Source organism: Euprymna scolopes, chromosome 22, assembly GCF_053919585.1.
Source record: "Euprymna scolopes isolate OS-2025 chromosome 22, ASM5391958v1, whole genome shotgun sequence".
NCBI lineage: Eukaryota > Metazoa > Mollusca > Cephalopoda > Sepiida > Sepiolidae > Euprymna > Euprymna scolopes.
This window is the reverse complement of record NC_136503.1, coordinates 105084335-105156423: the sequence shown is the minus strand read 5'-3', so window position 1 is coordinate 105156423 and position 72089 is coordinate 105084335. Positions and strand designations below refer to the sequence as shown.

The following is a 72089-nucleotide window of genomic DNA, read 5'->3' as shown; positions in this document are numbered from 1 at the left end:
ACTTTAATGCTTCGTTTTTCCATCAATTGTTTGACTTAGGTTATTTTTTTTAATTGATACATGAAAAAAATCTATGTGCTATTCGAGACAAGAAATAAAAGAAATACAGAAAATTCTTACCTGTTACTTCCCAGGTGTTATCTCCACTTTTTCTCTTTTCTGCTTCTTGCTGAAACTCATGGCAATTTCATGTTTGTTTGTGTTCTTTGTTACATATATATAATTTTTACTGTGATGATTTTTTTTCTTTTGATTATTTAAAAACTTTTTTTTTTATTTATATAATAAAGAGAGACAACATAACTAATGGATTTTTTTTAAATGATATATTTAACTTTCTGGCTATGATCAAACACCCATGTACTACTTTTTTTTGTAGTTGCATAAGTTAGCTGATGAGAAGAAATACAAGCAGAACTGAATTCATTTAAATAAAGCTAATAGTTTAGAATTTGATTTTACCCAGATGTGCATGTACACAAAGAAAGAAACACTTACTTGAGGACTTCTGTAACTACAGGAAACATGTGGCAGCTAGGATAGCTGATGCTGCTGGATTCAGTTGTTTTTTCTAATCCACATAATTCTCACAATAGCTGATAGTAGAATTCCATCATGATCAAGAGGAGTACCTGAAATTACAAAAATATACACACAGAAGGAAAGAAAAAGAATACTTACTCTATTTCTATGACAATGATGGCTGCCAACACTTCGAGATGCTAATGTTGGAAGAAACAGATAGACATACATCATACACAGTTTGATTGTACCCAGATGTGCTTGAACGCAAAGAAAGAAAAACTTGATTCAAAGTGCACAAGACATGTTGCAGACAGGAACGGTGATGCTGCTAGGTTTCATTGCTTGTTCCAATCTATAAAAAAGAGATGATATTTATAGTGTTGATAATCTACTGCTGTGTGAAAGCTGGAACAATGGAAACAGTTAAATTAAATTTTCAAATCACAAAGACTGAAATCGAAATAGAAAGAAGAAAGGGTGATACTATACTCATCTTCCTGTCGGTGCAGACCACTTGCTGGTGACTGTTCGTTCGCTATTAAACTGGAAAGTAAAACAAAAAAACAAAGAAAAAAAACAGGTTCCGCCGGGGAAAGCTCTTGTCTGGGCAGCGAGGTGATGAACTCCCGAAAGGAGGGGCACTATATAAAAACAAGCTTTGCTGCGAACATCTACTAAAAAGCGGTTTCTACTCAGAATAACAGGCGGAGCAGAAAACAGAGGTGTTCTCTCTACCCAACAGGATTCGTAAAGATACCACTAGTTTGTGTTCATAAGACGGCGATGATCGCTCACAAAACTGGCATTCCTACTATCATATCGGAGGACCGTCATATATAATTGCACTACCATTTCGTATTGGAGGACGGTCATATATAATTGCACTACCATACCGTTTCGGAGTTCGTAGACAGTAGGAATAATAAAAGCGGCCTTAAAGCGGCTTGTGAGCACACAATCTAGTCGAACTCTAGTCGTCCTTAGTCGAGTCGAGGCAAGCATGCATTACATAGTAACACGAGCACGTGTCGCCTGCTTAGAGGGTAGCCCCCTTCGGGAGATTCGAAAGCGCACCTCACAGCGGAAGAGCTTCGGAACCAATCGGACCGTACCCAGACTTGCAGCTATTTGTTAACTTGGAAGTGGAGTCAACACCCCGACACTGAGAAAAGAGCTTTCCAAAAGCTCAAAACCAGTTGCATGCAAAGTCGGGGAAACTGGGAGCAGGCTGGGGAGAACACAGGGCCTTGGAGGGAGGCCCATTTTTCTCTTTCGTTCGGTTTACATCTTTCGGGTATTGTTCTCCTTTCAGCCTGCCCCCTTCACGCCTTTTTGCTCGCCACATGCAAGCATATAAAAAGACGACCAGATGACGGACGCAACAAACTCATGCCGACATTTTCTGGATTTTTTTTTTTTTTTTTGCCAGAGCCCATTTAGCCGTGTAGCTGTTAAACTACAACGTTACACCCCCCTACCACGGTGAGGATAGGGTTGGACTTTAGGAGGGAAAATACACATCCAGAATTTTATACAAGGAAAGCACGGTCTATAAACTGCACAATTGTCACGGTAATTATACAGTTTATCGACCGCCCTTAAATAATATTATATATATATACTTTAATCTAAACAATTAAAATTAAAAGACGTTAATTAAGATTTAAATTAAAAATATTTTATCCAAGAACACCACGGTTTATAAACTGCACAATTGTCACGGTAATTCTAAAGTTTATCGACCGCCCTTAAATAATATTATATATATATACTTTCATCTAACAAATTAAATTAAAAGACGTTATTTAGATTTAAATTAAAAATATTTTATCCAAGAACACCACGGTTTATAAACTGCACAATTGTCACGGTAATTCTAAAGTTTATCGACCGCCCTTAAATAATATTATATATATATACTTTCATCTAACAAATTAAATTAAAAGACGTTATTTAGATTTAAATTAAAAATATTTTATCCAAGAACACCACGGTTTATAAACTGCACAATTGTCACGGTAATTATACAGTTTATCGACCGCCCTTAAATAATATTATATATATACTTTCATCTAACAAATTAAATTAAAAGACGTTAATTTAGATTTAAATTAAAAATATTTTATCCAAGAACACCACGGTTTATAAACTGCACAATTGTCACGGTAATTATACAGTTAATCGACCGCCCTTAAATAATATTATATATATACTTTCATCTAACAAATTAAATTAAAAGACGTTAATTTAGATTTAAATTAAAAATATTTTATCCAAGAACACCACGGTTTATAAACTGCACAATTGTCACGGTAATTCTAAAGTTTATCGACCGCCCTTAAATAATATTATATATATACTTTCATCTAACAAATTAAATTAAAAGACGTTAATTTAGATTTAAATTAAAAATATTTTATCCAAGAACACCACGGTTTATAAACTGCACAATTGTCACGGTAATTCTAAAGTTTATCGACCGCCCTTAAATAATATTATATATATACTTTCATCTAACAAATTAAATTAAAAGACGTTAATTTAGATTTAAATTAAAAATATTTTATCCAAGAACACCACGGTGTATAAACTGCACAATTGTCACGGTAATTCTAAAGTTTATCGACCACCCTTAAATAATATTATATATATATTTTCATCTAACAAATTATATTAAAAGACGTTAATTTAGATTTAAATTAAAAATATTTTATCCAAGAACACCACGGTTTATAAACTGCACAATTATCACGGTAATATCGATTAGCTAGGTTTCTAACAGTATTTTGTATAATAAAATATAAATACCTTTAAATTTGTTTGACATCAGAGAAGTAGGCAGAAATAAAAGCAGCGGCAGGGCGGCGGCTTAGCTGGGTCTTCTGGCTGGTCATCTATTCTCCTCGAACTCTTCTCGCTGCCACGGTCAAACTGAATTTACAGCCCGTTTTGGGGCTCTTTTATATTTCACCATCGGCGGGGAAATTCAAACATTTCCCAGTCGACGTTACAAACTTTTTACCTTTTATGGAGTTTGTGGTACGTAGCTGCCTTTTCATTGGTTGATTTAAACTTGTTTAGTTTGAAGAGTGCATGTAGACGTGTGTGTGTCTGTGTATGTGTGTGTTAATGCAAGTGTGTGTGTATGTGGGTGTGTGTGTCGTTGGCGTGCAAGCATGGTGGCGGGGAGCGTAGACACATTCTCTGTCTCTTTCGGTCTCTCCCCCCTTTTCCCTCTCTCTCTGTTTATATATAAGGACACGGAAAAGCGCGCGTGCTCGAGAGCGAGCATTCGAGCGAGAGAGAGAGAGAGAGATAGAGAGATAGATAGAGAGAGAGAGAGAGAGAGAGAGAGAGGGGGGGTAGCACCCGAAACTTTGAAATGTTATAAAAAATTATAAAATAATTATATAATATATATATATATATATATATATATATATATATATATATATATATATATATATATATATATATATATATATACATGTATTTATTTATCATAAGACGAAATTTAGTGGGAATCTACAGCCACGTGGAAAGAAATATTTCTATCCATACATTTTGGACAAAATCAAACTGTAGTATCTGTTTTTTTTTTCTTTAATTAAAACTTAAAATATCACTTAACTAAACCACTCTATAGATTGATGTGATATTTGGAATATGCTGTAACATTGATACAGACAAAGTAAGGAACAGTTACGTCATAGACACAAGAAAATATACGTATGATTATAATAGGAAAAAACGAAAACGTTAAAAAGTATATGCATCCTATGCAGTTATGCTACCATGCCGAAATAAAAACGGTATTATTTAGAAATCTATTCTTTGAATTATTTGCTAATAATTAAAAAAAAATATTTTCGTTAACAGATACTATACATTGATCGTTTTTTTTATTTGATTTGATGTTTTTTATTTTTATTTTTATTTATTTTTTATTTATCTTATTTTTATTTATTTTTATTTAACATTTGATGTTTTTTATTAAATTGTTAGGTGAAAGTACGGAATAGTTACAAAACGCCCTCCTCTCCCCATTTTAAGAACGACTTCCGGAATACCCCCTCCAATCTCTCCATGTTAAGAACGGCTTTCTTGGGGGTGTTTTTTTTTTCAGAAAGCCGTTCGTATCATGGAGAGATTGGAGGTGTTAATACTACGCTGGGGCAGCTTGTAAAATAAGAAATATCAAAGAAAACTTCTGCGACATTTTTGGGTAAAATTTTCAAGTTAAATTCAATTTTATCCTATCTTTTGCTTATTAAATTATTGGATGAAAGTCCAGAATAGTTAACATGCCCCTCTCTACATTAAGAATGGCTTTCTTAACTTTTAAGGTAATGATTTCTTAAAAAATTACAATTTAATAACGAAAAAAAAACCGGTTATTTTTACGACATACCCCAGCGTAGCAAGCATAAACACCCCAACCCGAAAAGTCTTAGTAAAGTGAGAGGCAAGTGGTGGTGGTGGTGGGGGGGGAAGGGCAGAAGAATTGGCACGTGTCAAACGAAGTTGAAATAAATCCATTTCGTTAACAAACTTTCAAATTCGATTTACACTTATGACCCCCACCTCTCCCACCTCATGACAGCTTTTAACGGAAAGTTGATTTGCGTTGGTGTGTTTGAGTATTTGTGTGTACGTGCGTGTTCGTGTATGTGTGTGTTTATGCGAGTGTTTGTATGTGCGTTTATGAAAGTGCGTATGTATGTGTGTGTTTTCTGTATGTGTGTGTTTGTGCGAGTGTGTTAGAGTGTGTGCTTCTGTCTCTGCTTATGCTCCTGCCCCTCTTTGATGTGGAAGCACATATTCTCTCTCTCTCTCTCTCTCTCTCTCTCTCTCTCTAGATATATACTTCCACATATATGTAAACATATATATATAAGTATATATATATATACAAACACACACACACACACACACACACACACACACACACACACACACACACATATATATATATATATATATATATATATATATATATATATATATAACTATATGCATGCACACATCCTCACCTGGCAGGCCCCAGAGGACAAACTTCTACCAGAAAAAATGGATCTCTGCATATCTGCAGAGATCCCTGACAAAGAGGAAGATCCTGATCTTCATGCTAAAGTGATGGCACATATGGTGCATGGACCTTGTGGACCATTTAATCCAAAGTGTCCATGTACGATTGACAACAAATGTTCCAAAAAATACCCAAAAGAATTTCTTCAGTGTACCGAGCAAGGCCAAGACCAAGTACAGGCGAAGAAAACCAGAAGATGGAGGCCAGACTGGTACAATAAGGATGAAGAGAAATGGTCGGTATGTTAATCAAGAAATAACAAACCAGTGGATTGTTCCGTACAACAAGGTCCTCCTTCAGCAGTTCAACGCTCACATTAACGTAGAAATTTGCAGCTCGATCCAAAGCATCAAATATGTCCTCAAATACGTGAATAAAGGATGTGATCAAGCAGTGTTTGAACTACAAAGAACTGATGGAGCAGCTAACCAACAAGGCCAAGTACAAAGTCACATTGTGGATGAGATCCAGCAGTTCCAGAATGCAAGGTATGTCGGCAGTTCAGAGGCGGCCTGGAGGATATTGGAACATCCCATCCATGAACATTTCCCCCCAATTGTACAACTTTCTGTTCATCTTGAAAATGGGCAGCATGTCATGTTCTCAGCTGATACTGCTCTGGAACGAGCCCAAGGTCCACCGCCTGCCACAACTTTGACAGCATTTTTTCAACTCTGCCATGAGGATGACTTTGCAAGGGGTCTCAAATACGTAGAAGTCCCTGAGTTTTACACTTGGAACAAATCGACAAAGAAATGGATGAGAAGAATGCGTGAGGTACAAGTTGAAGGTACTGAAAATGATGATGTATGGAAGGCACCATGCATTGGGAGAATCTACACGATTAGTCCAAAAGCAGGGGAGTGTTATTTCTTACGCCTGTTGCTCAATGAGGTTGCTGGTCCAACTTCATTTCAAAATTTGCGAGCATACAATGGTCAGGTGTTTGAAACATACAGAGCAGCGTGCCTTGCTCGAGGCCTTCTAGAAAATGACCATCACTTGCATCAAGCAGTAGGAGAGGCAAGTGCCACTCAATCACCTTCAAATTTGCGAAGCCTATTTGTGATAATTTTAACAGCCTGTGAGCCAAGAAATCCTCTTGAGATCTGGATGGCTTTTCGTGATGTAATATCTGAAGACATTCTTCACAGATACAGGCAAGAAGTTAACAATCCAGAAGCAGATTTTAATGAGGACATCTACAATAAAACTCTTTGTCTAATTGAAGAAAAAGTTCTCCTTATGTGCGGTCAACCATTGGCAAGCTATGGATTACCTGCACCAACGCAAGGGAGAGATGAAAGACTCGCGAGAGAGTATCAACGTGAAGTTACTTATAATCTTGAAGAACTTTCCCTACAAGCAAAAAATATGCAAGAAAAACTGACCGATTCTCAAAGAGAAGTTTACAATTCATTCATGGCAATGTTGGAAGCACAAGGTGAAATGAACAAAAACATGATGTTTCTTGATGCTCCAGGTGGTACGGGCAAGACTTTTGTAATCAATTTGATCCTTGCAAAGATTAGATCCATGAGAAAGATTGTGCTTGCAACAGCATCCAGTGGCATTGTTTCTACTCTACTACAAGGTGGCCGCACTCTTCACAGCACTTTTAAAGTACCCTTGGATACTCATCGAATGGATCAGCCAGTTTGCAAAATTACTGGTAACTCAGCCTTGGCAAATGTAATTAGAGACACCTCTGCAATCATTGTAGACGAAGCCCCAATGACGCACAAGAGTGCTTATGAAGCAATTGACCGAACACTGCAAGACATCACAGGAAACAAGAATCCCATGGGTGGCATTCCAACCTTATTTTGCGGTGATTTCCGTCAAATCCTCCCAGTGGTTAAAAATGGCACAAGGGCTAACATTGTCAATGCAAGTTTGAAACAATCCTATCTCTGGAGGCACGTTATAGTGAAGAGACTGACTACTAATATGAGAGCCTATATCTCTGATAACACAGCTACAGCAGACTTCTCAAAATTGCTTCTCCAAATCGGTAATGGTCAGTTTCCTATCACTTCTTCACCTGACACAATTAAGATTCCAACTGCGCTTGGTAAATGTGTCGGTAATCAGAAGCAACTGAAAGACAAAGTGTACCCAGACCTGCAAAACAATGGAAAATCACCGGATTGGCTTGCTGAGAGGGCTATTATTTCGCCATTAAACAGCAATGTGAATCATTTGAACAATTCAATAATGAATGAATTTCCAGGAGACACAAAGCAATACAAGTCAGTTGATTCGGCTACTAATGAATATGAAGCTGTTCACTACCCTGTGGAGTTTTTAAACTCTTTGGAGATATCTGGAATGCCTCCACACATTTTAAATCTCAAAATTGGATCGCCAATTATGATTCTTCGATCCTTGGAACCGCCAAAAACAACAAACGGAACCAGATGTGTTATCACCAGATTGCACACCAATGTACTTGAGGCCACCATTTCCTGTGGTCCCTACAAAGGCGAAACCGTTCTACTGCCAAGGATCCCCTTAGTTCCATCGGACTCAGAACTTCCATTTAAATTCCAGAGACTCCAATTTCCTGTGAAGGTGTGTTTTGCAATGAGCATAAACAAAAGTCAAGGTCAGACATTTAACACCATTGGCGTAGACTTGACATCAGACTGCTTCAGTCACGGTATGTTCTACGTCTCCATCAGCCGGACAGGAAGTTCAGAAAAACTCTACATTCTGGCTCCAAATCAAAGCAGCAGAAATGTAGTTTACCCTGAGGCTCTTCAGTGAAAAGTTCGAGAAATGGATATGAGGAAAAACTGACATGATCTGATTGTGGTAAGTTTTTAGTATTGAATGTGCAAGATAAAATTTAAGCAAGAGTTGAAAATTACTTCAATGAAAAATTTACTATGTAACATCAAGTAACCTTCCTTTTTGATGAAAATGTTTTGTGAAGTTCCTGATTGAATTTCAGTCACTACAAGAGGTAGTTAAAATGTTAATCACCTTATGCAATCGTTGCTCTTACAACATCAACTTACTGAAAAGGTGCCCACAGATTTTGGTACCCGAGTGCGCAACAAAGCTCCGTGCGAAGCACGGGTATCTTTGCTAGTATATATATATTTCGTTAACAAACTTTCAAATTCGCTTGACACTTATGACACCCACCCGTCCCCACCCCATTACAGCTTCTAACGGAAAGTTGATTTGTGTTGGTGTGTATTTGTGTCTACGTGTGGGTTTGTGTATATGTGTGTGTTTTTGCGAGTGTGTGTGTTTATGAAAGTGTGTGCATGAGTGTGTTTATGCATTTACATTTCAAAATACGCGCATTAATATAACTAGCTCCAAAACTATTTGTCTCTGCTAATTTTCCTTGCGATATTCGTTTTCAGCATACCTGAACAAACTGAGGTTTGGCCACTTTCATATGCCGCCTGTTCAAACTGTTCAAACATGGTCGCCAGTGATTTACATTTCACAATACACGCATTAATAAAACTAGCTCCAAAACTATTTGTCTCTGCTAATTTTCCTTGCGATATTCGTTTTCAGCATACCTGAACAAACTGAACAGTACGAGTTTTCCGGAGACGAGTTTTCCCGGGACAAGTTTTCCGGGCACTGGTATAAATGCTATAGATTCATCAGAGCACATCCCATTAAAGTACTTGTAAACAGGGATACAACACTGATGCGATGGGACAGACTTTGGAGATTGACCTATAGCACGGGGCCTATTAGATTAGATACTCTTTTTTTGTTGTTGTTTTTGTGCTCAACGATAAAAACCGACTTCTTCATTTGTGTTTGCTTCTCATTTTCGCTTTTTCTCTGATAAGTGTTTCGCTAATGTGAAAAGAAAACATGTTCGAACGTTTGCTGACATTTATTGGATGTGTTGCTACCAGTATTTTGCTTAATTTTCGAGTTTGGAGCGATTATCGAGTCTCACAAGATGTCTGTAAAATGTCAGACACTTATTTATTGTTCTAACTTAAAACTGTGCGCTACTTTTGTTTGTGTTAAATAAACGTTTTAAAATAAATTAAAACAACAAAAATGTGATCTAGGTAGGTAGAAGGGTAACTTATCTTGCCTTTGGTAACATTCATTTTTTTATATATTTATTTGTTCACTACTTTTTCGTTTTGTTCTTATTGAATGCGAAATATTCGCCGTGGAATTTCCACGGGTCACGATTATTTCGTTTTATTAATCTTAAGTTTCATAGAATAAAAAGTTCAGACACAACTTTGTGGAGCCATTTTTAATCGATTTCATTTAACTTCTGTTTGACCCCGGCACGTGCAGTGCAGAGAACACGATCCTTTCTCTTCTTCCCCCCACTTTCTCTCTTCTTTAGCTTGCTGACAAGAAGCGATGCTTATATGTGCGTGTGTGCGTGCGTATGTGTGTTGTCGGTTTCAACAAAATTTTAAAAAATAAAAACTTTTTTACCGACCGGCCGGATGAGGGTTGTGAGGTGTGGTTAGAGTTTATGAAAATAAATGTTAGCAATAAAAACTTTTTACAATCAAGTTAGAAAAAAGAAAACAATTTACTTCCCCACCAAATTATCGTATTATTGGAGCCCCCGATTCTTCTTTTTTTTAGGCGATGTAATAAACCATATTTTGGAGTAGGGTTGCCTCCTCTCTTTATTTTGGTTTGTATATTTTTCATGTTGCAAAAATGCTCCCGGGAGATCTTTTTAGGATTCTAAAGGTTTGCTTTTTTTTTTTTACACTTTTTAAATGTAAAAAACTGTAAACAGGCAGTTTACGATTTGAAAGGCATCGTTAAAATGGTATTTTTCGCTAGTTCTTTCAACTTTATATTTTTATTTCGTCGTCTTCAAGTCCAATGTACATAAGTTCCTGATGAGCCGTTCCTCTTAAGTAATCCAATTTACCAAATTGACACTTCTAATGATTACTATGATATTGTCCAATTGACAACTGTACACACTTTAACCCTTATCCTCGAGTGGCCTCTGGGGCTTGATAAGTAGTGATTCCTATATAAAATAAAAAATATTTCAATACTATGATGGTGAATCTATAGTCAGTCTGTGCTGATTTTCCTTGCGATATTCGTTTTCAGCATACCTGAACAAACTGAGGGTTGGCCACTTTCATATGCCGCCTGTTCAAACATGGTCGCCAGTGATTTACATTTCAAAATACACGCATTACTATCTCGAAAACTATTCGTCTGTCTGTGCTAATTTTCCTTGCGATATTCGTTTTCAGCATACCTGAACAAACTGAGGGTTGGCCCCTTTCATATGCCCCCTATTCAAACATGGTCGCCAGGGATTTACATTTCACAATACACGCATTAATAAAACTAGCTCCAAAACTAGTAGTTTGTCTGTCTGTCTCTGCTAATCTTCCTTGCGATATTCGTTTTCAGCATACCTGAACAAACTGAGGGTTGGCCCCGTTCATATGCCGCATGTTTAAACATGGTCGCCAGTGATTTGCATTTCAAAATACACGCATTAATAAAACTATCTCCAAAACTATTTGTCTCTGCTAATTTTCCTTGCGATATTCGTTTTCAGCATACCTGAACAAACTGAGGGTTGGCCACTTTCATATGCCGCCTGTTCAAACTGTTCAAACATGGTCGCCAGTGATTTACATTTCAAAATACACGCATTAATAAAACTAGCTCCAAAACTATTTGTCTCTGCTAATTTTCCTTGCGATATTCGTTTTCAGCGCATACCTGAATAAACTGAGGGTTGGCCCCTTTCATATGCTGCCTCTTCAAACCTGGTCGCCAGTGATTTACATTTCAAAATACACGCATTAGTATCTCGAAAACTATTTGTCTGTGCTAATTTTCCTTGCGATATTCGTTTTCAGCATACCCGAACGATTTTAAAATGGACAGTCTGAATGTTAACGAAGCAAACACACACACACACACACAAAAAGACACACACACACACACGTAAACTCAGGGAAAGTGTCTACTGTCGATAAGCTAGTTGTAAATTAGATTAATGACTCTTATGAGTTTTAGTCTACCCACCCTTTACAACTGTGATACAGTAGAACAGTCCGTCTCTGGACAATTAGCAGTGTATCGCATAACTCAATGACAGTGTCGAATGTTGACTAGCTAGTTGTAAGTTAGGTTACTGGCTCTGATGAGTTACACTCTAACCACCCTTAATAACTGTGATACAGCGGAACAGTCCGTTTTTGGACAAGTAGCGATGATCGCATAACTCATTGAAAGTGCCGAATGTCTATTAGCTAGTTGAAACTTAGATTACTCGCTTTGATGAGTTTCAGTCTAACCACACTTAATAACTTTGATACAGCGGAACAGTCCGTCTGTTTCGCATAACTCATTGACAGTGTCGAGTGTCCATTAGCTAGTTGTAACTTCGTAGCCAGCCGAAAAGTCCCTTTAAGAAGAGACTTGAAGATAATAATTATTGTTGTTATTTGTATTGTTATTCTTATCGTCAAGCCATGCACGTGCAGAAATCCATTTCCAACTCAACTGTGTTAAAAAAACTTACTTCTTCAACGAGACAAGAACGCCGACACTCGACTTCGCACCGATACGCGAATGACGATTCATAGAAATTAAAGCTGTTGATTTTATTGAATGTTACAACTTTGCCCCCACTCACACACACAGACACAGCGACGAACGATCTTGGCGACGCTTTCGATTGTTCGAGCGTTGTCGGCGGCGACAACCGGAAATGGCAAACCCTGTGTCAGTCAGATTTGTTTATTTCACGCCAATTTGAACTGCAAAATAATTCGTTTTAACTAATGAGACCTGTGGAAATTCTAAGGTTAATCCTTCGGAGTTAAGACAACAAAGCGTAAAAGTTGAAAAAAACAAAATACAAATCAAATGTATATGTAAATGTTACCAAAGGCAAGATAAGTTACTCTTCTACCTACCTGAACAAGTGTTTTAAGTTCTGCTGCGATATTCGTTTTCAGCATACCTGAGCCAAACTGAGGGTTGGCCCCTTTCATACGCCGCCTGTTCAAACCGTTCAAACATGGTCGCCAGTGATTTACATTTCCAAATACACGCATTAATAAAACTAGCTCCAAAACTAGTAGTCTGTCTGTCACTGCTATTTTTCCTTTCGATATTCGTTTTCAACATACCTGATCAAACTGAGGGTTGGCCCCTTTCATATGCCGCCTGTTCAAACATGGTCGCCAGTGATTTACATTTCAAAATACACGCATTAATAAAACTAGCTCCAAAACTAGTAGTCTGTCTGTCTCTGCTAATCTTCCTTGCAATATTCGTTTTAAGCATACCTGAACAAACTTAGGGTTGGCCCCTTTCATATGCCGCCTGTTCAAACATGGTCGCCAGTGATTTACATTTCAAAATACACGCATTAATAAAACTAGCTCCAAAACTAGTAGTCTGTCTGTCTCTGCTAATTTTCCTTGCAATATTCGTTTTAAGCATACCTGAACAAACTTAGGGTTGGCCCCTTTCATATGCCGCCTGTTCAAACATGGTCGCCAGTGATTTACATTTCCAAATACACGCATTAATAAAACTAGCTCCAAAACTAGTAGTCTGTCTGTCTCTGCTAATTTTCCTTGCAATACTCGTTTTAAGCATACCTGAACAAACTTAGGGTTGGCCCCTTTCATATGCCGCCTGTTCAAACATGGTCGCCAGTGATTTACATTTCAAAATACACGCATTAATAAAACTAGCTCCAAAACTAGTAGTCTGTCTGTCTTTGCTAATTTTCCTTGCAATATTCGTTTTAAGCATACCTGAACAAACTTAGGGTTGGCCCCTTTCATATGCCGCCTGTTCAAACATGGTCGCCAGTGATTTACATTTCAAAATACACGCATTAATAAAACTAGCTCCTAGTCCAATACCGGCTTCCATCTTATCTCGAAATTACTTATAACGGCACCAACTTACTTTCGGAAGAACCCCCCCCCCCCATCAGCCTTTTCTTTTATATCGTAAGCTTCTTAAAACGTTACTAGCTTAAGTTCAGAATAAAATCACGATTTTCTATTAACGGCTAATTTAAAAAAAACAATGTTTTGAACGCTACTAACTGAATTTCTTTCAACACAGTTTGCAATTTGGAGACGGAATTGTTTTTGTTGAGATAAGTGATTTCAATCATGCTTTTTATTTTAGATTTAAAATATTAACAACTCCATTTTATTTCAGTATTTAATTTGTGTATTTCTGTTTTATTAAATGCTAGCTTTTTTTTTTTTTTTTTTTTTCCTCGTACATATGTTTATTTATCTGCCGAGTTGATAGCAAAAATTACGAATTATACTCATTTTTAGTTCGTGTGAGGGGAATCTATCACCATACTTTCCCTTAAACACGTCTGTTGGACTTTTATTAAGTACAATACTTAATAGTTTTTTTTTTTTTTTTTTTTTTAATGGAGAGTAGAAAACGCATTGTGGATGCGTTATCGGCAGCTCCTGTTACTCTCGCTTCTTCTTATTTGTCCCTCAGTCCTCATTTTTTTAAATGAGTGATTTTTCGGACAAAGGGAGAAGAAAAAGCTGTTTTCTAGGTTGGCAGTATTTTTGCGAACAGTTGGCTGAGATGGCGGAAATTTTCTGTTTCTATGTCTATCCTTGTAGCCATGTCACTAGTAAGGGTGCTGGAGGTAAACGTTTTGTCTGGGCTGACGTTATCCGCCTGATAGTCAGGGACCCGAACCTTGGATTAACCACTAAGGAGGCTGTCCTATCAGCAGGTGCAAAGTACTGGGGCTGCTGCATTGCCATTTGGTGAATGGATTCTGGACCATGCAGTAGCTTCTGGTGGGGCCTCTCGATGCCATACTAGTGGGTAATTGTTACGGCTTTACCTTATCATTAACTACAAATAAAAAATAAAAAAAAATTCTTCGTTTCTTTTTCTCTCTTAATTTCCCCTCTCTGTCCTGCTCTAAGTAAATCTGTCGACCTAGTCCACAAATTCCAAAATTTCATCATGACAAGTTTCAAGAAAAAATACACGATTAAACCCGGTTCTCCAACTTCCAACGTAGACCCCTACTACCATGTCTCCTTCTCCAACATCAGGGGTCTTCGTTCTAACCTTCCAGAGGTTGAAACCCAATTACAGGAGACTAAACCAGACCTTTTATTTTTAAGTGAAACTGGCATTGGACAGGCTATTTCCCTAGATGAGTTTGCAATTTCAGGATACTCTAACTTAACTTCTAAATCTGACCCCCAAGATCGTCATGGGCATGGAATATGTGCCTATATTAAAGATAGCTTTCCATGTGGGAGGGACATCTCCAGGGAAGATCCTAACTTACCCTATATGTGCTTCCGGGTTGCTTTAGCTCACACTACTGCATTTATATTTACTCTCTATCGCCCCCACAACAGTGGAGTTACTATCTTTCAAAGCATATCTGAGAAAATTGACCAAGTCCTTTCTACTTATCCTTCAGCTAACATTCACGTATGTGGAGACTTCAATGTTCACAACGTCGAATGGTTGACCCACTCAAACAAGACCGATGATGAGGGGAGGTTCTGTCATGATTTCTCCATTGCCTATGACCTCACTCAGATTGTTCAGGAACCTACCCGTGTGCCCGATAATGACGGCCAGTATGCGAGCCTACTAGACCTTTTTCTCACAACTTGCCCTGAACTATGTTCAGTTTCTGTTCTGTCGCCTCTTGGATCTTCCGACCACTCTGTTGTATCAATTAAGATAAAAATGAAATATAATAAGTCCCCAGACGTACCTCTTCATCGTACAGTATATCGATACACTAAGGCTGACTGGGATAGCTTCCGTACATTTATATCTGATATACCTCTGCATTCCATGTTTAAAAAGGATGTGTCCTCTATAGTATTAGACCTAACTGAATGGTTAATTGTAGGTATTGACCATTTCATACCCTCTAAAAAGTTTCAGAAAAAACCTAACAGCCAGCCATGGTTCTCTCCAGAATGTGCTGCTGCCATTGCGCACAGAAATCACTTTTTCCACTGCTTCAAACGTAATAGATGTATGGAAACTAAAGCCGTTTTCAGGACTGCCAGCAACCATTGTAAGAAAGTAATAAGGAACGCAAGAGTGTTGTATGCTCAATCTGTTAAGTCCAAAGTAGCTGAGCAGCGGCTTGGTTCCCACCAGTTTTGGCAAATAGCAAACAGAATCCTGAACAGAAGCGTGTGCTCCATCCCAACTATTATCAATGGACCTGAGGTAATCTCGTCAGCATCAGACAAAGCCAAACTCTTTGTCAAGAACTTTGCAGCAAATTCTACCCTTTGCGACCAAGACCGCCAACCCCAATATTTCCTCCTGTATCAGAAAACACGCTATGTGATATACGTATATCTGTACGTGATGTTGCGAAGCTAATCAAAAACCTTGATTCGAGTAAAGCAACTGGCCCTGATGGTATTCCAATTTTAGTACTCAAAAAACTTCAACCTGAATTAGCGCCCATACTTATAAAACTGTTTAAACGTTGTCTTAAGGAGAATAGTTTCCCATCTCCCTGGAAAATCTCATCAGTATGCCCTGTATTTAAGAATTCAGGTGATCGCTCATCCCCCTCTCAGTACAGGCCAATAAGTCTCCTGTGCGTCATGAGTAAGTTGCTAGAATCTGTGTTAAATACAGAAGTAATCAAACATCTCAACAAAAATAACCTTCTTAGTGACACTCAATATGGTTTCCGTTCTGCTAGATCTACAGCAGATGTCCTTACAGTTATATCGCATAGGATTAGCAAATCTCTCGACGGTGGCAATCTTTCTAGAGCAATTGCTCTTGACATATCTAAAGCCTTTGATAGGGTATGGCATAAAGGTTTACTTCATAAGATCGCTAGCTATGGTATAGCTGGAAAAGTCTTCTCAATTATTAAATCATTTCTTTCTGATAGGTTCATAAGAGTAGTAGTTGAGGGGCAAAAATCAGAAGCTCACAGTATTAATGCCGGTGTCCCTCAGGGATCCATCCTGGGCCCAACTCTTTTCCTGATCTACATTAATGATCTTCCAAATCATATCCTTACATCATTTGTAGACATTTATGCTGACGACACTACCATTTATGGTACCACATCTAAGACAGTAAACGACCAAGTTCTCTCCAATTCTCTCTCCTCTGATCTTGAGCACGTAGTACAATGGGGAAAGGAGTGGCTGGTTACTTTTAATGCATCTAAAACCAAGCTTCTCTCTTTACATCATCAACATTCTAATCCACATTTGTCATCAATTGAAATGAATGGCTCTCGTCTTCAGGAGGCCTCAAGTTTTGACAAGCTTCTGGGCTTGACCATTACTCCTGATCTTAAATGGAACACGTATATCAAATCTGTTGCCAAGGCCGCTGGAAAAATGGTGGGATCTTTCTATCGATCCAGTAGATATCTCACTGCTGATGCTATTCTCTACCTATATAAGAGCCAGGTACGTCCAAGGATGGAATACTGTTGCCACATCTGGGCAGGAGCTGCTAGAAAGGACTTGTCCTGCCTTGATAGAGTTCAAAATAGACTTCGTAGCCTCGTAGGAGATGTCCTTTTCTCCTCCTTGCAACCTCTATCTCACAGAAGAGATGTTGCGAGTTTGTCTCTGATGTATCGTTATTTTCATGGAAAGTGTTCAACTGAGCTTCAATCTTTGGTCCCCCCTCGCCAAACTTTCACAAGAAACACTCGTCTAGCTGAAAACACTATCAATAATTTCCCCCACTCTTTATCTGTGCCTAAACCTAAACGTAGATTCCATGAACAAACCTTCTTTCTTAGAACTGCACGCCTGTGGAATTGTCTTCCGTTTTCCTGCTTTCCGGCTGACTACAATATGGTTGTGTTCAAGTCTAAAGTAAATAAGTTCTTGATGAGCCGTTCCATATAAGTTATTAAATTTACCAAATTTTCATTACTAATGATTACTATATTGACCAATTTCTACTGTACACTCTTTAACCATTATCCTTGAGTGGCCTCTGGGCCTTGATAATGTGGTGATGCCTTTGTAAAAAAAAAAAAAAAAAAAAAAAACTAGTAGTCTGTCTGTCTCTGCTAATTTTCCTTGCAATACTCGTTTTAAGCATACCTGAACAAACTTAGGGTTGGCCCCTTTCATATGCCGCCTGTTCAAACATGGTCGCCAGTGATTTACATTTCAAAATACACGCATTAATAAAACTAGCTCCAAAACTAGTAGTCTGTCTGTCTTTGCTAATTTTCCTTGCAATATTCGTTTTAAGCATACCTGAACAAACTTAGGGTTGGCCCCTTTCATATGCCGCCTGTTCAAACATGGTCGCCAGTGATTTACATTTCAAAATACACGCATTAATAAAACTAGCTACAAAACTAGTAGTCTGTCTGTCTCTGCTAATTTTCCTTGCAATATTCGTTTTAAGCATACCTGAACAAACTTAGGGTTGGCCCCTTTCATATGCCGCCTGTTCAAACATGGTCGCCAGTGATTTACATTTCAAAATACACGCATTAATAAAACTAGTAGTCTGTCTGTCTCTGCTAATTTTCCGTGCAATATTCGTTTTAAGCATACCTGAACAAACTTAGGGTTGGCCCCTTTCATATGCCGCCTGTTCAAACATGGTCGCCAGTGATTTACATTTCAAAATACACGCATTAATAAAACTAGCTCCAAAACTAGTAGTCTGTCTGTCTCTGCTAATTTTCCTTGCAATATTCGTTTTCAACATACCTGAACAGACTTAGGGTTGGCCCCTTTCATATGCCGCCTGTTCAAACATGGTCGCCAGTGATTTACATTTCAAAATACACGCATTAATAAAACTAGTAGTCTGTCTGTCTCTGCTAATTTTCCTTGCGATATTCGTTTTCAACATACCTGAACAGACTTAGGGTTGCCCCCGTTCATATGCCGCCTGTTCAAACCTGGTCGCCAGTGATTTACATTTCAAAATACACGCATTAATAAAACTAGCTCCAAAACTAGTAGTCTGTCTGTCTCTGCTAATTTTCCTTGCGATATTCGTTTTCAACATACCTGAACAGACTAAGGGTTGCCCCCGTTCATATGCCGCCTGTTCAAACCTGGTCGCCAGTGATTTACATTTCAAAATACACGCATTAATAAAACTAGCTCCAAAACTAGTAGTCTGTCTGTCTCTACTAATTTTCCTTGCGATATTCGTTTTCAGCATACCTGAACAGACTAAGGATTGGCCCCTTTCATATGCCGCCTGTTCAAACATGGTAACAACTAATGTACATTTCAAAATACGCACATTAATAAAACTAGCTCCATAACTAGTAGTCTGTCTGTCTCTGCTAATTTTCCTTGCGATATTCGTTTTCAACATACCTGAACAGACTAAGGGTTGCCCCCGTTCATATGCCGCCTGTTCAAACCTGGTCGCCAGTGATTTACATTTCAAAATACACGCATTAATAAAACTAGCTCCAAAACTAGTAGTCTGTCTGTCTCTGCTAATTTTCCTTGCGATATTCGTTTTCAACATACCTGAACAGACTAAGGGTTGGCCCCTTTCATATGCCGCCTGTTCAAACCTGGTCGCCAGTGATTTACATTTCAAAATACACGCATTAATAAAACTAGCTCCAACACTAGTAGTCTGTCTGTCTCTGCTAATTTTCCTTGCGATATTCGTTTTCAACATACCTGAACACACTGAGGGTTGGCCCCTTTCATATGCCGCCTGTTCAAACATGGTCGCCAGTGATTTACATTTCAAAATACACGCATTAATAAAACTAGCTCCAAAACTAGTAGTCTGTCTGTCTCTGCTAATTTTCCTTGCGATATTCGTTTTCAGCATACCTGAACAAACTGAGGGTTGGCCCCTTTCATATGCCGCCTGTTCAAACACGGTCGCCAGTGATTTACATTTCAAAATACACGCATTAATAAAACTAGCTACAAAACTAGTAGTCTGTCTGTCTCTGCTAATTTTCCTCGCGATATTCGTTTTCAGCATACCTGAACAAACTGAGGATTGGCCCCTTTCATATGCCGCCTGTTCAAACATGGTCGCCAGTGATTTACATTTCAAAATACACGCATTAATAAAACTAGCTCCAAAACTAGTAGTCTGTCTGCCTCTGCTAATTTTCCGGCTTTCTTGGGAGTGTTTTTTTTTTCCAGAAAGCCGTTTTTATCATGGAGAGATTGGAGATAATACTACGCTGGGGCAGCTTGTAAAATAAAAAATATCAAAGAAAACTTCTTCGATATTTTTGGGTAAAATTTTCAAGTTAAATTCAATTTTATCCTATCTTTTGCTTATTAAATTATTGGATGAAAGTACAGAATAGTTAACATGCCCCTCTCTACATTAAGAATGGCTTTCTTAACTTTTAAAGTAATGATTTCTTAAAAAATTACAATTTAATAACGAAAAAAAAGTTTATTTTTACGACCTACCCCAGCGTAGCATAAACACCCCAACCGAAAAGTCTTAGTAAAGAGAGAGGCAGGTAGGGGGGGGGGGTGAAGGGCAGGAGAATTGGCACGTGTCAAACGAAGTTGAAATAAATCCATTTCGTTAACAAACTTTCAAATTCGATTGACACTTATGACACCCACCCCTGCCACCTCATGACAGCTTTTAACAGAAAGTTGATTTGCGTTGGTGTGTTTGAGTATTTGTGTGTACGTGTGTGTTCGTGTATATGTGTGTTTATGCGAGTGTGTGTGTGTGTTTATCAAAGTGCGTATGTATGTGTGTGTTTTCTGTATGTGTGTTTTTATGCGAGTGTGTTAGAGTGTGTGCTTCTGTCTCTGTTTATGCTCCTGCCCCTCTTTGATGTGGAAGCACATATTCTCTCTCTCTCTCTCTCTCTCTCTCTCTCTCTCTCTCTCTATATATATATATATATATATATATATATATATATATATATATATATATATATATATATACTCATACTTAGTGGCAGGCGCACGGAGAAGCTAAAGAGAGAGAGGGGGAGGGAGGTTTAGCAGCAAACGGTGTTTGGTCAGATTCTATTCCTAATATCAAACTTCTTCAGTAATATAACTTTCAGCGAGTGTTTCAATTTCCCAAGTTTATTTATTTATTAAATTGTTAGGTGAAAGTACGGAACAGTAAAAAAAGAAAGGTTATTTTACGACATACTCCAGCGTAGTATAAACACCCAAACCTCCCCATTTTAAGAACGACTTTCTGAATACCCCCTACAAATCTCTCCATGTTAAGAACGGCTTTCAAGGTTGTTTTTTTTTTGTTTGTTTTTTGTTGTTGTTTTTTTTTCAGAAAGCCGTTCTTATCATGGAAAGATTGGAAGTGTTAATACTACGCTGGGCCCTGGGGCAGCTTGTAAAAAAAGATATCAAAGAAAACTTCTGCGGTATTTTTGGATACAATTTTCAAGTTAAATTCAATTTTTACTATGTCTTTTGCTTATTAAATTATTGGATGAAGGTACAGAATAGTTAACATGTCCCTCCCTATATTAAGAATGGCTTTCTTAAATACAAAGTTACTGATTCAACATGGACCGTAAACTGGAAAAGTACCCTTTTTCTTATTAAATTGTTAGGTGAAAGTACAAAATAGGTGATGAGAAGATGGAAAAGGCGGCTGTGTCAAGAATGCCTTTCTAAATAATAACGTTATTATTTCAGCACGGTCCGTAAACTGCAGAAACTTCCCTTGTTTCTTAACTTGTTTAACAATTTCGACAAAATCCGAACGTTTTCCCCTAATTTCGCTTTGGTTCGATGAAATGGTTCCTTGCATCGAAAATGAGGGGGATTATCTCATTAAATGCGACTCTTACATCTTTGAAGTCTTGATAATAGCTGCAAAATAGGCAATAAAACAAAATACTGTTAGAAACGCAGCCAATAAATATTTTATCGTAAAATTTATCGGGTGAGTTTCTAACCGTATTTTGCTTGATTTTCGAGTTTTGGGCAAGTATCGAGTCTCACCATATGACCGTCTAATGTCAGCCATTTTGTCTTGTTCTAACTTAAGACTCAACACTGCTTTTCCCATGTTTAGTTGTCAATATATTTTAAGCGATATATAATTAGATGTGTACCCTCAGCTACAGTCACCTTTCCTTACGCTGCGGGACCCCGGAGGAGGGAGAAAGATCTTCTAACGATCCATCTCATAACTGGACACCTGCATACCAATTCGTCCAAGTACTTTCGGAGTTTGCCCGCCACCTTTAGCCAACAATCACCAAAATACCACATTTACCCCATGCAAGTAATCTTACATAAACCATTCTCGGCTGGATTTAAATTTACAAAATATACGCTGAAACGGAAAATTAAGTTCGTGTTTTTATATAGATTTGAAATTTAAGAAACAGTAATTTACTATTAATAAAAAATAATCCTAATAATTTTTTTTTTTATGTATATATTTCGATTGATTTATGAGTCGACACTTACGGGTTAAATCAAGTCTAGGATGCGAGTTAATGCGACGAATAAATCGACAGTTGATGTTGAATTTTATGAGAAAATCACGATTATGTCATAGACAATTCGAAAGCGATTTTGAAGCCTTTAAACTGTCATTAATTTATTCCTGGCTTGATGGGCCATCTATTTTACTTTACATTTCAAAATACACGCATTAATATCTCGAAAACGATTTGTCTGTCTGTCTGTGCTAATTTTCCTTGCGATATTCGTTTCCAGCATACCTGAACAAACTGAGGATTGGCCCCTTTCATATGCCGCCTGTTCAAACATGGTAACCAGTAACCACTAATGTACATTTCAAAATACACGCATTAATAAAACTAGCTCCAAAACTAGTAGTCTGTCCTTCACTGCTAATTTTCCTTGCGATATTCGTTTCCAGCATACCTGAAGAAACTGAGGTTTTGCCCCTTTCATATGCCGCCTGTTCAAACATGGTCGACAGTGATTTACATTTCCAAATACACGCATTAATAAAACTAGCTACAAAACTAGTAGTCTGTCTGTCTCTGCTAATTTTCCTTGCGATATTCGTTTCCAGCATACCTGAAGAAACTGAGGTTTTGCCCCTTTCATATGCCGCCTGTTCAAACATGGTCGACAGTGATTTACATTTCCAAATACACGCATTAATAAAACTAGCTACAAAACTAGTAGTCTGTCCTTCACTGCTAATTTTCCTTGCGATATTCGTTTCCAGCATACCTGAAGAAACTGAGGTTTTGCCCCTTTCATATGCCGCCTGTTCAAACATGGTCGACAGTGATTTACATTTCCAAATACACGCATTAATAAAACTAGCTACAAAACTAGTAGTCTGTCTGTGCTAATTTTCCTTGCGATATTCGTTTCCAGCATACCTGAAGAAACTGAGGTTTTGCCCCTTTCATATGCCGCCTGTTCAAACATGGTCGACAGTGATTTACATTTCCAAATACACGCATTAATAAAACTAGCTACAAAACTAGTAGTCTGTCTGTGCTAATTTTCCTTGCGATATTCGTTTCCAGCATACCTGAAGAAACTGAGGTTTTGCCCCTTTCATATGCCGCCTGTTCAAACATGGTCGACAGTGATTTACATTTCCAAATACACGCATTAATAAAACTAGCTACAAAACTAGTAGTCTGTCTGTGCTAATTTTCCTTGCGATATTCGTTTCCAGCATACCTGAAGAAACTGAGGTTTTGCCCCTTTCATATGCCGCCTGTTCAAACATGGTAACAACTAATGTACATTTCAAAATACACGCATTAATAAAACTAGCTACAAAACTAGTAGTCTGTCTGTGCTAATTTTCCTTGCGATATTCGTTTCCAGCATACCTGAAGAAACTGAGGTTTTGCCCCTTTCATATGCCGCCTGTTCAAACATGGTAACAACTAATGTACATTTCAAAATACACGCATTAATAAAACTAGCTACAAAACTAGTAGTCTGTCTGTGCTAATTTTCCTTGCGATATTCGTTTCCAGCATACCTGAACAAACTGAGGATTGGCCCCTTTCATATGCCGCCTGTTCAAACATGGTAACAACTAATGTACATTTCAAAATACACGCATTAATAAAACTAGCTCCAAAACTAGTAGTCTGTCTGTCTCTTCTAATTCTCCTTGCAATATTCGTTTTAAGCATACCTGAACAAACTTAGGGTTGGCCCCTTTCATATGCCGCCTGTTCAAACATGGTCGCCAGTGATTTACATTTCAAAATACAAGCATTACTATCTCGAAAACTATTAGTCTGTCTGTGCTAATTTTCCTTGTGATATTCGTTTTCAGCATACCTGAACAAACTGAGGGTTGCCCCCTTTCATTTGCCCCCCGTTCAAACATGGTCGCCAGTGATTTACATTTCAAAATACACGCATTAATAAAACTAGCTCTAAAACTATTTGTCTGTGCTAATTTTCCTTGCGATATTCGTTTTCAGCATGCCTGGACAAACTGAACGATACAAGTTTTCCGGGTACGGTTTTTCCAGAGACGAGTTTTCCCGGTACATGTTTTCCGGCCACTGGTATAAGTGCTATTGGTTCATCAGAGCACATCCCATTAAAGTACTTGTAAACAGGGATGCAACACTGAGGCGATGGGACAGACTTTGGAGATTGACCTATAGCACGGGGCCTATTAGATTAGATACTCTTTTTGTTTTTGTTTTTGTGCTCAACGATAAAAACCGACTTCTTCATTTGTGTTTGCTTCTCATTTTCGCTTTTGCTCTGATAAGAGTTTCGCTAATGTGAAAAAGAAAACATGTTCGAACGTTTGCTGACATTTATTGGATGTGTTGCTACCAGTATTTTGCTTAATTTTCGAGTTTGGAGCGATTATCGAGTCTCACAAGATGTCTGTAAAATGTCAGACACTTCTTTATTATTCTAACTTAACACTGTGCGCTACTTTTGTTTGTGTTAAATAAACGTTTTAAAATGAGTTAAAACAACAAAAATGTGATCTAGGTAGGTAGAAAAGTAACTTATCTTGCCTTTGGTAACATTCATTTTCTTATATATTTATTTGTTAACTACTTTTTCGTTTTGTTCTTATTGAATGCGAAATATTCGCCGTGGAATTTCCACGGGTCACGATTATTTCGTTTTATTAATCTTAAGTTTCATAGAATAAAAAGTTCAGACACAACTTATTCGAGCCATTTATAATCGATTTCATTTAACTTCTGTTTGACCCCGGCACGTGCAGTGCAGAGAACACGACCCTTTCTCTCCTTCCCCCACTTTCTCTCTTCTTCAGCTTGGTGACAAGAAGCGTGTGCGTGCGTGCGTGCGTGCGTGTGTGTGTGTGTGTGTGTGTGTGTGTGTGTGTGTGTGTATGTGTGTACGTGCGTGCGTATGTGTGTTGTCGGTTTCAACAAAATTTAAAAAAATAAAAACTTTTTTACCGACCGGCCGGATTAGGGTTGTGAGGTGTGGTTAGAGTTCATGAAAATAAATGTTAGCAATAAAAACTTTTTAAAACCAAGTTAGAAAAAAGAAAACCATTTGCTTCCCCCACCCAATTAATTATTGGAGCGTCTAAATTAAGATTCTTCTTTTTTAAGCGATGTAATAAACCATATTTTGGAGTAGGGTGCCTCCTCTCTTTATTTTGGTTTGTATGTTTTTCATGTTGCAAAAATGCTTCCGGGAGATCTTTTTAGGATTCTAAAGGTTTGCTTTTTTTTTTACACTTTTTATTATCTTCGAAAACTGTACACAAATGTAAACAAGCAGTTTACGATTTGAAAGGCATCGTTAAAATGATAGTTTTCGCGAGTTCTTTCAGCTGTATAGTTTTTATTCGTCCTCTTCAAGTCGAATGTAAACAAGTTCTTGATAAGCCGTTCATCTTAAGTAATCTGATTTACCAAATTTACACTTCTAACGATTACTATGATATTGTCCCATCGACTACTGTACACTCTTTAACCCCTCGAGTGGTCTCTGGGGCTTGATAGGCAGTGATTCCTTTGTAAAATAAAATAAAAACATTTCAATACTTTGATGGTGAATCTATAGTAAGACTATGCTAATTTTCCATTGCGATATTCGTTTTCAGCATACCTGAACAAACTGAGGGTTTGCCCCTTTCATATGCCGCCTGTTCAAACATGGTCGCCAGTGATTTACATTTCACAATACACGCATTAATAAAACTAACTCCAAAACTATTTTTCTCTGCTAATTTTCCTAGCGATATTCGTTTTCAGCATACCTGAACAAACTGAACAGTACGAGTTTTCCGGGTACGGTTTTTCCGGAGACGAGTTTTCCCGGGACAAGTTTTCCTGGCACTGGTATAAGTGCTATGGGGTCATCAGAGCACATCCCATTAAAGTACTTGTAAACGGGGATGCAACACTGAGGCGATGGGACAGACTTTGGAGATTGACCTATAGCACGGGGCCTATTAGATTAGATACTCTTTTTGTTTTTGTTTTTGTGCTCAACGATAAAAACCGACTTCTTCATTTGTGTTTGCTCCTCATTTTCGCTTTTGCTCTGATAAGAGTTTCGCTAATGTGAAAAAGAAAACATGTTCGATCGTTTGCTGACATTTATTGGATGTGTTGCTACCAGTATTTTGCTTAATTTTCGAGTTTGGAGCGATTATCGAGTCTCACAAGATGTCTGTAAAATGTCATCTTTATTGTTCTAACTTAAAACTGTGCGCTACTTTTGTTTGTGTTAAATAAACGTTTTAAAATAAGTTAAAACAACAAAAATGTGATCTAGGTAGGTAGAAGGGTAACTTATCTTGTCTTTGGTAACATTCATTTTCTTATATATTTATTTGTTAACTACTTTTTCGTTTTGTTCTTATTGAATGCGAAATATTCGCCGTGGAATTTCCACGGGTCACGATTATTTCGTTTTATTAATCTTAAGTTTCATAGAATAAAAAGTTCAGACACAACTTATTCGAGCCATTTTTAATTGATCATTTAACTTCTGTTTGACCCCGGCACGTGCAGTGCAGAGAACACGGAAGCGATGCTTATGTGTGCGTGCGTGTGTGTGTGTGTGTGTGTGTGTGTGTATGTGTGTACGTGCGTGCGTATGTGTGTTGTCGGTTTCAACAAAATTTTAAAAAATAAAAACTTTTTTACCGACCGGCCGGATTAGGGTTGTGAGGTGTGGTTAGAGTTCATGAAAATAAATGTTAGCAATAAAAACTTTTTACAATCAAGTTAGAAAAAAGAAAACAATTTACTTCCCCACCAAATTATCGTATTATTGGAGCCCCCGATTCTTCTTTTTTTTAGGCGATGTAATAAACCATATTTTGGAGTAGGGTTGCCTCCTCTCTTTATTTTGGTTTGTATATTTTTCATGTTGCAAAAATGCTCCCGGGAGATCTTTTTAGGATTCTAAAGGTTTGCTTTTTTTTACACTTTTTATTATCTTCGAAAAATGTAAAAAAATGTAAAAAGGCAGTTTACGATTTGAAAGGCATCGTTAAAATGATATTTTTCGTTAGTTCTTTCAACTTTATATTTTTATTTCGTCGTCTTCAAGTCCAATGCAAACAAGTCCTTGATGAGCCGTTCCTCTTAAGTAATCCAATTTACCAAATTTACACTTCTAACGATTACTATGATATTGTCCCATTGACTACTGTACACACTTTAACCCTTATCCGATTAGGGGTGTAGGATAAGTAAAACGGTCTTATTTCTCTCATTTCCCCCTCCCAAACAGTTTCTATATTCTCCTCTCGCTGCACAATTATTTCACTTTTTATGTAACTATCGCTAGACGTCACATACCTGTTATGTTACTTAGCATTTTCTCTCCTCTTCTGATGAGAAGCATTAGGCTTCGAAATACCATGATATAGTTTTAAATATTTTACACCCCTAATTGGTGTATCATCCTTATTTAATAAACGAATAAATCTGTATACGTTTTTATATTGTTGTTTTCTTGTTTTATTGATACTCTATATGAGCTCCGAAACTGTTTGTTGAGCTTTGCATTGTCCCGATAAGTCTCCTCTTAAAGAATCGATCTTATTCTTTTTATTTTAACTCCTTATATATATATATGAAATACTGAAATGCCGTAGGATTGTGTATTACTGTAAACATAAAGTCCAAATAAATATTAGTATCAATATTTATAAGACAATCTTAAGCAGATAAAGAAAGCTCAATATGCGAGATAGAGCAATAATATAAATGGAAATTCTGAGTATATATATATATATATATATATATATATATATATATATATATATATATATATATATATATATATATATATATATATATAAGGTGTTTTTAAAGTCTTACAATGCAGGAATGTACAGTCGTTATGAGAAGATAATTAATTCAATAATAAAATAAACAATGTTCGGCTCTTTACAAATAGACTCCTTTCTCCAAATTTACAACATGGCAAGAAAGAAGAAAAGGAAAAAAAAAGGAACAAAACAACACACTGAAGATGGAGTATACCTCTGAAATATATTTGTGATAAATTTCAAACAAGTAAAATATTTGTTTTCCTAATATTACTTTGTAACTTGATGCGTATTTTAATTTATTCAAATTAAAACAACGTTTCTATATGAACCCTCATCTCATCCTTGATGTTATTCTCGCGTTGCCTACGCACAATTCAAACATTTCAAAATACAACCACTAGAAACAATGCACGGCTCTTTACAAACAAACTCCTTTCTCCAAATTTACAACATAGCAAGGAAGAAGAAATGGAAAAAAAAGAAACAAAACAACACACTGAAGATGGAGTATACCTCTGAAATATATTTGTGATAAATTTCAAACAATTCAATAATATTTTTTATTTACCTGATTGTTTTTTTTTTTAACTGTGAATGGTCCTTCCGAGTGCATCATTCATTATCAGTGGAGAAATGCATTTCCACTCTCTAGGCTGTCAATTGTAAAATGGCCAAGTTAATTCTTTATTGATTATTCAATATAGCGTAATGATTTCAAAAGTTATAACAAAATATGACGCTAGAATCAGAATATTTAGCACTCCAGCCTTAGTCGTTATTTATCTCTCCACAGTCGTTACTGTCTGACCTACCGACAGATGGATATGAAAGGTTGAAAATTAAGTGACTTTGAACTATGAATGTTTAGTTTTGTGCAAAAGTAACAGTAGGAGATATGTTTTATTCAATTTACCCTGCTAAAATGAACTGTTTTGTTTTCAATTTTAGCCCCTTAGAAGCAATTTTTGCCCAGATAGAGACTTTTTACACACACAGACACAGTCACTTATATATATAGATAGATAGATAGATAAATATAAAAATATTTCTTTGTGCTAGTACATTTTCGGTCTTAAATTCTATGCAAAAGAAACCATAAAAAAAATTGAATAAGTAATTAATTAATGCTCGTTTTTAAAGGAATTTGCAAATTGGTTAACTTTCACGCCGTTTGCATATCCATAACAGTATATTAAAAAGTTTATTTTGATAATTTTTAAATAGAAACAGTAGGCTTTTAATAAAAAGAAAACCCAACTTTAGACTAGCGAGTGTTTGGAGGTGTGTTGTAGGGGTAAATAAAAACAAAATGGAAAATAAAGAATAAGCGAAAGTAAAAAAAAAAACGAACGTGTAAGCTAAAAAACTTCTTTAAAAAATCAGAAAAACAAAAAAAAGCAGTGAACCTGATGAAAAAAAAAAAAACCGAACGTGTAAGCTAAAAAACTTCTTTAAAAAATCAGAAAAACAAAAAAAAGCAGTGAACCTGATGAAAAAAAAAAAACGAACGTGTAAGCTAAAAAACTTCTTTAAAAAATCAGAAAAACAAAAAAAAGCAGTGAACCTGATGAAAAAAAAAAAAAAACGAACGTGTAAGCGAACGATTTTAAAACTTCTTAAAAAAATCAGAAAAACAAAAACAAAAAAAAACAGCGAACGTGATGAAAAAAAAAACCGAACATGTAAGCGAACGATTTTAAAACTTCTTAAAAAAATCAGAAAGACAAAAACAAAAAAAAAACAGCTAACGTGATGGAAAAAAACACGAAAAAAATGACATAAATAACCCTGCTCCAATATTAAAACTTTAAAAATTAAAAAAAAAAAAAAAGATCTTACATCTCGGTTTGAACGTGTAATCTTAAAATAACGACGCTGCTCCTTAAGTGACTGAGCTATGAGCACGTCAGCAAAATTGGGTCGTTTTTTTAATAGTTAAAATGATTCAAGAAAGACCGTTTTTTGCACATGTGTATATGGCTAACTTGTCATGAAGGAACGATTTTTTGCTACCGCTCCCTGTGGAAATGTTCCCAGTTGAGAGTGAAGGAATTAATGTTTTTAGCCAATTTTTCGATATTTGTCGTCCGAAGGGTCGAGCTTCAAAATGATATGAATATCGTGAAAATCCGTCACCTGTGTCGAAAGTTTTTGTGAGACATACAAAAACACATACATTTTGCCTTTTATATATATACTAGCGAGGGGTACCCAGCGTTGCCCGGGTGTTTGCAGGTGTGTGTGAAAAAAACAGGTGCCCGTGAAAAAAAAAACAAAGCCTTGACAACGCGCAGTTGGAAAATAGTAAAATGTGAAAAAAAAACAGGTGCGCGTTTTTGATTGACGTGACGGCGATAGGTATTCAGCAGTTAGCATTTTGTGCGGGACAGTTTTTAATGAGGTCAATAAATCGGTTTGTTTGTTTTTAAAAACTCGCTCCCCTGTCTGATATGACGAAGTCGACATTGACTGGAAAAAATAAAACGTGAAAGTCGGACAAATTGAATAGATAGGCGAACCCCATTCGTAACTCATATATATTATCATTTAGATGTGATATAAAAAGTTTTAAGAAGGAATGAGCCGACCGAAAAGTCCAACGGAAAAAACCTTTTACAGACATACACAATAAGCGAACACACATACATACATACACACATTTTCGCTTTTATATATATAGATAATTTATTTTATATCTTTACTAGCGAGGGGTGGGGTACCCAGTGTTAAGAAAAAAAAAAGTTTTGGTAGGCAGTTAGGCTCGAACCCGAACCCTTGAGGTTAATAGGCTGATGGATTCCTACCACACTACGATGGCAGAGAATTAAGAATGTGTGAAATAAAATCATTAAAAAGTGATGTGCGTGTTTAATGAGGTCAAACGCACTTAATGTTTCCGCAGTGAATTTTAACTGCAAGGTAGTTGTTTTGGGTTTTTGTTTTTACCCAACTTTAAAACTAGCTCCCCCTTTATTAGGGGAGTATCCAAATGAAAGCAATTGTCTGATATGACGGTGAAAACTGACATTGACCAAACATTGAGAAGTTCTCCCTAGTTTCACATCAGTTTCGATTTTATACGAAAAAGCCGAATCAACATGAGACGGCCGAAATAGCAAGAATCGTGTAAAATTTCGATGTAAATAAATCTAGACGCGACGCGCGTTCGCAAATTGTAAATATTATTATCTAGGGTGTATATAAACACTTGTAAGTGATAGTGGACATACACAAAAAGTGTGCACACACACACACACACATTTTCGTTTTTATATATATAGATTTGTCTTAGTGTTTAATTTCCAAATTATTATATGAAATTCTTTATAAATTACAAGTTTTCATGCTTATTTCATTTCTTATATTTCTAGGTCCGTCACAATGTCTTTGAGGTGTTTACTGGTTGTCCTTCGTCAAAAGCAAAGAACAGTGCTAACTGTTTACCAAAGCCTTTACAAATATGGTCTACGTCCCGTGTCTCTGTCGGCTTTTCAATGCCACAATAAAGAAGAATCCCCCTCTTTAGTAGAAGAAGCAGAAATTCCATCGGAAAATGAAAGCATTCTCCATAAAAGACGAGACCCTAAAGAACATTATGATTATTACAGGAAACTTGTCAGCACCATCAAACAATTTGATAAGACGACGGTGCCTGAATTAAAAACAGCTGAGCATGAAAATCGCTCCGATTTATTACCAGAGGCGATTAAAAGTGACAGCTGTACGACATTTCAAATAAAAGACCCCAGCCACAAAACAGAATATGCTGAGGCACAACCTGAAGCGTTCCAATCTAATGATGCTGAAACGTCTCATCGCAAGCTATCACTTAGTATTGATTCCAGCAGAGAACCAGCCAATTTCAAAGACACCCGAGAAATTTCCAGACCTTTTTTTGAAAGTGATAAAATATCTACCATTATTAGAGATTCAGAGGTCATGTCACCTTCGGAAGCTGAAGAAGCAACGATAGAATTGAATCGGAGCCGATATACCGACATGGCAACCTCCTCTAATCTAACCGTTTATGTTAGTGAATCCGAGACCCTCAAACAATTGATCAGCCTCGGTGTTGATTTGTCGCGCATCGAGAAGTTCAATGAAGCTGCTAATCTTATCCTCAAACTCGATTTTGAATCGGATGTCAAACCTTATTTGCTCTTCTTGAAGGACGTCGGAGTTCCGAGCGACCAGCTTGCCGTGATCATCACAAAGAATCCTTTTATCTTTAAAGTATGTATGATTCTCATTAAATTCTTCTTGTTGTTTTTTTTTTACTTTTTTCACGCCAAAAAAGCCATATTGCCGCTTGGACGTAAGTCGTTACTATTTAGGATTGTGTCTACAACCCCCCGAAAAAACAAATTTACCAGAAAACCCATTAAACTTTATCAGAAAAATTTTAACTAAAATTTATTAGAAAACCAATCAAAATTTACTTTTAAAAAAGCCATTAAAATTTACTAAAAAAAAGTTTAAAAAATTAAAATTTCCTAGAGTACCCATTAAAATCAAATTCGTGGGTCCGATTCATTGGTTACAAGGAAAAGAGAAGCCGGCTTCAGCAAAAAGGAGACAGGTCAACTTTATACACTACTACATCTAATGTACACAAGACTTCAGCTGTTTCCGTCATGCGCAACTGTTCTTATTATTGGTCGACTGTAAATTGAACAAAGAATGTCACGCATACAGGAGTTCGATTACTTGAAACAATCAGGGAAGGTATTAACGTCATTTTACATCAGTTTGGTTTTATCAGCCAACTGAGAAACTATCCGGATTCGACTGGAATACTACACAACTGTAAAGCATCACTGTATGTGTGAATATATATATATATATATATGTATGTGTGTGTATATATATATATATATATTTTTTTTTTTTGGTCACCCTGTATATATATATCATTATATATTTTTTTTTATTTTTTTTGGTCACCCTGTATATATATATATATATATATATATATTTTTTTTTTGGTCACCCTGTATATATATATATATATATATATATATATATATATATATATATTTTTTTTTTTTTTTTGGTCACCCTGTATATATATATATATATATATATATATATATATATTTTCTTTTTGGTCACCCTGTATATATATATATATATATATATATATATATTTTTTTTTTTTGGTCACCCTGTATATATATATATATATATATATATATATATATATATATATATATATATATATATATTTTGGTCACCCTGTATATATATATATATATATATATATATTTTTTTTTTTTGGTCACCCTGTATATATATATATATATATTTTTTTTTTTTTTTTTTTGGTCACCCTGTATATATATATATATATATATATATATATATATTTTTTTTTTTTGGTCACCCTGTATATATATATATATATATATATATATTTTTTTTTTTTTTTTTTTTTTGGTCACCCTGTATATATATATATATATATATATATATATATTTTTTTTTTTGGTCACCCTGTATATATATATATATATATATATATATATATATATATATATATATATATTTTTTTTTTTTTTTGGTCACCCTGTATATATATATATATTTTTTTTTTTTTTGGTCACCCTGTATATATATATATATATATATATATATATATATATATTTTTTTTTTTGGTCACCCTGTATATATATATATATATATATATATATATATATACAGGGTGACCAAAAAAAAAAAAAACAAAAGCTAAATGGAGGCCATCTAGAACATATGCTGTCTAATGGAGAAAAAAAAGGCAAAAGACCCTAGTGTTTTGATGTGATGTTTTAAATATAATAAACTAGTTATGACCAAAGTTTCATTTCATTCGGACAAAAAACTAAGAAACAGGGCCTAATTAGAGTTGGGGCCCATTTTTTTTGGGGGGGGGTCACCTTGTAAATATATATATGTATATAAGCAACAGTAGCAGCTGAATAACGCAATGGTTAGAAGCTCCGGCTGTTGTTTGGACGGTCGGGTTTCGATCCTGGTTTGAGGTAGTTGCTTGTCAAGCCGCACTGATGAACTGTGAAACAGCGAAACAGTACTGAATGTGCGTGACTATATTGCTCCCTAACTTGGGTTGAGCATATTGGGAAGTGATATACAAATTATCATTAGCATATTAAGCGATGCTCTTTGTGTAATATATATATATATATATATATATATATATATATATATATATATATATATATAGGGTGACCCAAAAAAAGAAAAGCTAAATGGAGGCCATCTAGAACATATGCTGTAGAATGGAGAAAAAAAAGGCCAAAGACCCATGTGTTTTGATGTGATGTTTTGGATATAATAAACTAGTTATGACCAAAGTTTCTTTTCATTAGGACAAAACAATAAGAAACGAGGTCTAATTAGAGTTGGGCCCGTTTTTTTGGGGGGGGGGTCACCCTGTAGTAATTGGATCTAACAACAATGTCACGATGCATAAAGTATACGATGGAATTTTGTTTAAATGTTTTCAAGTCTAGATCCGTTAGGGTTTAAAGACCCCATCAGATATGCAAACCTATACGAACAGCTTTGGGTCAACACTGGTTGACCTTGTCCTTCACACGGCATTCTATAAACAAACATTAAAAAAAAACGAGTTGTTGGGAGGGGGGGGCAATGGTCCGGCAAGATTTTTTTTTTTATTAGGAAACATTATTTTTATTTAATCAACATTTTTTTAATAAAATTATTTTAACAACATTTTTTAATTAAACTATTTAAACAACATTTTGTAATAAAATTATTTAAATAAAAATTTATAATAAAATTATTAAAATAAAACTTTTTAATAAAATAATTTAAACAAAACTTTTTAATAAAATTTTTTAAACAAAACGTTTTGATAAAATTATTTGAACAAAACTTTTTAATAAAGCTATATTTATTTGAATGACTTACACCATTCGGTGTAGGTTGCAAAAGTTTAAAGATTCTGTTTACTCTTCATTAAAAACATTCAAATGACAGCACCACGGCACCAGCCAAGATGATAATGATGCTGAAAACTCTGTCTATTAAAATCAGCAACAAACCCAGAAAACCCAATGAAAGGCCCGTCAAGATGGATTGAAATTAAATCTTTAATTGAGAAGGATGTACCTAGTGGGAGTGAGGATGTTTCTAATTAGGAAACTGGTTGCCATGCCCAGAATATAACAGATGTTCCAGAAACTTCTCTCGTTGCAAACAAAGTTACAAGATTTGAAGAAATGTTATGGAAAGTAAATATCTGAGAGTGAATGTCACCACGACCAAAGTTTGAGAGTGAATGTTACAAAGATTATTGTCTAAGAGTGAATATTACAAAGACCAAGGTCTGAGAATGAATGCTTATATATATATATATATATATATATATATATATATATATATATATATATATATATATATAAATTACAATAAGTTTACCAAGGTAATCAAAATGGTAAACTTAAAATATATTATAAATATTAAAGAGTTAATATTTACAAGTAAAGTAATCTCAACCAGATGTAAAAGCTCAATAAAACCGAAAAGGAAATAGAGCTTATAATATGAACAAATGATTAATAAAACATGTTAAAAAACATCTTGAAATACTCTCCTTCTCATCAGAGGGCAGGAATTAGCAAAATGCGGGATCGGATTTTGCATGTAAAAGTATTTAATGAAACTACAGATAAGTCACAGATCTTACTTGGTTAAAAAAAGGGTGAGGTAAGGGGAATAGGAGGTAAAAGAAAAATGATAAAAAGATTTCACATGAATGGATAGTCCTGTGAAGGGTAAAAAATCCAAGAATGGTAAAATCCAAACACGGTAGAATTAAAAATTTCCAATCCAACAGGTAAGTTCCAAAAGGGCCAAAATGATCCAAAAGGCAGAATTCCTTGGAAAAAATCACAAATGGAATGAGTATATAAATATATATATATATAAATATATATATATATATATATATATAAATATATATATATATAAATATATATATATATAAATATATGTATATATATGTATGTATGTATGTATATATATATATATATATATATATATATATATATATATATAACTACTTCATTTACTCACATAAAATTAATATACGAAAGTATAGATTTATGCGTAAACTTTAAGTATTTACTTCAAAAGTGCTCAATACGTAGGTAGAGCTAGTTAGTAAGTTATAAAATGTATATGGCAATTAAGCTACACTGAATATTCCGCGTTTCATCCACTCTAGGACTCTTCAGGCTTATGCGCGAATTCTGTGGTTGTTTGTCGTTTTTATATGCGCATCTTCTATTGAGATTTTCGTTAGCCAAGCAGCTTTCTAGTATCCTTATTATTATTGTTATTGTCAATATTGTTTTGTTGTATCACAACTCATCAGTGCGGCTAGACATACACCTTTCCCCAGCCATGGATCGAACCTACAACTGTTGAGTTGACAGTCGGCTGTTCTAACTATCGGACCACAAAGCAGTGCCGTAAGTATTTCTCCATGAGTGTGTATTAAATCCACACCCGCCCGTCGCTTACAGTGCTCAAACCATAAGTTTGTTTACAAACAAATTAATTGTGGGCTTCGCTTAATTGCTTAAATACGCGTCGGGTGAAAATATATTTACAAAGTGCTCAACCCAAAGAGGGGGGGGGGCTTTAATTGTCATCCACATATAGTACTGTTTCGTTGTATCACAACTCATCAGGGCAGTTAAAACCACTTCTCGGAAAAGCAGAGTAACAAAATTTTCTCCCATCGTTTAATGCAGCTCTGGGGACCGTTTTGACATGACTTTGGAAATCAAGGTTGCATCATCTGGAAAACACTTTCCTTTCAAAAGCAACTTCATGGCTCGGAAAGCGTGAAATTTAGAGAGATGATTAGAGAGATGGGAAGGATTTCATAGCCAAACTAGTGCTGGGACGATTCTAATATTTTTCCCGGTTCCGATACAATTACCGATTCCGATTCTTTATAAATCTCAAAATATTTACAATAAAGGTGTTATTTTTATCCGAGTACTGTAAAAACACATGTTCAGTGTGCAGATATTTTGCTCAAACGTGAAAATACACTTGTGAAGGGGGGGGGTGATCTATAGATTTTAGTTTGACTGGTAATTTAGAATCAATAAATATTCATTATTTTATTATTACTACCAGCAGTGAAGATTTTGTTTCAAACAAAATCAAATAAAAAACAGAGATAATTAAAGGAATCGTTTTTGGCATCGGAAAATAAATACAAATTTTTCCGATTCTGATACTGATTCCAATATCGATTCCGATACCCCAAAAAGTTCGATTTTTCTGATTCCTGATTCTAATTCCGATTAATTGTCCCAACACTAATTGAAAGCCCAGTCAATGCAGTGAAAGTAGTTGGACTAACCACCTCCAAAGAACGCAAGAGTGCAGCCCTCCGCTGACAACGTCATGCCCACAGTTTTCTGGAACCAGGCTAAAGTAACTAACAAAATCAAGAAGCTGGGCAATATCAGCAAAGGTATCCTCCTCCTGCATGACAGCATTCCAATCCGCCAGATATATTGTATATTGTATTGTATCATATTGTATATATTGTATTAGGTTGTCCGGAAAATAATGGCCATTTCAGAAAGTCTGTTTTGAAATTGGATTTTATCATAGGATTTTTATTATATTTCAGGTAAACATCAACATGATTACTGATTTATATGTGCTCTTTAATAATTTCTTACTTTTTTCTTTCAGAAAACGTTTTATGAGCGAATGAGCCCATAATTTGGAATATGAGAAAAGAAGACTTACGATTACTTTTCCTGCATGAGTTTAAGCTTGGTAACAATGCTTCTCAAACAACTGCAAATATCAATAGGGCATGGGGAGAAGGCATCGCAAGTGATAGAACAGTACGAAGGTGGTTTCAGAAATTTCGTAGTGGTGATGAGAGCCTTAAAGATGGAGAAGGTAGAGGACGGCCATCTAATCTTGACAATGAAAATTTGAGAGCCATTGTTGAGCAAAACCCACGGCAAAGTGTCAGGGAAATGTCTCGGGAACTTGGTGTCAGCAGTTCAACAGTGTCGGACCATCTGAAGCAAATTGGCAAGGTGAAAAAGTTCGACAAATGGGTCCCACATGAGCTCAATGAAAATCAACAAGCTCGACGTTTTGAAGTGTGTTCGATGCTCTTTTTGCGAAACATTAATGATCAATTTCTTGACCGAATGGTCACCTGTGACGAAAAGTGGATCCTTTATGATAATCGGAAACGATCAGGTCAATGGCTTGATTGTGATGAACCACCCAAACATTTTCCAAAGCCAAATTTTCACCAACAGAAGATTATGCTGACTGTTTGGTGGTGTGCAATTGGTGCTATTCATTACAGCTTTCTGGATGCTAATCAGAGCATCACGGCAGAGGTTTACTGCAATCAACTCGAAGAAATGCATCATCATTTACAAAAATTGAGATCTGCATTAGTGAATAGGCGTGGTTCAATCCTGCTCCACAATAATGCGTGGCCTAATGTTGCGAGAATGACACTGTAGAAACTCACAGACTTGGGATATGAAACTTTACCACATCCTCCTTATTCTCCAGATCTTTCGCCCACAGACTACCATTTTTTCAAGCATTTAGCCGCTTTTTTAAGCAACAAAACTTTCAGATCTAATGCAGAGGTTGAATCTTTTTTCAAAGATTTCTTAGCATCTAAGCCAAAGAATTTTTATCAACAAGGCATAAATGATCTAGTTGATAGATGGCAAAAATGCATGGCTGTTCAAGGATCATACTTTGACTAATTTCAATGTTTAGTGTCACCTATTTGATTAATAATTACTTTTTCTCTAAAATTGGTCATTATTTTCCGGACAACCTAATATCATATTGTATATTGTATTGTATCATATTGTATTGCTTTAGCGATTTTAAGTCCTTCATCAAATACAGAGTGTCCTTAAACCCAACCATCTATTTTAATTTCTATTTATAAAACAATTCTCATAAAAACAGAGTAACAAAATTTGGCACTGTCTTTTCTCCCATCTATTTTGATTACTAGTTCAAAATAGGCGCTTAATTTTGGGACACTTTGTATGAATCAAAATGTTCCTAAGCGTTTTTCTTAATTTTGCTATTCTTTCCTTTCTTTAATGACAGGCTAATATTGAAGACTTAGAAGCCATTATTGAATATTTTAAATCCAAAAATTTCCCAAAGACGGACATCCCGCAAATTCTGATCCGAGCACCACGTTTATTGTCAATGTCTGTTCCAAATATTGATGAAAAACTCGGGTTTTATCAGAAACTCTTCAAACTCACAGGTAAATCATTTTTCTTTTGTGTTTGGGTTCGTAGAAAGAATGTTTATACAGGATGTTCTCAGCATCCGAGGGACATCAGACATTTTACAAAAATAATGAAAAATTACAAATATATCCCTATCTCTACTTATATATAAAGGCATTTTGCATGTGTGTTTGTGTGTGTCTTTGTGCATGTGTTTATGTGTGTATTTGTGTGCGTGTGTGTACACGTGTTAGTGTTTTTTGTGTGTGTGCGTGTGTATGTTTGTGTGTGGGTGTGTATGTGTATGTACATGTGTATCAGGGTTGGCAGTTTGGTTTCTGTTGAAATTTCTTGGAAGGTATGAAGCTTTTTATAACAGGGGTCAACAACCTTTTAAATCCAGCCCTTGAGTGAATTTTGTTTGTTCTGCCATCTTACTCACGATGCATTTGAATTTCTTTTTTTTTGTTTCGATATTTTTTTTTTTTTTTTACATAGGCATCACCACTTATCAAGGCCGAGAGGCCACTCGAGGCTAAGGGTTAAAGAGTGTACAGTAGAAATTGGACAATATAGTAATCGTTAGTAATGGAAATTCGGTAAATTTGTTAACTTATATGGAACGGCTCATCAAGAACTTGTTTACGTTAGACTTGAAGACAGCCATATTGTAGTCAGCTGGAAAGCAGGAAAACGGAAGACAATTCCATAGGCGTGCATTTCTAAGAAAGAAGCTTTGTTCATGGAATTTAGGTTTAGGCACAGATAAAGAGTGGGGGGAATTATTGATAGTATTTTCTGCTAGACAGGTGAAAGTTTGGCAAGGGGAGGCCATAGATTGGAGCTCAGTCAAGCACTTGCCATGAAAATAACGATAAAGCAGAGACAAACTCGCAACATCTCTTCTGTGAGAAAGAGGTTGCAGGGAAGAGAAAAGGACATCTCCTACAAGGCTATATTTCTATAGTAAAATAAATTATATCATTGTAATATAGGATATAATTGTATTTATTACTTGATTTCTTGAAATGCTCAAAAAATTTATTTACAATAAATGGATTTTTGGGATGTGGATTGATTATTTATATTATTTGGATTCTTTGGACTACTGTTCTCATCTTGAGCGTGATTTTCACAACATTTCAATCAATGTAACCTCCAACCTTCTTCAGGTGTATCTTATCGAACTTGGGAATGTTTCTGTCAAACTCAGGAATTTGGACGGAATTTCGAATGAGACCCTTTATTTATTTCATGGCGGTAGTATGCTCTCGTTTCATTAGCCCTGACTGCATAGAGGTCCTAAGTAATTCGCAATTGTATTTTTTGGTCGGCCACACTGAGGATCGAACCTTCAACCTTCTATCACATTTTACAATTGATTTTTTCCAAGTATTCTAACCGCTGCACGACGGACCTTGAAGAAGGTCAGAAGTTACATCGGCTGAAACGTTGTGAAAATGACAAATAGGAGTCTTAAGAATCTAAATAATTTAATAACATTGTTGTCCTCCATGACAATTTAGCCAAAGCTGTTTGGCCCTCCTCCTTTTAATCAGTATAACTTTTTAGACCTCACGCTCAAAAAGGTTGCAAACCTCTGCTCTATGCCAATGGTTAACCAATCATTTAATGTCAGATGCAGTAGAGGACAACGCATCCTTTTTAAACATGCAATGCAAGAGTATAACTAATATGAACAATCTGAGGTGTTCCCAGTTAGCCATTAAGTATTGATAGGCTGCGATAGAGAGGGACATTTTGTTTTGATTTTCATGCCGGTATTTGAGTGATTGGAAGATCCTATTGGAGACAGAATGGCAGATGAGCACAGTTGATTTTTTACAAAGGGGTCACCACTTATCAAGGCCTGGGGGCCACTTGAGGATAAGAGTTAATGAGTGTGGAAATTTGGTAAATTGGATTACATCAGATGTTTCATCAAGAATTTTTTCACGTTGTACTTGAAGGCGACCATATTGTAGTCAGTTGGAAAGCAAAGAAACGGAAGAAAATTCCACAGGCGGGCAGTTCATGTTATCTCCCTTTGTTTCTTCACTTTTTTTTTAAAATGGCAGGTGAGACAGTCACTTCTCCGATATTCATAAAATTTGACTCTCTTATCTAAAAACAAAACTACTTGATCAATCTACATGACTTTAAGAACATGATGTTTTCGTTTCATCATGGGGATATACATTATGCAGATTTTGTTTTTTAATATAAGGGGGGGGGTCTGGACAAGTCCCCCCCCCAAAAAAAAATAAACATGAATCTATTTTTCCTGTCTATGTAATGCATAGTTGTAAAAAAATAGAAAGATTAAAAAGTGAAATAACAAATTAGAATATTTAGAGAGTTGGAGAAACGTACAAGATTATAAGTTATTAAGACCTTCCATAACTAAAAATTCCGATTTTAATTAAAAAAAATAAATAAATAAAAAGTATTTGTCGGGCTTTGAAAGATTTATAATTTATGTGGTCGAAAGCTGTAATTTAGACAATTAATTTTTTTTTTTTTTTTTTTTTTTTTGAGTGGGATAACAAATTAATTGTCCGTCAGGAGGATTTTTTTTTTTTTTTTTGAGGAGGGGGGAATTTATAAATGTATTCCTTACATTTTGTTTTGCTCATTTTTCCTCTTTCATTGATTTCAGGCAGCCAAGTACGTGAAGTTGTTTGTCATCTTCCGAAATTGGTCAGTTACAATGCAAAATCAATCAAGGTTAGTATATACTAGTGTTGCCCGGGATACAATGAATTAATTTTAATTTTATTTTTTTCCATATTTGTTACATCATATATCTATTATAATAAAGTTGTATCTTGTTTGTTCACGATTTGGTTAATATATACAAAAGGTACACTGTTTAACAGACTTGCACATACTTTTTTATTTCTGCATGATTTCTTTATATACTATTTATTCAAAAGGAATCACCATTCAAAAGGTTATCTAATTTGCATATTACATTAAATAAAATCTGTTTTAATAATTAGCTTTCAATTTTTATTACAAATTAGTAATAGAATTGTTTTAAGTATTCTATTTAGAAATATTATATAAAGCTGATTTATTTTATTGATTTATTTATTTTACATTTAATTTAATTTATTTTTAATTATTATGATCGACATCATCTGCATTTAAAAACAGAAGTTTTCATTTAACTTATGAATTATTTCTATTTAAGCTATGCGATTTTATTTCTCAATTTGAAGGATGAAGATAGCTATGTTTTATGGCTTTATTAGGTTAGTGCAAAAATAATGTAGCTTTTTGACATTCATCTTCAAAAGATCATAACTCCTTTCATAATAAACTTTATTAATCGAAATGAGAAGCATTAGAATCGACACATTTTTTTTGCCAAAGAGAAACAAGTTTATTTATCTCATTAGCATAGAAATCCGGAGTTCTGGAAGCGATGAAGTCATTAAAGGCCGATTCGGCATCATCTCGGCTTTTGAAACATTTTTTGCACAGGAAGTTGTCGAGATACTTCAAAAAGTGATAATCGGTGGGAGAAAGGACCGGTGAATATGGCGGACGAGGCAGAATCTCGGAGCCCAATTCGTTCAGCTTTTGCATGGTCAGTTGCGCAACATGTGAGCGAGCGTTGTCATGGAGGAGAATTGGTCCCTTCATATTGACCCATCTCGGGCACATACATTGGAACTTCTGATGGTTGGTTGGTTGTTTTTGTTTTACGGCATATCAATCCTTTTCAGGTTATTTAATGCCGAATCCAAAGATTTTGAAGAAAAGTTTTTTTAATAGAACATATTTGTTGTTTTCAAGTCTGTTTCTATTTAACCCATAGTTGGTACCCTGAGCGAGAGACCTGGTGAATATGCCGCATGAGCCCAATTAGTTCTGCAGGGTTAGTTGAGCAACATGCGGGTGAATGTTGTCATGGAGGAGAATTGGTCCCTTTATATTGACCAATCTCGGGCACATACATTCTGGTGCATTTTGTCAATTTGTCAGCAGTACTTCTTCACCATATTTTTTTCGCCTGGATTCAAGAAGCTGTGATGGATGAGACCAGCTGCAGACCACCAAACAGTCACCACAACCTTTTTGTGATGCAATTTCAGCTTCGGGAAGTGTTGTGAAGCTTTTCTGGCATCCAACCACTGTGCCAAATGTTGCCGGTTGTCATAGAGGATCCACTTCTCATCACACGTTACAATCCACTCAAGAAATAGGTCGTTTTTGTTGTGCAGAAGGAGCATAGAAGACACCTCAAAACAATGATTTTTTTTGATTATCGTTCAATTCATGCAGCACCCATTTATCCAACTTTTTTGACTTCCCAATTTGCTTTAAATAATGAACGACTGTTGAGTGGTCGAGCTTGAGTTCAACAGCAACTTCTCATGTGGTTTTGCGAGGATCGGCTTCAATTTAGGCTTTCAAATGTTATCAACTTCAGTCGGCTGGCTGTGACCGTTTTCAACTTCGAGGCTCTTGTCACCATTGCGAAATTTCTTGAACCACTGTTGTTCTACACGTTCATTAGTGGTTCCTGTGCCAAACACATCATTGATATCATGAACTGTCTTAGCAGTTTTTCGGCCTAGTTTGAACTGGAATAAGAAAACGTGTAGATTTAAATTTTGTCGATGCTGTTGAAAAGCCTGCAAAGAAAAAAAAAAGTAAAAAGATTGAGAATGGTAACGAATATCACAATTTGATAGAGCAAAAAACGCACTTCAAAATGATATTTTGGGGTATTTATTCATTGTAAGCAAGGAATTTTTTTTAATTCAATATTTAAGAACTTGCCTTTATTAATTTGAAATTGTCCCAGAAAACTAATTGTTATTTTTCAAGAGATTTTTACAATGAATTTACCTTCAAAATTTAGTTTACTTGTTGGTTTCCGAATATCGCCATGAAAACATTTTTCATTATAAACTTTTTTTCACATGTAAAAATATTATTTCCTTTTAGGAATTAACTTTAGGCTTTAATCTTTCAAATACAATAAAAAAAGTAATCGAAAACCTAAAAAAAATATGATAAATCCACTTTCAAAATCGTTTCCCTCTATCAGTTTTCCCCATGGTGGGGCCATGTGATGTCACACGGGTCTGAAAAATAGTTATGCAGGGAGAGGCTACCAATAAAAAACTCCTCAAACTTTCTTTTAATGTTTCTTTGTCTTTTTTAATTCTTGTAAAAAAAAAAATCATCATTTTAATTTCCACCTTTTATTTTTTCAGGAGATCCACTTCCAGATGAAGGAGTTCCTTGGATTTACTAATTTTGATCTCCAAAAGATTTTCCTGATCACTCCACGGGTTTTTCTTTCCAGTTAGTATAAATCAGTATTTTATTTTGTGGGCAAAGAAGGAAGAAAAATATGTACTTCCCACTGCAGGGGTTTAAACTACAACCTTTAGTTAATCAAAGGAAATTAGCAACAACTCCCAAGATATCTTATTCTTAGGCAGAACTTCCCTTTGTGCGGATCTTTAGGGATGTGCCAGTTTTGGGAGTCACCAGTTTGGGGATCCCTACTTTGGGGAGTCATCACTTTTTCTGAGGGTTACATTTTGCAGTTTGGATTTGGGTGAAGTATTTTCGGTTTAGAGAAATGATTTTATTGAAAAAGTTTCACAGGGTTTATAATCAAATGTGAGAAAGACGGGAAACGTTATATGATAAAACAAAACAAAATAAATAAATATTTTATGTGTTTAAAAATAGAAGATCACAGCAATTGAATTATTACAGAATTATACAAATTATATTTAATAAGAGTCAATGTTCATTGTTTTTCATATTAGAAATATAGTTCAACGAGAAAGGTTGGGAATATTTCAAGATCAGCAGATGATAAAGAAGGTTTAAATATTGTGTATGTTTGTGTGTTCACTAATGTAGGTGTGAGTTGAGGCATAGCAGCATTCTCCAGGGCCCAACAGAGGTGGCGCCGGTTCAAGGGCTCTGGTCAACTTGTTCACTGAAGAAAAATCTGATTTTCTATATCCACCCGCTAGATTGAGTGAATTTTCATAATTTTTGGATATATTACTATTTTCGACATGACAATTAAGTAAGTAATATTGTTTTTGCTTAAAATGATATAGTTTGAAAAAAATTGATTTGTCAACTCTATCTTAACAAGCACCATATTATCTGTTATCTATAATTAACTAGCTAACTTTTCTCAATAACTACGCCTTGGAATTTTTTGAAATTTTGCACAAACATTAAACATGGTATGAGTAAAAAAGTAACAGAACGGATTTTCCAGGAAAACTCTGGTGCCTTTCGGGTTAAAATGGCTAAAATTGACACTTTTGTGCTTATTAAAAAAAAATTGATGCCTTGGATTTTTATAAAACTTTCTGAATAGTTGTAACTAACTGATTTCTATATAATTTTGTTTGTCTATACTTCGCGATAACTCTTTGGTGTGAAGAGGCGCCTGGCATTGCCATTGTCTATACTTCGCGATAACTCTTTGGGGAAGGGGCGCCTGGCATTGCCCGGTTGTAAAATATGGTTAAACAAATAAAAGAAAAACGAGACTTGGGTGCCATCTTATCACGTAATTAAAAGAAAAAAAAAATGTCATGTTGTGGACGCCCGTAAAAAAAGCAGAGAATTTTAAATGATAGGAGAAGAAAAAATTGAAAAAAAAATGCTGCATGCTGGGCACGAACTTGCAAAACTTGCGTTCGTAAGCGAACACGTTATCGATCGGACCACGACGACCTAATCTAATCTAATGACATTGCAAGTTTAGCTTTTTAAAATGAAACAACAAATGAACTGTTTGCATATGCACAATTAACATTTCTACATGGAATAAGTGATGATTTTTTTATAATTTTTCGATATTATGTGTTCAAGAGATCGCTCTTTTTACGGAACCACGTTCATGCTGCTTCGATGCAGATGACAAGTTTTTTGCGGACATACAAACATGCACATAAACACACACACAGACAGCTAAAATTTATATTATAGACTATCATGACTACCTGGCATTGCCCGAGTGGAGAGAAGTGGTATACTACGGCTATTAAGCAACCAACACCCAGAAAAAAAAATCAAAATAACTTTTGTTTCAATCAAAATTGTAACAAGTACCCATGCGAGCACAAAAAAAAAATTAGCCGCAGTTGGCAGGCCCGAACATGTAACGTGAAAGAGGAAAAGGAGGTGAAAAAAAGCTGTCACAGTCACGGCCACGGTGACTTATGACGTCACGGGCTTTCAAAATAACATTTTATAGACCTACGCTGAGATTGGTAGGTGTATGATTTGCAAAAATGTCGACAAAAAAAGTGACCCGTCCTTGCAAAAAATAGCCCAGTTGACCAGCACAGAATTAATCTTTTTGGCCAATTTATAGATATTTTTCATCCAAGAGATTGATCTTTCTAACGATACCAATTTTTGTCATGGTCCAATGCGTCTGTCAAAAGTTTTTGGCAGACATACAAATACAACAACTATAGAAGGCAGTAATTGCCGAGAATGCAGTTGGAAGATTCGGAGTTCCTATCCCGTCGCAGATACCACCTGACGAAGGCCAGAGGAATAGTTGGTCGAAACGTTGTGAGACAACAACTAAAAAAAGATGAGGATAACGGTCCGTAATAAAATAAAATTAATAAGTAATACTCATCTCAATAACTCTTATCCCCGAGTGGCCCTTGGGCCTTGATAAGTGGTGAATTCCATGTAAAAAAAAAAACAAAAAAAACACACAGACATACACAAACTAACATACATTTTCCTTTTTATATATTAGATGGTTCCCATATCATGTTAAATTCTGTACTAAGTCTACTAAATAATCGATTGTCACTCAGTATATATGTTGCCTCTTTGTTGAGTCATCTTTGTCTATAATTTTTTGGTTGGTTGGTTTTGTTTTACGACATATCAACCTTTTTCAGGTTATTTAATGCCAAATCTAGTTATTTTGAGGAACGATTTTTAATGGAGTATATTTTTTTTTTTTAAGTCAGATTCTATTTAACCCATAGTTGGGACCCTAACAGGTACTACCACTCCGGGTCAGAGTGGACCTGGGAGCAATGGCAATTAAAGGGTGGCTCCACACTCCCCAAGGCCCACAAGGTGGGGCTTCACCATCGGATATAGTTTCAGGTCATATCCAGGACCTATAATTTTTTGCTTTGTTTCATAACAATAGATGGTTTTATAACAATAGATGGTTTCATAACAATAGATGGTTTCCCTTTTCCTTCCATATATGGTCAGCCATACCTGACTTTTCAATCTGTCCACGTATTATGAAAAACAGTATCATTTGTTGTTTTCATTTTTATTTTTTCTGTTACCATGTTGAAACGCCATTTTTATGCATATTTTTTATTCCTTTGCAGATAAATATAATTTGACGAACGTATTTGTCTACGTCCACAACGAGATGGGCCTGACTCATGCCCAGTTGATAAAGTGGCCGAAGATCTTCCGAACGCGACTGCATCGAATTAAAGAACGCCATGAATTCTTGAAGCACATGAAACGTGATCAGTACGATGCCACTAAGGAGAACTATGTATCACTTAAAGCTCTCGTCTCTCAGGATGATAAAACCTTTTGTTTTGATATTGCAAAATCTTCAACAGCAGAATTCAACCAATTTCTGAAAACCTTGTAATTTTTTGTTTTTATATTTGAAAGAAAAAAAGTCTGTTTAATGACTTTTTATATTAATCTTTGTCTTAATTTTCTAAATAAACAAGAAAAAAATTATCCGTTGAGTCAGCCATTGAACTCTGATTAGATTGTTTGAATTTTTAAAGTGAGATTTTTCACCACTTATCAAGGTCTGAAGGCCACTCGAGGATAGAAGTTAATGAATGTCAGGTGGTAGTGTAGTAAACGTTAATGGTGTGAGGTTAGTACAATTTGATTATTTAAGCGGACAGTTTAAAAAGAACTTGTTTACATTGGACTTGAAGGTTTCAATATTGTAGTTGGTTGGGAAGCAAACCAGCAGAACAGTGTTCCACATGCGGGCAGTTCTAGGAAAGAAGCTTTGTTAACGGCTTATGCATTTAGATCTAGGCATATATAGACAGTGGAGGAAATGGTTGCTAATGGTTGTAACTAGTCGAGTTATTTTTTGTGAAATTCCAGCTAGGAGGGACCATAGATTGAAGCTCAGACGAGCACTTGCCATGAAAATAATGATAGGCTTGCAACGTGGAAAACAGGTTGCAGGGAAGAGAAAAGAGCATCACTTACTAGGTTTTGAAGCTGGTTTTGAACTCTATTAAGGCAGGATAGAGTGCACCGAGCAGCTCCTACCAAGATGTAACAACAGTACTCCATTTGAGATATAGCGCTGTGGTCATTCTTTTCCTACTCCTATTGTGAACATGTAGGGTGAACCTGGGTAATTCCACCCCCAACTTTACAAAAATGGCTGCCAAAGACAAAATAATAGATTTTACTAAAAGAAAACTTAACACACACATATATAGGTCAAAACAGTTTAATATGTAAAAAAATTGAACTCATGTAACAGGGTCAGTGAAAAAAACATGTTTTAAATCAATTTCAATATTTACGAAAAAAGGGGGCAAAGCCCCCCCCCCCATCTTCCTTCCATTCCCTTTGCCTCCTTTGAGCATCAAAAGTGTAAGTAACAATATAACTTGCCTACAGTGTCTTTTTAAAGGTAACTAACATGATCAAAGCCAGCATTTTTTTTTTTTTTTTTTTTTACAAGGTGGTCACCACTTATCAAGGTCCGGAAGCCACTCAGGGATAAGGGTTATTGTAAGTACAGTACGTTAGTGTGGATATTTAAAGTGTCTACTTAAGGGGGGGGGGCGGTTCATCAGGAATTTGTTTACGTTGGACTTGAAGACATCCAAGTTGTAGTCAGGAGGGAAGCAGGCAGACGGAACAGAGTTCCACAGGCGTGCAGTTCTAAGAAAGAAGCTTTGTTCATGGAATCTACGTTTTGATTTAGGCATAGATAAAGAGTGGGGAAAGATTTTGACAGTAGATTCAGCTAGACGGGTGTTTTTCGTAAAAGATTGGCGTGGGGGGACCAGAGATTGGAGTTCAGACGAGCACCTGCCATGGAAATAACGATAAAACAAAGATAGGATTGCAACGTCTCTTCTGTGGGAGAGAGGTTGCAGGGAAGAGAAAAGCCACAAAGTCTATTTTGTACTCTGTCAAGGCAGGATAGGCTGTTTTTAGCAGCTCCTGCCCAGATATGGCAGCAGTATTCCATCCTTGGACGTACTTGGCTTTTATATAGATAGAGCTCTACACCCTACACAAAGTAGGCTATCCTATTGTTTGACTGAAAAGTTTTCGAAGAGGTTTCTTGACCGGGTTGACGGAGTTTGTTCATCATTGTTGTCATCATCACCATGGGGTGACTGGTTTGACCAGCCCTCATCACTGTCCCCGATTTGTGAATCATCATCAGAGATGGTAGCATGTTCCTTCTTTCCCTTTCTCTTTACTTTCTGCTTTCTTACTGAGGAAGTTTCATCTTCATCGTTGTTGCCAACTCGGGCTGACCGTTTTGACTGCCAATCTTCATCACTTTCGGTGTCACAATTGAACTCCAGCTCGGACCCGTCATCAGCAGATATTTCCACTCTTGATTTCTTCCCTCTTCCTTTTTTCTCCCTCTTTTTAGCTGGCCCGAGTTTTGCTCTTTTAGGCTGCCTTTCTTTCTCTTGTTGTGCCATCCTCTGAATAAATTCAGCAGATGTCAGACTCTCACTCTCCCCATATAAACTGGCAACTGTTTTTACTAGCATAATCCTTCAGGACTCCACAGAATGCTAGGGGGTGGATTTCCACCAAGAGGCATAAATGATAAAACCCACCTGTTGACTATACTAGGCCTGAAATAGAAAGATTGAGCGTTTCAAAATGAAGAAGAAAAGGATAACAAATTCGTATAACCTGTGTCAGATTAAGAAATCAACATCTTGACTCTATGATCTCATCATAAAAAGTGCGAAAGGTTTTACTTACTTGATGGATGGAGTAGGATGATGTTTTCAAGCTTGAAGCAGTCAAATTTCCCACCAGCATGCCTTCTGGAAAGGAAATGCTTTTCAAGGGAAGCAACTCTATTAAATGGACAACTCAAGTTAGGGATGAAACAACATTCCTGACAGCAGTTATTTCCCATTATATGTAAAGGAGGTGGAATTACCCCGGTTCACCCTACCTACTTACTCTGTGCATTGCCATGATTCTTACATATTATGCCAGGCCAAAACCGTCTGTTAGCTCATCCAGTCAAAGACAAAACCAAAATCCGCAAGCTCAGTCTATAAACAAACAACAATGTCCTCTCCCTAAAAGTTGAATGGCACACTTGCAGAAACGAGATGTTTTCCAGATCAGACTGTTTTCAATTCAACTCCTACTTCTTTCTCTTTCTTTTCCTCTTTATATCTGAACAATCCTGGCCTTTTATTGGCAATTATTGTTCGGCTGCTTAAAGGAGACATCCACTGAAGACTGTCTAGGACTATCTCTATTCATAGGGGTTTTATCCTACAAAAGCTGACCCCAGCATGACTTTCCCATTAAATGAAGCACTTATTTTTTTAAACAAAGAGGATATCTCTTGGGTGGTCTGACTTTGGCCAGAGATATTTTCTGCACTCTACACTCCCCACCTTTGCCATTGCCAACGAATGCACATATGTCACTCATATAACGTGTGAGAGGTGTTTGTATATACATTTTCGTTCAGCAAAATACAAAGAGTCAAAACCAGAAGAGTCTTACATCATTTCCAATTTGTTGTCTTGTTGCTACCAGATTAGGCTGTCTGAAGATATTGGCTTCCTGACCTAAAGGTCCTGGATATGACCTAAAACTAAGTCCGATGGTGAAGCCACACCTTGTGGGCCTTGGGGAGTGTGGAGCCACCCTTTAATTGCCATTGCTCCCAGGTCCACTCTGACCCGGAGTGGTAGTACCTGTTAGGGTCCCAACTATGGGTTAAATAGAATCTGACCTAAAAAAAAAAATATACTCCATAAAAAATCGTTCCTCAAAATAACTAGATTCGGCATTAAATAACCTGAAAAAGGTTGATATGCCGTAAAACAAAAACAACCAACAACCAATCCTGACCTAAAATGTACCAATTAATCATATGCTGATATTCTATTTGTACGCTCAACTTTACATAGAGAGAAAAAGACGGAACATACATCAACCTCGATTTCCAGGTTCTCGTTTTTCTCCAATTCTCTCTCGACCAGTGATCATAATTATGAAAATAGTTCTCCTTTCCTAACTTTGAAATTATCAAAACAACCATAGTAATATTGCAGGTGCGACCTCCACCCTTAATTTTCATCTCATTATCTAGATCGGGGGTCGGAAACCTATGACATACCTGCCGCACTTGGCATACCAAGCAATTTCTAATAGGACGCAGATGCTTCAGGTATTCTCCCTTTAAATGAAGAGAAATTACTAATTGGGTGTTTCTTTGTTAACCCCCCCAATTTTTCTTTTTTTCAATTTTACTAAAACATATTTTCCTTTTTGAAATGAAAATCATGGTTTGTTTATGTTGTTATAACATGTATTTCATAGTTGATTTTTTTTTTTTTCATGGTGGTCACCACTTATCAAAGCCCGGAAGCCACTCGGGGATAAGGGTTATTGCAAGTACAGTACGTTAGTGTGGAGATTTGATGAAGTGTTTACTTAAGGAGGTGGTTCATCAGGAATTTGTTAACATTGGACTTGAAGACATCCAGCTTGTAGTCAGGTGGGAAGCAGGCAGACGGAACAGAGTTCCACAGGCGTGCAGTTCTAAGAAAGAAGCTTTGTTCATGGAATCCACGTTTTGATTTAGGCACTGATTTATGTAAATATAGTTTCATTATATGTAAATATCAGCATTGATGGTTGCTGATTTATTTATATTTTCAGAAAAACATTTTTGTTAATTATACATGTAAAGAAAAGGAAACTTGATCATCAACTATTTCAAGAAAATTGGTTAAAAGTAAAGAACTTTACCTCATGCATCGTGTGGCTTGTGTTAGGAAAGAAAAAAAAAAGAAGAGAAAATAAAAATGGCCGCCCCTTGGTATTTATGGACTGAAAATCACGTGATGTGACGAGAAGGGGTATGCAAATGAGATGTGGTTGAGTCTCTCTATAAAAGAGCCGTCTTCTTTATTTTGGGCAACAGTTGGATTTGAGTTTGAGACTTTTGATCTGAGGTTGAGTTCAAATTTAACGTCAAAAAGAATATGGATTTTTAAGACAATAGATTATGCTAAAACTTTCTTTATTTTGGGCAACAGTCGGATTTGAGTTTGAGACTTTTGATCTGAGGTTGAGTTCAAATTTAACGTCAAAAAGAATATGGATTTTTAAGACAATAGATTATGCTAAAACTTCTGTAAAGTTGAATGTAATAATCAAAGAAGAAAGCGCCCTTGTGTGTGTGTGTGTATTGTGTGGTTATACAACTTACCTTTAGATGGGAACTGAGAGAGAGAGATTAAAGATGGCAGCCATGGATTTATAAGGTGTAGTCTTGTGGAATCTCACGAGATCTCATCTTCCACTGCACACGTATGCAAATGGAATGGAGTCAGTTTTCTAATAAAATGCCTGTTGGCAGAGGTGGTTGGGGGAACACGTGCTGGAAGCTGAGAGAGAGAGAGAGAGAGAGAGAGTTGACAGTGACGAGTTCTGGCTGAACTTTTGCTTATTGTATTTATTTTGTTTAATTTTGCTGTTTACCAGCCAATTTAGCTGCAACTTCATGAAAAAAAGCAATGGTTGGCAGGTTGAAAGGATTTATAAATTTTCTTGAAAATCATATTGTCTGCAAAATTTGAATTTTCATTGTATTAGTGTATTAGTTATCTTTGAATATGGCTGCTGATGACTATTGTTGTTGGAATAGTCAACTTTATTGTTTCTCATTCTTTACCCGTATATAGCCAGTTCAAGTCTCTTCTCCAAGGAATTGAGTATGCATATGGAGATCTGCTGGCTTAGTCGAGGCAAAGTTTTAACTAAATTTGCTAGGTGTTTCTTGATGAGAAAAAGAAACACTGTCCTGACATGAATAATGAAAACTTGTTGAAGTTGATGTTTGTGACTGATAGATAGAGCTGTGACAACAGCATATTCTTTTTATTCTTTTGACTCTCGAGTATATATCTGACACAGTTAATCAACTGAGAACCACATCAGTCTATATAAAAACATATAAGATATTGACAGATATATGCTCAAAAGTCAAAACAATGAAGAGAATATACTGTTGTCACAACCCGACTGATATGTAAGAGCGATGTAAACAATTTTGTACTATTTCTTGTATTCTTATTAACTAAGTTATCTTTAGACATTATTGTATGGATGCATGTTATAAATAAATAAGGTCAGACAGACTGGAGATCTTGGAAGCTGGTCTCTGGGGGCCTTGTCTCATATAAGAACATTAGACAGAAAAAATTACATCCCAAAAGGTAGGATAAACGAAAAGTGCAAGTACTTTAAGTTGAAGATTGGCACAATGAGAAAAATAAAAACGTTTTAGGTCAAAAGTGTTGTGGAGACGCCCACTAAATAACATAGGCGGGTGAGTGAGATATATAAAGGTATCAATCACCAATACCGGGGGAGTCCGGCAACGACCGTCAAATAGGCAAGATGCTTATGCTGCCTCCAGTAAGACATGCAACACGCCACCTGCCGGAATATCTCCAACTGAAGTATATCTGAAGACATGTAAATATGTATATAACTTTTCTTCCTAATATATTATTGTATACCCTTACTTTCGTGTTCTTGTTAATTATTTGTGCAGGCACAACAAAAAGATATAACCCATTTATGCTAAATTTAAGGTTTTTAATATGGTCAAATTTGTGTTCATTTTTGCATTAAATACTAATGCCTAACTCTGCATTAAATGGATATCATAATACTTAGTTCACTGCACTTTATTATACCTAAGGTCCATAGTTTCCAAGAAAAAGTGGAAGCAAATATGGTATTATGGTGACTAATCCCCATTAATCCCTAATTGTGTACTAAAACCAGTCATTTCTGCTGTAAACTTTATTTGAGGAAACCATGCTTTTTCTTTTGAAAAAAAAATTAACTCTTGTTTTTGTAACTTGTTTCATTGTGTCGGTCAGCATTAACCATATTCAGGTTTAACTGGTTTCCTCCAAAGGAGAAAGTTTCATGGGAGTATGAAATTCACAAGCAGTCCAAAAACGTTGGAAAATCACACTCAAGATGAGAACAGTAGTCCGATGAATCAAAATAATATGAAAAAAATATTGTGAAACTTGAATTTAATCCAAAAAAACTATTTAAAAATAGCGCGGTGGCAAAAGTGCACAAGCACCAAGAAATATAATACCGATGACTTCAGAATTGACAATAATTGAAGCGAGCTCCCAAGATCTGCATCCCCCATTTTTGTTCTGACCTTCATCTTCGAGCAGCTTTTGACCTTAATCAATGATGTCTTGTAAGTAAAAACAAACATGAAAAAGCACAGTGTCATTAATTTATTAAGTCAATTTAACAATCACCGGCTGGTTAGTTGCATCATAAATTTCAAGACCCTTTAATTACCTCTATTAAGATGACCAGAGAGATAAGCAATTTCACATGGAAATCTTTATGCCTGCTTTGATTCTTGTCAAATTCAAAATGGCTGCGTTGTGGGTTGATTCATGTGTTCACAAGGATTTTCAGCATAATTTTTTTTTTACTCTTCCACATAAATGGCTACTATTTGGGATCATGTTTCCAGGGGACTATATAGCAAGATGTTTGTTTACATTACATTTAAACTTCTGCATGTCAGTAAAGTTAGGGAAACAGGAAACAAGGAGGGAAATCCAAAGTTTAGCAGTCTAAAGGAATAAGCTATTAGCCTAGAAAACTTTTCAGCATCTAGGAACCTTTACAGTGAACAGGTGGGATTTTGTTGCTAAACAGGTTTGTCGAGGATATGTATGTCGAGGGGGTACAAGTGTAATGAGTTCATCAGAGCACATTCCAATAAGATACTATTAAAAGGGATGCAACATTGTGGCGATGAGACAGGGGTCGGAGCTGGGTTGGTAATGTGAGATCTACTAGATTGGAAACTTTTTTGGACCCTAAGAGATAGGGAAACATGGGGAACAAGGTGGGCATATATCAGTTGTATGATTATTTTCTTAGCTGGAATAAGTATTTTTAGATAAAAACTGATGCAATTTAAGTTTTATCATTTAGTTTACAAAGAAGAAATACTAGTAGCAAACATATTCCATCTGCCGCATATCCAATAACAATCTGTCCAGCCAGGAAGTGTGCTCATCTCTCATCTCTCAGCTATGGGTTAAATAGTATTACTACTTGTGTGCCAGAAACTATTTCTGTCTTTTTATTCTTTCTTTTATTAGCTTACATTGTTGAGACAGAGAGAGATAGAGAGAGAGAGAGAGAGAGAGAGAGAGAGAGAAACTGATCGACAGACATATAGAGAGGCAGAGGATATAAGTGGTTGTTATTCTTATTTTCAGAGAGAGAGAGAGAGGGAGAGAGAAAGGAGGGGAAAGAAATAGAGAGAGAGAGGGAGAGAGAAAGGAGGGGAAAGAGAGAGAGAGAGAGAGAGAGAAACAGACCGACAGACAGACAAATAGTCAGAGGATATAAGTGGTTGTTATTTCAGAGAGAGAGAGAGGGAGAGAGAAAGGAGGGGAAAAGAGAGAGAGAGAGAGAGAGAGAGAGAAACAGACCGACAGACAGACAAATAGGCAGAGGATATAAGTGTTTGTTATTCTTATTTTCAAAGAAAGAGAGAGGGGGAGGGAGAGAAAGAAAGAGAGAGAGAGGGGGGAGGGGATCATTGAAGAGAGAGTGATAGATACCATATAAAATAAGAGGGGGGGGGTCAAACAAAATATGGTGAGAGAGAAAGAGAGTGATATAGAGAAACTGTAATAGATGGGTCACGTTTTTATAGAAGTTACTCCAGACAAGGCGTGAAGGCACTTGATGTAATGGGCTACTAGGACAAAAGATTATGATTGTAAAAACAGTAATATCTATTGACATTAGTCTTTGAAAAATCAAGGCTTTAGGTGGAAGGGAAACAGCCAGTAAAAAAAGGGTTCCACAAGTTTGCAGTTCTTGGAAAGAAGCTGCTGGAATGGGAAGCTGTATTACAATCTATATATCTATAAAACTGCAATTGTGTGTGTGTGTGTGTGTGTACATTTCCCTACCAAACTACTCTATCAATTTTCAGTCTACAGACTCGAGATTTGATATAAGGGGTATTTAGATTTGAGAAAATCTTTTTAATTGGTTTTAGGCCAGAAATTTGGCTGTCAAGGGGTCAAAGTTCAATGATTTGACCTTTGAAAACTCTACCAAACTCCTCTGCCAATTTTGGGTCTAAACACTTGAAATTTTAGGTGGAGGTTACTTGGACATAGATCAAGCTTTTTAATTTCATTTGAGCCCAAAACAATAAATGTTAAGGGGTCAAAATTTGGGTCAAAGTTTTATAAAAAATTACCATCTGAGGTCTCTATCAAATTACTCAGCCAATTTTTGGTCTAAACATTTGAAATTTTACATAAAGTGTATTCAGACATAGCACAAGTTTTTTAATCAGTTTTTGCGTGAAAATTTTGCTGCTAAGGGGTCAAAGTTCAAAAGATTTTACCTTTGCGGTCTCTAGCAAACTATTCAGCAAATTTTGGGTGTAAACATTTGAAACTTTACATAAAGAGTATTCAGACAGGCAGCAAGCTTTTTAATCAGTTTATGGGCGAAATTTGGCTGCTAAGAGGTCAAAGTTGAAAGAATTGACCTTTGCAGACTCTATCAAATTCTTCGACCAATTTTGGGTCTAAACACTTATAATTTTAGATGTAGGTTACCTGGACATAAGTCACACATTTTAATATATTAATACATATGCACATAAAGATATGAACAGTACATAGGGCCCAAGCAAAGCCGGGTAGAACTGCTAGTGATGTATAAAAAACAGCGAATTGATGGAGAGCATTAGACCAACGAGTCAAATGAGTCAGACCATTTGACATAATAGTATTTGGAGAAAAGACTGAGACTAGCAACATCATGTCTGTGAGAGAAGGGTTGCAGAGAAGAAATGTCCAGAAGAAATTTTTTTGCCGGGCTTCTCGACAAGCTTACATTTATTTAGAACTTTCCTTATACTTCCTAGATTATGATATCTCCGATTCCATGAACAAAGCTTCTTTCTTAGAAGTGCATGCCTGTGGAACTCTCTTCCGTTTGCCTGTTTCCCACCTAACTACAACTTGGATGTCTTCAAGTCCAACATAAACAAATTCCTGATGAACCGCCCCCTTAAGTAAGACACTTTATCAAATCTCCAATACTAACGATTACTAGGATACTATCCAATTGATTACTGTACACGCAATAACCCTTATCCCCGAGTGGCTTCCGGGCCTTGATAAGTGGTGACCTCCATGTAAAAAAAAAAACAATAAATATCTGTGAATGGACGTCATCTCTACATTCATTTTGATTGACTTTTAAAATATTCCCTCTATTCCGTCCATTTGTGTGCTTGTTCGTCTTTTTCGTATAAATAAAGCAAAACTCATCGAAGCAAAGCTGTCAGCGGCCTTCCCGCTTTGATAAATGTGGGGGAAACCCTTCATATCAGACAATTGCTATTCATTTGAAAGTTCTCCTTTTTCAGAGGAAGCTGGTTTTCCCCAACATCGTGAGGAAACAAATAATGGCAGAAAGCTGAAAGCATAACTGGCCTTCAGCCAACGTTCATTTCTGCACCTGCGTGATTCTTAAATTATTTGTGCAAGTCTATCTATATAAGAGCCAGGTACGTCCAGGGATGGAATACTGTTGCCACATTTGGGCAGGAGCTGCTAGAAAGGACTTGTCCTGCCTTGATAGAGTTCAGGATAGACTCCGTAGCCTCGTAGGAGATGTCCTTTTCTCTTCTTTGCAGCCTCTATCTCACAGAGGAGATATTGCGAGTTTGTCTTTGATGTATCGTTATTTTCATGGAAAGTGTTCGACTGAGCTTCGGTCTATGGCCCCCCCCCCTCGCCAAACACTCGTCTAGCTGTAAACACTATCAATAATTCCCCCCACTCTTTATCTGTGCCTAAACCTAAACGTAGATTCCATGAACAAACCTTCTTTCTTAGAACTGCACGCCTGTGGAATTATCTTTTCTTTTTCCTGCTTTCCGGCTGACTACAATATGGTTGTCTTCAAGTCAAACGTAAATAAGCTCTTGATGAGCCGTTCCATATAAGTTATCAAATTTACCAAATTTTCATTACTAATGATTACTATATTGTCCAATTTCTACTGTACACTCTTTAACCCTTATCCTTGAGTGGCCTCTTGGCCTTGATAATGTGGTGATGCCTATGTAAAAAAAAAAAAAAAAAAAAAAAAGTCAAATTTTTTTATTATAAGATGGCTAAATTTAAAAGCTTTTCACTTCCTGTCACATCTTAGCGTAGCGGTAAGATGTAAGCTTTTCTTTCACTTTCTTTTCCTCCTTCGCATCACGGGTTCGAGTCTGCCTGCCTACTACCACTTTTTTTTTTATATCCAAACACCCGAGCAACGCCGGGCAACGCCGGGCACCCCTGCTAGTAATATAAAAAAAAAAGATCAGCTATTTTGCACCCTTACTGAACCCAGATCAACTTGTAGATCAGCTGTATATTTCAACTGATCCAAAGGAGATGAACAGAAATGGTGTTAGTATAGATATTAATCTTCTGAATAATTTGTTCAGGAATGTATGGAAAAAAAAACAGTGTTGTGCCTAGAATAGAGAATGAAGAGACACTATGTAGAGTTACTCACAAGCTTTGATCAGAAAGAAAAAACCTTATAATGTCAAGAACCTTACCATAATTCTGAAGTTTGTGTTAAAGACCAGAATGCCACACTCTGTCAAACACCTTCTGTCAGACTAAAGCTAATTAAGCAATTAAAAGCGACATAGAAAACATCATGGAATTTCCGCAGAATCCAACAAGTAATAAATCATTTCACTGGGGTTCAGTATCAGGGAATCCAAAAGAGGGTTGATATGCCACAAATAAAATAAACTTATTTACAAAGTGTGAACTTACATTGCTGCGAGTCATCTCCGTCCGATAAATCCAACGATTCTTCAGGCACGCTACCATCTTGCTGTCCAGCTAAGCTACTTTGATCGGGCGTGGTGCACGTACTCATCCCTGGGGTGAAAGAACTCCGTTGGCTACTCGAGCGTCTTGTTAAACCTCCGTGTTGCTTGGACCTGTTGAATGACTTGTTCACCATCTGCTATAAGGTAGAGAAAAGACAACAGACAAAAGTGTTGTAGCGAGAATACCTGACCATGTGAGAGATGCTGGTAAAGTTTTTTTGGGGAGGATGGGCAAAAACAAAACGCTTTCTGCAGTGAGACATGATTTAAAAGTTCTCTTGGTAGAAGGTGAGTTTAAGTACATTTTTGGGTTTGTATTACTGTACACATAGATTCGAAAAAGTTGTCAAAAAACAAATATATAACAAATAAATGTTATCAAAGGCAAGATAAGTTACTTTTCTACCAAACTGGAGATATTTTTTGTGTTTTTATTCAATGTAACATGTTTATTCAGCTTGAAAAACGTACATTGTTTACTGATGTATTGGAAAATTCAAAATGGCGCCCGACTCTCTCTTTAACACGGTAAGTTTGGGAAAAGGTATTATAAATAATAAACTAGATAAAATACTATTAAAAAACAACCGAATATATGTCAAGTTATGTCACGGTAACATATGTTGAGCGAATTTTTAACAGTATTTTGTCTAGTTTATTATTTATAACACTTTTTCCTGAACTTACCGTGTTAAAGAGAGAGTCGGGCGCCATTTTGAATTTTCCAATACATCGGTAAACGCTGTATGCTTTTCGAGCTGAATAAACATGTTACATTGAATAAAAACACGAAAATTATATCCAGTTTGGTAGAAAAGTAACTTATCTTGCCTTTGATAACATTTATTTGTTATATATTTGTTTTTTTGACAACTTTTTCGAATCTATGTGTACAGTAAAACAAACCCACTTTTTTTTTTTTTACACATGTTTGCAAAGCATATCGCCACTTGGATGTAAGGGGCTACTATTTGGGACAATGCCTAGGAAAGATTAACAAGATGTTGGTTTATGTTACATTTAAACTTCTGCATAACAGTACAGCCAGGGAAGCAGGCAGCAGGAAGGGAATTCCAAAGTCTAGCTGTTCTAGGGAGGAAACTATTAGAATGGAAAGCTTTCTGGCATTTAGAGACAACAACAGTGAAGGGGTGAGATCTTATTGCTAAACGGGTTTGTCGGGGATATGTACGTTGCGGGGGTACAAGTGAAACAAGTTCATCAGAACACATTCCATTAAAATATTTGTAAAACAGGCACTTGGACGTAAGGGGCTACTATTTGGGGCCATGTCTACGAAAGATTAACAAGATATTTGTTTATGTTACATTTAAACTTTTTGCATATCGGTACAGCCAGGGAAGCAGGCAGCAAGAGGGAATTCTAAAATTTAGCTGTTCTTAATATTTTGGCCAAAAGTAATCAGTTTTGAAGAATAGCTGAAGTATTGTATCCATTTTGTGCTTCCATATCTCAATTGACAGACCAGCCGCCATGTTTGAAACTTGGGGTCTGGTTTCATACACCATGACCTTTTTTATTTACCCCTGAAAAACCGATGCGTTCCTCTAATCGATTCGTTTGGAAAATATATTGTTGCTGTTTTGCAAACACCCTAAGACAATGAAAACGCTGTGGTGGCAATAATTGACAACCTGATAACTTAATCAAATGAGAATCTTTACTTATATTTAAAAGGCACTTTGTGTGTCTGTATGTGTGTGTGTGTGTGTGTGAGCACGTTCCTTATGGACTCCAAAACTGTTGGGCCGATTTTTTTTCAAATTTCACACAAATATATTTTTTGTGTCTGGGAGTGTCCTTAGATAGGCTTTAGCTTTTATATTGGAATACCTTTCATAAGTATTGAAAGTCGATAACTGAAAAAAATCTGAATGAAGAACAAACAGTCCAATCTTGACCAAAGTTAACACTCTTATACAACCTAACATCATAAATGTATTTGAGAAATTTTATCACTACACAAGCAGCATATAAAATCAACAGTAGATTCTTTGAAATGACAGGGGCACATTTGAAATGAATGTTTTTGCTTAAAGCACAAGTGAACCATGATACTTGACTTTTGCATTTTAAACTAATTCAAGTCATTGTATAAAAATAATTTTATAAAGTCTACAGTAGTAGGTTCTCTCTAATGCAATGTAGACTGCAATGTATTGTGGGCTAAGTCACTTCAGGGAGGTGTTGCAGAATTGTGGATATCAAGGTTAGCCCCGCAAACTAAAAAAAAAAAAATAATAATAAAATAAAATAAAAAAAAATTTAAATATATATATATATATATACTTGTTTATTGTTATATAAACATGCTCACATCCCGCTGCTACAAATAGCCACTTGTTTCAATCAAACAACAGATATCATCAGGCAGCGACTTGACTATTTGGGGCCATGTCTACGAAAGATTAACAAGATATTTGTTTATGTTACATTTAAACTTTTTGCATATCGGTACAGCCAGGGAAGCAGGCAGGAAGAGGGAATTCTAAAATTTAGCTGTTCTTAATATTTTGGCCAAAAGTAATCAGTTTTGAAGAATAGCTGAAGTATTGTATCCATTTTGTGCTTGCATATCTCAAGAGGGGACGTAGGTATAGGAAGATTAGAATCCTTTAGACCAAGTCATGTCAACGTGTATTCAATTGAAAATTTCTAAGTCCAAACAAGAGGGGACGTAGGTATAGGTAGATGAGAATCCTATAGACCAAGTCATCTCAGATTGTATTCAATTGAAAATTTCTAAGTCCAAACAAGAGGGGACGTAGGTATAGGTAAATGAGAATCCTATAGACCAGGTCATCTCAGATTGAATTCAATTGAAAATTTCTAAGTCCAAACAAGAGGGGATGTAGGTATAGGTAGATCAGAATCCTATAGATCAAGTCATCTCAGCGTGTATTCAATTGAAAATTTCTAAGTCCAAACAAGAGGGGACGTAGATATAGGTAGATGAGAATCCTATAGATCAAGTCATCTCAGCGTGTATTCAATTGAAAATTTCTAAGTCCAAACAAGAGGGGACGTACGTATAGGAAGATTAATCCTATAGACCAAGTAATTTCAACGTTTATTCAATTGAAAATTTCTAAGTCAAAACAAGAGGGGACCTAGGTATAGGTAGATGAGATTCCTATAGACCAAGTCATCTCAGATTGTATTCAATTGAAAATTTCTAAGTCCAAACAAGAGGGGACGTACGCATAGGTAAATGAGAATCCTATAGACCAAGTCATCTCAGATTGAATTCAATTGAAAATTTCTAAGTCCAAACAAGAGGGGACGTAGGTATAGGTAAATGAGAATCCTATAGACCAAGCCATCTCAGATTGAATTCAATTGAAAATTTCTAAGTCCAAACAAGAGGGGACGTAGGTATAGGTAAATGAGAATCCTATAGACAAAGTCAAGTCAACGTGTATTCAATTGAACATTCTAAGTCCAAACAAGAGGGGACGTAGGTATATGTAGATGATAATCCTATAGACCAAGCATCTCAGATTGTATTCAATTGAAAATTTCTAAGTCCAAACAAGAGGGGACGTAGGTATAGGTAAATGAGAATCCTATAGACCAAGTCATCTCAGATTGAATTCAAATGAAAATTTCGAAGTCCAAACAAGAGGGGACGTAGGTATAGGTAAATGAAAATCCTTTAGACCAGGTCATCTCAGATTGTATTCAATTGAAAATTTCTAAGTCCAAACAAGAGGGGACGTACGCATAGGTAAATGAGAATCCTATAGACCAAGCATCTCAGATTGTATTCAATTGAAAATTTCTAAGTTTAAACAAGAGGGGACGTAGGTATAGGTAAATGAGAATCGTATAGACCAAATCATCTCAGATTGTATTCAATTGAAAATTTCTAAGTCCAAACAAGAGGGGACGTAGGTATAGGTAAATGAGAATCCTATAGACCAAATCATCTCAGATTGTATTCAATTGAAAATTTCTAAGTTTAAACAAGAGGGGACGTAGGTATAGGTAAATGAGAATCCTATAGACCAAATCATCTCAGATTGTATTCAATTGAAAATTTCTAAGTCCAAACAAGAGGGGACGTAGGTATAGGTAGATGAGAATCCTTTAGACCAAGTCATCTCAGCGTTTATTCAATTGAAAATTTCAAAGTCCAAACAAGAGGGGACGAAGGTATAGGAAGATTAGAATCCTTTAGACCAAGTCATGTCAACGTGTATTCAATTGAAAATTTCTAACTCCAAACAAGAGGGGACGTAGGTATAGGTAAATGAGAATCCTATAGACCAAGTCATCTCAGATTGTATTCAATTGAAAATTTCTAAGTCCAAACAAGAGGGGACGTAGGTATAGGTAAATGAGAATCCTATAGACCAGGTCATCTCAGATTGTATTCAATTGAAAATTTTCAATAGGTAAATGAGAATCCTATAGACCAAATCATCTCAGATTGTATTCAATTGAAAATTTCTAAGTTTAAACAAGAGGGGACGTAGGTATAGGTAAATGAGAATCCTATAGACCAAATCATCTCAGATTGTATTCAATTGAAAATTTCTAAGTCCAAACAAGAGGGGATGTAGGTATAGGTAGATGAGAATCCTTTAGACCAAGTCATCTCAGCGTTTATTCAATTGAAAATTTCAAAGTCCAAACAAGAGGGGACGAAGGTATAGGAAGATTAGAATCCTTTAGACCAAGTCATGTCAACGTGTATTCAATTGAAAATTTCTAACTCCAAACAAGAGGGGACGTAGGTATAGGTAAATGAGAATCCTATAGACCAAGTAATCTCAGATTGTATTCAATTGAAAATTTCTAAGTCCAAACAAGAGGGGACGTACGTATAGGTAAATGAGAATCCTATAGACCAAGTCATCTCAGATTGAATTCAATTGAAAATTTCTAAGTCCAAACAAGAGGGGACGTAGGTATAGGTAGATGAGAATCCTTTAGACCAAGTCATCTCAGCGTTTATTCAATTGAAAAGTTCAAAGTCCAAACAAGAGGGGACGAAGGTATAGGAAGATTAGAATCCTTTAGACCAAGTCATGTCAACGTGTATTCAATTGAAAATTTCTAAGTCCAAACAAGAGGGGACGTACGTATAGGTAAATGAGAATCCTATAGACCAAGTAATCTCAGATTGTATTCAATTGAAAATTTCTAAGTCCAAACAAGAGGGGACGTACGTATAGGAAAATGAGAATCCTATAGACCAAGTCATCTCAGATTGTATTCAATTGAAAATTTCTAAGTCCAAACAAGAGGGGACCTAGGTATATGTAAATGAGAATCCTATAGACAAAGTCAAGTAAACGTGTATTCAATTGAACATTCTAAGTCCAAACAAGAGGGGATGTAGGTATAGGTAAATGAGAATCCTATAGATCAAGTCATCTCAGCGTGTATTCAATTGAAAATTTCTAAGTCCAAACAAGAGGGGACGTTGATATAGGTAGATGAGAATCCTATAGATCAAGTTATCTCAGCGTGTATTCAATTGAAAATTTCTAAGTCCAAACAAGAGGGGTCGTACGTATAGGAAGATTAATCCTAAAGACCAAGTAATTTCAACGTTTATTCAATTGAAAATTTCTAAGTCCAAACAAGAGGGGACCTAGGTATAGGTAGATAAGATTCCTATAGACCAAGTCATCTCAGATTGTATTCAATTGAAAATTTCTAAGTCCAAACAAGAGGGGACGTACGTATAGGTAAATGAGAATCCTATAGACCAAGTCAAGTCAACGTGTATTCAATTGAATATTTCTAAGTCCAAACAAGAGGGGACATAGGTATAGGTAGATGAGAATCCTATAGACCAAGCATCTCAGATTGTATTCAATTGAAAATTTCTAAGTCCAAACAAGAGGGGACCTAGGTATAGGTAAATGAGAATCCTATAGACCAAGTCAAGTCAACGTGTATTCAATTGAAAATTTCTAAGTCCAAACAAGAGGGGACGTAGGTATAGGTAAATGAGAATCCTATAGACCAAGTCATCTCAGATTGAATTCAAATGAAAATTTCGAAGTCCAAACAAGAGGGGACGTAGGTATAGGTAAATGAAAATCCTTTAGACCAGGTCATCTCAGATTGTATTCAATTGAAAATTTCTAAGTCCAAACAAGAGGGGACGTACGCATAGGTAAATGAGAATCCTATAGACCAAGCATCTCAGATTGTATTCAATTGAAAATTTCTAAGTTTAAACAAGAGGGGACGTAGGTATAGGTAAATGAGAATCGTATAGACCAAATCATCTCAGATTGTATTCAATTGAAAATTTCTAAGTCCAAACAAGAGGGGACCTAGGTATAGGTAAATGAGAATCCTATAGACCAAATCATCTCAGATTGTATTCAATTGAAAATTTCTAAGTTTAAACAAGAGGGGACGTAGGTATAGGTAAATGAGAATCCTATAGACCAAATCATCTCAGATTGTATTCAATTGAAAATTTCTAAGTCCAAACAAGAGGGGACGTAGGTATAGGTAGATGAGAATCCTTTAGACCAAGTCATCTCAGCGTTTATTCAATTGAAAATTTCAAAGTCCAAACAAGAGGGGACGAAGGTATAGGAAGATTAGAATCCTTTAGACCAAGTCATGTCAACGTGTATTCAATTGAAAATTTCTAACTCCAAACAAGAGGGGACGTAGGTATAGGTAAATGAGAATCCTATAGACCAAGTAATCTCAGATTGTATTCAATTGAAAATTTCTAAGTCCAAACAAGAGGGGACGTACGTATAGGTAAATGAGAATCCTATAGACCAAGTCATCTCAGATTGTATTCAATTGAAAATTTCTAAGTCCAAACAAGAGGGGACCTAGGTATATGTAAATGAGAATCCTATAGACAAAGTCAAGTAAACGTGTATTCAATTGAACATTCTAAGTCCAAACAAGAGGGGATGTAGGTATAGGTAGATGAGAATCCTATAGATCAAGTCATCTCAGCGTGTATTCAATTGAAAATTTCTAAGTCCAAACAAGAGGGGACGTTGATATAGGTAGATGAGAATCCTATAGATCAAGTTATCTCAGCGTGTATTCAATTGAAAATTTCTAAGTCCAAACAAGAGGGGTCGTACGTATAGGAAGATTAATCCTAAAGACCAAGTAATTTCAACGTTTATTCAATTGAAAATTTCTAAGTCCAAACAAGAGGGGACCTAGGTATAGGTAGATAAGATTCCTATAGACCAAGTCATCTCAGATTGTATTCAATTGAAAATTTCTAAGTCCAAACAAGAGGGGACGTACGTATAGGTAAATGAGAATCCTATAGACCAAGTCAAGTCAACGTGTATTCAATTGAATATTTCTAAGTCCAAACAAGAGGGGACATAGGACCTATGTCCCCTCTTGTTTGGACTTAGAAATATTCTGACAATCTGAGATGCTTGGTCTATAGGATTCTCATCTACCTATACCTATGTCACATAGGTATAGGTAGATGAGAATCCTATAGACCAAGCATCTCAGATTGTATTCAATTGAAAATTTCTAAGTCCAAACAAGAGGGGACGTAGGTATAGGTAAATGAGAATCCTATAGACCAAGTCATCTCAGATTGTATTCAATTGAAAATTTCTAAGTCCAAACAAGAGGGGACCTAGGTATAGGTAAATGAGAATCCTATAGACCAAGTCAAGTCAACGTGTATTCAATTGAAAATTTCTAAGTCCAAACAAGAGGGGACGTACGTATAGATAGATAAGAATCCTATAGATCAAGTCATCTCAGCGTGTATTCAATTGAAAATTTCTAAGTCCAAACAAGAGGGGACGTAGATATAGGTAGATGAGAATCCTATAGATCAAGTCATCTCAGCGTGTATTCAATTGAAAATTTCCAAGTCCAAACAAGAGGGGACGTAGGTATAGGTAAATGAGAATCCTATAGACCAAGTCATCTCAGATTGTATTCAATTGAAAATTTCTAAGTCCAAACAAGAGGGGACCTAGGTATAGGTAAATGAGAATCCTATAGACCAAATCATCTCAGATTGTATTCAATTGAAAATTTCTAAGTTTAAACAAGAGGGGACGTAGGTATAGGTAAATGAGAATCCTATAGACCAAATCATCTCAGATTGTATTCAATTGAAAATTTCTAAGTCCAAACAAGAGGGGACGTAGGTATAGGTAGATGAGAATCCTTTAGACCAAGTCATCTCAGCGTTTATTCAATTGAAAATTTCAAAGTCCAAACAAGAGGGGACGAAGGTATAGGAAGATTAGAATCCTTTAGACCAAGTCATGTCAACGTGTATTCAATTGAAAATTTCTAACTCCAAACAAGAGGGGACGTAGGTATAGGTAAATGAGAATCCTATAGACCAAGTAATCTCAGATTGTATTCAATTGAAAATTTCTAAGTCCAAACAAGAGGGGACGTACGTATAGGTAAATGAGAATCCTATAGACCAAGTCATCTCAGATTGTATTCAATTGAAAATTTCTAAGTCCAAACAAGAGGGGACCTAGGTATATGTAAATGAGAATCCTATAGACAAAGTCAAGTAAACGTGTATTCAATTGAACATTCTAAGTCCAAACAAGAGGGGATGTAGGTATAGGTAGATGAGAATCCTATAGATCAAGTCATCTCAGCGTGTATTCAATTGAAAATTTCTAAGTCCAAACAAGAGGGGACGTTGATATAGGTAGATGAGAATCCTATAGATCAAGTTATCTCAGCGTGTATTCAATTGAAAATTTCTAAGTCCAAACAAGAGGGGTCGTACGTATAGGAAGATTAATCCTAAAGACCAAGTAATTTCAACGTTTATTCAATTGAAAATTTCTAAGTCCAAACAAGAGGGGACCTAGGTATAGGTAGATAAGATTCCTATAGACCAAGTCATCTCAGATTGTATTCAATTGAAAATTTCTAAGTCCAAACAAGAGGGGACGTACGTATAGGTAAATGAGAATCCTATAGACCAAGTCAAGTCAACGTGTATTCAATTGAATATTTCTAAGTCCAAACAAGAGGGGACATAGGACCTATGTCCCCTCTTGTTTGGACTTAGAAATATTCTGACAATCTGAGATGCTTGGTCTATAGGATTCTCATCTACCTATACCTATGTCACATAGGTATAGGTAGATGAGAATCCTATAGACCAAGCATCTCAGATTGTATTCAATTGAAAATTTCTAAGTCCAAACAAGAGGGGACGTAGGTATAGGTAAATGAGAATCCTATAGACCAAGTCATCTCAGATTGTATTCAATTGAAAATTTCTAAGTCCAAACAAGAGGGGACCTAGGTATAGGTAAATGAGAATCCTATAGACCAAGTCAAGTCAACGTGTATTCAATTGAAAATTTCTAAGTCCAAACAAGAGGGGACGTACGTATAGATAGATAAGAATCCTATAGATCAAGTCATCTCAGCGTGTATTCAATTGAAAATTTCTAAGTCCAAACAAGAGGGGACGTAGATATAGGTAGATGAGAATCCTATAGATCAAGTCATCTCAGCGTGTATTCAATTGAAAATTTCCAAGTCCAAACAAGAGGGGACGTAGGTATAGGTAAATGAGAATCCTATAGACCAAGTCATCTCAGATTGTATTCAATTGAAAATTTCTAAGTCCAAACAAGAGGGGACCTAGGTATAGGTAAATGAGAATCCTATAGACCAAGTCAAGTCAACGTGTATTCAATTGAAAATTTCTAAGTCCAAACAAGAGGGGACGTAGGTATAGGTAGATGAGAATCCTGTAGACCAAGTCATCTCAGATTGTATTCAATTGAAAATTTCTAAGTCCAAACAAGAGGGGACGTAGGTATAGGTAAATGAGAATTCTATAGATCAAGTTATCTCAGATTGTATTCAATTGAAAATTTCTAAGTCCAAACAAGAGGGGACGTACGTATAGGTAAATGAGAATTCTATAGACCAAGTCAACGTGTATTCAATTGAAAATTTCTAAGTCCAAACAAGAGGGGACGTACGTATAGGTAGATGAGAATCCTATAGATCAAGTCATCTCAGCGTGTATTCAATTGAAAATTTCTAAGTCCAAACAAGAGGGGGCGTAGATATAGGTAGATGAGATTCCTATAGACCAAGTCATCTCAGATTGTATTTAAGTGAAAATTTCTAAGTCCAAACAAGAGGGGACGTACGTATAGGAAGATTAGAATCCTATAGACCAAGTCATTTCAACATTTATTCAATTGAAAATTTCTAAGTCCAAACAAGAGGGGACGTAGGTATAGGTAGATGAGAATCCTATAGACCAAGTCATTTCAACGTTTATTCAATTGAAAATTTCTAAGTCCAAACAAGAGGGGACGTAGATATAGGTAGATGAGAATCCTTTAGACCAAGTCATCTCAGCGTTTATTCAATTGAAAATTTCAAAGCCCAAACAAGAGGGGATGTAGGTATAGGTAGATGAGATTCCTATAGACCAAGTCATCTCAGATTGTATTTAAGTGAAAATTTCTAAGTCCAAACAAGAGGGGACGTACGTATAGGTAAATGAGAATCCTATAGACCAAAGCAAGTCAACCTGTATTCAATTGAAAATTTCTAAGTCCAAACAAGAGGGGATGTAGGTATAGGTAGATGAGATTCCTATAGACCAAGTCATCTCAGATTGTATTTAAGTGAAAATTTCTAAGTCCAACCGAGGGGACGTAGGTATAGGTAGATGAGACCAACACATGTCAACGTGTATTCAATTGAAATTTCTAAGTTCAAAACACTGTTAGTAAGTGTCTGGAAGTGCCTGATCGACGCCTACTGCCAGCTTGGGTGCATGTAGGCGTAGCAAAATGCCTTTTAATCTGCTAGGCACATCGGGACTTAGTTTTTTTTCTGTTCTTTCTCTGCACCGTGTAGGTTGGCGTCTGGATGTGCCTCATCGATGCCTACTGTTACCTTGACATATCAACGTGTATTCAAGTTAAAACTTCTAACTTCAAAACGGGAGTTTGGTACCGGTAAATGAGAAGCTTATCAATCTAGACATGCTGAAATTTATCAGTTAGCACATAGGGGATGGCGTGAGGGGGAATAGGGATAAAGAATAAGAAAAGAGAGATAGACAGATCTAGAGAAATACAGAGGTATAAAGAGAGAGAGGCAGGCAAGGGAGATAAATTTCATGATTCAACTTATATGCTAATAAGAAATAGTTGGTGTATCAGGAACACAAGCATTGTTTTTACTGGTTAATTTTACATCAGAATACACTTTTAGATTTTATGTAGATTTTTTTCTATAGGGAACATGCAAATAGCACACATAACATCTAGACATATAAATATATACATAAAACAATTATAGTTATATCTGAACTAATCCAAAAAGACAATAATAATGAATATCATCACTTACCTTGGAAAAATATCCAGGCTGTATGCCTACTTACATTCCATCAAACACCAGAAAATCATGATCCATTGCTTGGTTGATTTTTTTAATTTTTATTTTTTCATACACATTTGTAATTGTGTTTTGCTTTATCAAGTATGTTTGTAGTTAATCTGTGGTGTTGGGAGAGGTGTTAACATGAATCAATTTTGCTTAACATTTTTTATATATATTTTCAGTTTACAGAGTCATTGCAGTACCAAGTCTGACACTGTAATTGCTTGAAATGTATTGCATTGGGAAGGATTCTTTTTTTTTTTTGAGGTGTGTGGGAATTTCAGTAGGGGAAGTTTCTACTGATTTCAGATTCCAAGACAGCAAAGTTGTATTTTGTTTGTGCATTCTTTTATCAAGTTCTTACAGATGTTTTTGTGTTATGAAAGTGAAAATGAATGACTTGCAAAGACATTTACATTTTTGCATTCTTTTTTAATTCTTCACCTTTTTTGTTTTAATGTCCCAAGAGTGAACCACCAAGACAGATGAGTCTTATTCAGCAGAGTGGAAAAAAAACAGGTTACCTTTGGTTGTCCTCAATGGATTTGTCCAGAGTATAATGTGTCCAAGTTATTGCCCTAATAAAGTGAGAACCATACCCCAAAACTAATGCAGAACTCTTATGTTATTGCACAGCTACAAGAGTTAACTTGTCTAGGATAAGTGCCATATAAATTTGCAGAAGTCACTATATAGCTCTATTTATTAACTGATATGAACTTAAATTGCTGAACATGTCTCAAAAATTTTCTACAGAGCTCTACTTAGAAATGAGCACTCTAAAAGACAATTTGTCTAACATAATTTTGAAATATGTTCTTTAAAGTTACCATAGAGCTCTCAAATATATTAGGCACTCAAATAGGAAACTTGTTTCAAATACTTGTCATATATATATACATATATATATATCAAAAACTTACAGTATATCTATACTTATGTATTGACATTTAGGTTTTCAAAACATACTGCAGAGCTCTTCATGTTTTCTGAATTTTATGCTTTCGTCTACTAATGTATTGAGCACTCTCAAAGTATATTCGTGTAGCTGAATTACCATACAGGTTTTTGAACGTCTATATTTAGCTCTACTAATGTATTGAACTCTGTCAAAATAAATTTATGCAGTTGAAATGCCATATCTGTTTCTCAAATGTTTTATCTAGCTCTACTAATATATTGAGCACTCTGGAAGTAGATTTGTCTAAAATAATTGGCAAAATGTTTCCAAATCTTACTACAAAGCTCTATAAATGCATTGAGCACTCTTAAAGTAAAATCGTCTTGCATAATTAAACAACACAATTGTTAAAT

The 72089-nt window shown here is 35.9% G+C and overlaps 2 protein-coding genes across 2 annotated transcripts; one reads left to right on the top strand and one right to left on the bottom strand.

Annotated features, from left to right (window-relative positions):
* The first annotated feature begins 31202 nt into the window (after positions 1–31202).
* On the top strand, positions 31203–47914 carry LOC145243601 (transcription termination factor 3, mitochondrial-like). The gene is made up of 5 exons (XM_080106588.1): positions 31203–32071; positions 39003–39168; positions 41793–41860; positions 44368–44458; positions 47515–47914. The coding sequence occupies exons 1-5, from the start codon at positions 31220–31222 to the stop codon at positions 47790–47792; spliced, it is 1455 nt and encodes a 484-aa protein (XP_079962714.1). The 5' UTR covers positions 31203–31219; the 3' UTR covers positions 47793–47914.
* LOC145243602 (histone-lysine N-methyltransferase SETMAR-like) lies at positions 43437–48590 on the bottom strand. The gene is made up of 2 exons (XM_080106589.1): positions 48383–48590; positions 43437–43779 (listed from the first exon to the last, which is right to left on the bottom strand). Exons 1-2 carry the CDS (start codon positions 48467–48469, stop codon positions 43555–43557), a joined length of 312 nt encoding a protein of 103 aa, XP_079962715.1. The 5' UTR covers positions 48470–48590; the 3' UTR covers positions 43437–43554.
* Between the last annotated feature and the right edge of the window lie 23499 nt (positions 48591–72089).

Coding starts and splice junctions, on each gene's coding strand:
- LOC145243601 (XM_080106588.1), top strand. CDS start 31,220: ATGTCTTTGAGGTGTTTACTGGTTGTCCTTCGTCAAAAGCAAAGAACA. Junction 32,072..39,002: donor AGAATCCTTTTATCTTTAAA/GTATGTATGATT, acceptor CTTTAATGACAG/GCTAATATTGAAGACTTAGA. Junction 44,459..47,514: donor TCCACGGGTTTTTCTTTCCA/GTTAGTATAAAT, acceptor ATTCCTTTGCAG/ATAAATATAATTTGACGAAC.
- LOC145243602 (XM_080106589.1), bottom strand. CDS start 48,469: ATGGAGTACTGTTGTTACATCTTGGTAGGAGCTGCTCGGTGCACTCTA. Junction 43,780..48,382: donor AAAACCAGCTTCAAAACCTA/GTAAGTGATGCT, acceptor TTTTCTTTGCAG/GCTTTTCAACAGCATCGACA.